The sequence below is a fragment of the Lactuca serriola genome, chromosome 8 (assembly GCF_051521515.1).
Source record: "Lactuca serriola cultivar US96UC23 chromosome 8, Lser_US96UC23_V15, whole genome shotgun sequence".
NCBI lineage: Eukaryota > Viridiplantae > Streptophyta > Magnoliopsida > Asterales > Asteraceae > Lactuca > Lactuca serriola.
The window spans coordinates 105,855,070-105,927,158 of record NC_136415.1 but is presented as its reverse complement, the minus strand read 5'-3'; the positions used below and the strand labels follow the sequence as shown (position 1 = coordinate 105,927,158).

The 72,089-nt window shown below is 39.3% G+C and overlaps 3 protein-coding genes and 1 pseudogene across 3 annotated transcripts; 3 read left to right on the top strand and 1 right to left on the bottom strand.

Annotated features, from left to right (window-relative positions):
- The first annotated feature begins 41,012 nt into the window (after nucleotides 1-41,012).
- Nucleotides 41,013-41,402, top strand: LOC145067253 (putative mitochondrial protein AtMg00240). The gene has a single exon (XM_079014435.1). It carries the CDS (start codon nucleotides 41,013-41,015, stop codon nucleotides 41,400-41,402), a length of 390 nt encoding a protein of 129 aa, XP_078870561.1.
- Nucleotides 41,403-46,311: 4,909 nt separating this feature from the next.
- Nucleotides 46,312-48,621, top strand: LOC145067252 (beta-amyrin 28-monooxygenase pseudogene; annotated as a pseudogene).
- A 16,908-nt stretch (nucleotides 48,622-65,529) lies between these two features.
- LOC145067251 (uncharacterized) lies at nucleotides 65,530-66,608 on the top strand. Its single transcript, XM_079014434.1, has 2 exons — nucleotides 65,530-66,063; nucleotides 66,129-66,608. The coding sequence occupies exons 1-2, from the start codon at nucleotides 65,530-65,532 to the stop codon at nucleotides 66,606-66,608; spliced, it is 1,014 nt and encodes a 337-aa protein (XP_078870560.1).
- Nucleotides 66,609-66,995: 387 nt separating this feature from the next.
- LOC145067250 (uncharacterized) lies at nucleotides 66,996-67,460 on the bottom strand. Its single transcript, XM_079014433.1, has 2 exons — nucleotides 67,308-67,460; nucleotides 66,996-67,238 (listed from the first exon to the last, which is right to left on the bottom strand). The coding sequence occupies exons 1-2, from the start codon at nucleotides 67,458-67,460 to the stop codon at nucleotides 66,996-66,998; spliced, it is 396 nt and encodes a 131-aa protein (XP_078870559.1).
- Nucleotides 67,461-72,089: the final 4,629 nt, after the last annotated feature.

Sequence of the window (72,089 nt, the reverse complement as noted above, 5' to 3'; positions counted from 1 at the left end):
GGCCGCGCTTTTTCTGACACTTAAAGGACGCGTGTGCGATATTGAAGCGTCATCAATCTGGCATTAGAGGCGCGTGTGGAAATGGAAACGGTTCCTTTCTCTGAACTGGCGCTTATTGGGCGGCGTAATCCTAGGAAACTGACACTCTCTCTCCTACGTGATCATCGCACGCCCCAACTGTCACCAATCAGTCACTCAAAAACCCGTTTCGTATTTCCATAAGAGATTTGAAAAGATTTTTCTCTCTCCTATCACCCACTATAAAAAGCCATCAACACCACCTTTTACCTCTTTACTGCCTCCATAATCTCCAAAGCAAAAATTCTCCCAAACTCTCTCCTGTTCATCTTCTTCTCTAAACCTGCAACAATGGCTGAATCCTCTTCTGTTCATGCAACTTCCCAGATTCTTCCCATCCGACCCCAACAATGCCTAGTCATTGATCTGAACCCACTGGCGTATGATTCCTACATGTCGCCGGTCATAGAATGCCTCAAGTACTCCCAGCTTGCTCCTGCACTGTCAAAAATTGAAACGGTGCCAATGGTGGCCTTATCTCAGGTCTATGCGATGGCTTACTACGACAAGGCCGTCGACCGGGTATTCTTTGAAGTGGGAGAACACAAGACTTCAATTTCTTGCCCCCGTTTCTGCACTATGTTAGGGTTTGCAGCTGACTCATCGCGAGTTCACCCGGAGACGATTCCGGTTGGGATGTTGTACAACATGTTTTACAACATGGGCTACACAGAGGTTCTCACCTCCGTCGCCAAGTTTAAGAAGTCCTGCCTACCGCCCCAGTGGAATGGGTTATTTACCGTTCTCTTCAAAGGACTGTCAGAGAGGAGCTCAGGATCTGACGGTGCAAGTCGTCTTTTCCTTTCGATAATGTATGGGGTGTACAATGGGATAAACCTAGACTATGGGTTTGTCCTTTGGCAACAGCTGATTCAGAGCCTCTCTTCCTCTTCCCGACACTCTGAGGTGTCGTTGGCCCGGTTCTGGATCTTGATCACACGATGGGCCATGGACAAGTTCAATGTTCCAACAGCCGATGGTGCATCGATGTCTTCTATTGGTACGTTTCATACCAAGAAGATCATCGTATCCGATGCATCAAAATTTTCTTTCATTGGCTCTATCCCGGAGTCGATGTATGGCGATGTGCCTTCCGACAGCAGACTGATTAGAACGATCAAGGAGTTTAGGCCAACTGGTCCGAGGGAACTGACACCGGACATGCTGCGATCGATTCATGATGCCGACAAACCGGTGGCCAGGGGCAAAAAGGCAGAGAAGGGGAAGCAAGTGTCCAAAGCTCCAAAGGGACCTTCTCCCAAGAAGCGCAAACAAACGAAGGCTGCTTCATCCCCACACCCGAAAAGGAGGAAGACCCAACAGAAGCGAAAGCTCGTCATTCCCTCCTCTTCAAGCGAATCCGAAGGTGGGAGTTCGGACTCTGAGGGATCACAAGGAGACGAATCTCCTCAACGAGGCAACACACCCCCTCGGTCCCCAACCCCAGAGATGGAACTTCATCAATCCCCATTTCCTTCACCTCCACCCACAATTCCTATTTCCATTCCCACCATAAACCCCACAATTCCCCCAACCTCTATCCCTATACCTCCACCCATATTCACCACATCAACCGAAACACCACCAGTTACCGAAACCCCTCCAGTAACCGAACCTCCTCAAACCGAAACACATACCACCCAAACTACCCATACACAACCACCACCCGAAACTAACCCCCCACCCACTCAACCAGAACCAACCAAACCCATAACACCCCTAGCTTCTCCACCACCTCAATCTCCAGAAGACGCCTCCGATGGTGGTGATCAATACCTCGGTGGTGATCACATGAACTTCGATTCGGTCTACTATAGTCCGTTTCAAGTTCAGAGTGATGAGGAGGATGATGCTCCAGTGACACGGAAGCATCTTCGCGAGCTTAACGAGAAGGTTGATCAACTTCTCGCCTCCTCTTCCAACCAGCAGTCATCTTTGTCTGAAGCTGCCCTTCAGAAGATCGTTGACGCCTTCTCCAGGGCTCAACATGATTCTGTGGCCTCAGCAACTACTGCTATAGACGCCTCCACCTGAGCCTGTGAGGTTGCGACCGCAAAAGTCGATAAACTATTCAATGACGCTTCTGTCCTGCTGCAGTCTTTGCAGGAGAACGCCGAAGCCACTAAGACAACTCTGGAACCAGTTGTTCAACAATTGGCCCAGTTTGTCTCGACGGAGCTGTCTTCGTTTGCTACTCTCAGACAACATCTTAGCGACGACAACTCGGCACTTCGTGCCTCCATCGATGCCCGCTTGGCAAAGCTACAAGAGGATCTTGCGGCAGAAAATTCTCTGATGGACGTCTTGGCGAGTAAGACTACCGCCCTTAAGGTCAAGAGCACGCAGCTTTCCAACTCCCAGCAACAATTGGAAGCTCTTCGATCCGAGAGGGAGGTCATAAAGACGTGTGTTTCGGATGTCCACGCAGCTCTCTCAAACATCCTGGAAGCACACGACCCCATCCTTAACCACTCAGTGAGGCGTACCCTCGCTGAAAAACTCTCTCCGGCCATGGACCTTTTAAGTAAAATTGAAGGCCTACCGAGTTTCGTGTCCATTCCGAAACAAGGGAGAGATGAGAAGCAAGGATCGAAACCACCTCCTTCCTCCAAAGCGACTCACACAACCGAACCACCCCCAACTGGTCATGCCTCGGGTTCGGGTGTGAAGAACAAGGGAAAAAACATAGCAGAGGGAGGAGATGAAGATGAAGATGAAGATGAAGACAAGGAGACCATTGCGGACATGTTAAAAAGAAAGAACAGTCGCAATGCTGAAGACGATGCCAGTCGTGTGGCGCGTGAGGCTGAAGAAGCCGAACGAAAGCAAAAAGAAGCCCACGATCTCCTTGAGAGCCGAAAGTTGCTCTTCCCTGCCTGGACCAGGGATCGTATGATAAAAGAGGCCATAGAGACTCCAAGCATACTATGGCTCGAGCCGGTGATATCATTCGACTGCAACAACTCTATCGATTCGCAGTTTGATATGCCGCTGACTCGAAAGGCGTTCATCTTCCACGCCTACTCTAACATTTTTGAAGTCCCGCATCCGAACGATGAGCTTGACAGGGAGCTCATTGACTTCTACCTGGAGGCCGCTCACCCTCAATACCTTACATGGAGCGCCCAGAAGATTTTTAATGTTCGGGTGCTGAAGCCTTATGCCGTGGGGAGATTCACAAACGTTAAGTTCAAGCTCATCCGAGGATCTGCAAGAACTGCCCACATCATCTCCCTGGCGGATCTGCCCAATCTGAATCCTCATGATTGGATAGTCTTGTACAATATCCTGCTGACAGATGAATCTGAATATGGTCCCATCATAGACCATGTCAAAAGGATGCTGGCCTGCTATATCATGGAGGTTGCCCTAATGGATCAGGAGGTCGCCACAGTTTTTAAGAAGAAACCGAAAGTTGCACCTGTGGGATCGGCCAGTGATCTAAATCAAATGCAAATGGGTAAAATTGATCCGAGGCGAAACTCTGTGATGTTCACTAGAGCCGAAGGACAGAAGTGTCTCTTCGCTTTAGCTGACAAACATCTTTACACCACAACTTGCTTGGAGCACGTCTTATCAATCATCAAGCGGTGTAAAGACAATTCGGCTGATGACATCAAGTACTTCAATGATATGATCAATTGGTACATCCGGTTTAGACAGACCATCCTCTCCATAACCAAGTGTCAGTTTAACACCGTGAAGAAGAAGGTACCAGCTTCAGCTGCCGGCCCAAGTAAGAAGTGAAGGTCTCGCTCCAAATTGACGCAAAGGGGGAGATTATTGGGCTGAAGATAGTTTTGATGTTGCGTCTTTTGGGCTAGTTGTTTAGCCTTGTATTCTCCGGTTTGGGCCTGTCCAACCGAGAGCCTTTTATGTATTGTATATAAGTTAAATGCTTGCATGCATATTAGGTTAAGATTGCTGAGATTATCGATATAGCGATTCATCAAGAGTACAATATTTTTCTTTAATCGTTCTTGTAATCTTCTAATCCTTTACAGTTGATGTTCTTAATCGAGCTCTTCTAAGGATTTTATTTAATCATTCGACACGTTTGATTCAAGCTGTTTTGTTCTTATTATTGCGTTTTTACTGTTTCATATTCATATACTTGTTCAAGATCTAATCGATCTTCATAGATTAAAAGTTGTTTTAATCCCATTCCGAATCTAATTGTTCTGAAGAAGAATCTCAAAGTAAGTCTTCTGAAATCGTGAAAGTGAAGGAGTTTTGTTCTATTGGAACAACTACAGATGATCAGATTCAGAAAGATGAAAAGGCTGGTCAGATCAGAAATTTGTTTCTGAAGCCTAGAAATCAGAAAAGAAGAAAGAAGAAGAGAAAGAACAAGAGTAAAATGAATAAAGTTTGGATGCCCAAGATACAAGTGCCCATTGCTTGTGAAAGAATTGAGAAAGTTGAAGTCAAGCATGTTCAAAGAATCTCTGATTCTCATCTTTCTTCAGTTAAAATTGTTAGAAGTTGGAAGGAAAAGAAAAGAGAATTTTGTTGGTTTAATGAAATTTATGAAAATTTTTGTTTTCCAACTAAGAAGCGGGTATTATTTTCAGAGGATGATATATTTTCTTCAAATAAGTGGGTGTGCAAGAAACCAACTTCAAAGTTGAACCATAAATGGGTACCAAAAGTCCCATAAAAGTTTGGTCCTCTATTTGTAAAAAAAAAAAAAAAAAAAAAAAAAAAAAAAAAAAAAACACGAAAATGGGGACAAAATCTTGAGGAAATCTGGTGAATATTTGGTCAAAGATATGAAATCTTGTTGAGGAAATCAAATTTCTTGTTTTTTTGTGTGTTGGAATTGACAAAAAGCTGAAAAAGGTGAAAAGGTGGGTGAAAAGTGACATTTTTTGCAAAAAGAAAGCTGTCATCTGACATCTTTCAGCAAAAAGGGTACAAGCTGACAGTTCTCTGCAATCAGGAGGGTCTAATTCGCATTTATGTACATATTGGAGTTAGATTCGGGGTTATTGACAAAAATTGTTAAGTTTCGGTGTTAAGGGCGAAATTAGTAACATTATTAAAATTCAAGGGATGTTTTCTGGGCATTTAGTCATTTAATTGTATATCCTTCCTGTGTTCACTTCTTGAAACGGAGATAAGAGTATCAGCCAAAATAATGAAGCGAATGTCAGGCAGCAAAAGTCATAGAAGCAAACCCATCAAACAAATTGGAATTGAAGCCAAACTCCCGATTAGGAACCGAACCGAACCTTACTCTGAGAAACGAACTCACAAGAACCGAACTCATAGAAGCGAAACTCAGATTAAGAACCGAACCTCACAATTAAAGAACCGAACACTAATTTAACAACCGAACCCACAAGAACCGAACCCGAAACTACTGTTCACAGCCGAACGTTCGGTTGATTTCGTTTTCGGTTCATGAACAACTGATTGGGAGCGAACCTGCAATTCACTTTCGGTCCTTAATCTGCGTTCGGTCCTTGATTACTTTCGGTCCATGTCAATTTGAAATCGGGGCCATAAGAGCGAACCTGCAACTGGAATTGGAGCGAACCTTGGAGTCAAAAGTGAAGGTTGGTTTGTCAAGAACTGAAATCACCAGAAATTGCAGGTCAAGAAGCGAAAGTCGGGGAATCGGTTTCGCTCTGTGACATTTTCAATCTGCAATCGATTCCGACTTGGATTCAAAACGAAATTTGGTATTATACGAACTCAGGCTCGTTGCTGGATTCAAATGGGTTTGAAATCAAGACTCTGCACTCTGAATTGATCTGAATCGGATGTAGCAACTGAAATCGGAAATCATGAAATTGAAATTTTGGGGGTTGTTAACTATTTTCTTGGATGCAAGCGATCCCAACAAAGGCAAAACTAAAATCATTCAGAACCAAAAATAGGAGTTGTTCATGAAATTGAAATCGGAGTTATTTCGGTGTTTCAAGCCTTGATTTTGAAATCGCATTAACTGAAAACGAAGGCTTATGTATCGGACCCTGTCACTTCTTGAGCCCATTGGTGCGCACTCAGCATCATAGCGATGCACAGTTTCAACATCATCACGGGATGCAAATTCTATTGGTATGAAAACAATTGTCAAAATTATGAAAGCCGATATCACCTATCTTAGGGTAAGAATGGGTTTGCACGCTGAATATTCTTGCTGAGTAAACTTAGAATATTTAAGTGGCTTCGAGAATTTATGATCGGATGAATTTGTATCTAAACGACAATTGGTTCAATTTTGACTTTTTGAAGCCCAACAGCGTGTTTCTACGATCAAATGAAGAAGATGACTCAAGGTTTCAATTCCAGTCCCCGAAAGCTACAAACTTTACAGTTTCCACCCTTCTGAAAGATCGTTATTTGTTTTAGCGTTAAATTGGAGAATATGGGATATATTTTCATCTTCAGCCCCCTGAGTTTCAGGACTTCACCGATTTAACCACATTTCCCAAATTCTTTCCAAAGTTTTCGTATTTTACCACTTTTACCCCTTCTTTCCAAAAGATTTTCACTTCTTATCCTTTTTCTTTGGTCTTATTCTTTTCAAACCCTTCTAAAATAATTGCTTCTTATTCTATTCTTTTGTCTAAATTTAAATATCGGAAAATACAAAATTATTTTTTTGTTATTTTTTGGTTTTAATTTTTTGAAGATTGTTGGTGATTCTTCATAACTTTCCGGATTCTCTCCATGGTATTTGTTGAAGATTCAAGGGGGAGTGATGATTATTCAAGGGGGAGTTTGTATTTGGAAGATTATTCTTATTTCTCTCGCTTTGAAGACCCCATGTACTGATGATTCTCACAATTTAGGGGGAGAAATGCCAAGAAGATCGGAAATCGTGATCTTCATCAGTTTCAACATCTAGGGGGAGATTGTTGAGTATTTGAGATATTGAAACTGATATGGCATATTTGGTTATTTAGGGAAGCCTTTTTAGGGTTAATCATTTTATGATTCCCTGCAGTGCCTTTACAGTAGAAGTTCTTAATCGAGCTCTGCTAAGGCATTGGTTTTATATTAGGCATTTATTTTCTATTTATGGTAGATATTTATTGTTCCCTATAAATAATCATCAGGTTTACTTTTGGTGAAAGCTTTTTACCAGATTAGGGTTTTTCTCTGTACGTTCATGAGATAATAAATATACAAAAACCCTTTATCAGATTACTTGCATATTATGGTGATTGATTCTTGATTGTTCATGATATTCCGCATTCGTCATCTCGGATTTATTCCCAACACTAGTGTTCCATAACTAGTCAATCCCAAATAATAACACATAATTATACCAAAGATAAAGCTAACCTAAACCGATACAAAATTCCAAGCGACATAAATACTAATAATTACCAAAAAGAAGGAAAGAAGAAACATATCTGCAATATCGCATGCTGGAGTCCTGCCGTCCCCTGTTTGGCACTGCAATGCTTGGGTCCTCCCTGCTAGGGATCCTGTCTTACCCTCATGATTATCAGTGATCCTCAAAGTAACCGGAGTAGGTGTACTCACTTATCATCCCCTCATCATCGGACAGTCGGCCTTCTTGTGGCCTACTTGGTTGCAGTGAAAACATTACAGGCTAGCCCCTTGAGGACAATCCCTGTTGCACGACCAACCCTTCCACACTTGTAGCAACCCATACCTCTAGAACGACAAAATCTAGTTTCCCGCACGTGCTGTACTGACCCCAGCCCTGCTGGCCCCTAAAAGATTGATCCGAAGTCATGGGTCTCTTCTCGGGATCCTTTACTGCCTGCAACTGATCGAGCCCGCTCTTCGCAGGTGCTCCAAATCTGAAACGACCCAAAAATACGACCCAAAAATTTCATTTATTCACTATAACCAAAAACCATAATCTGGGTATCAAATCATAAAACCATACGTGATATATCTCAAACATAGTAAAACACTGCGAGGAAAACTGTATCATATCTATATCATATCAAAATCCAGAACATAATCAACTCCCAGGATGAAAACTGAAGCTGTGGTGTGTGCGATGCCATCATCCCGAGCTCTTCCCTTTGCTTGCGGAAGTACCTGAAACCAAAACTGAAACTGTAAGCACGAAGCTTAGTGAGCTCCCCCAAACTACCACATACCATACAATACATATAAAGCACATACTGGGCCTTGCCCACTGCATCAGACCGAAGTCTGGAACTAGCTGCATCGGACCGAAGTCCGGAACTGACCGGGACCTTGTCCCTTGCATCGGACCAGAGTCCGGAACTAACTGCATCGGACCGAAGTCCGGAACTAACTGCATCGGACCGAAGTCCGGAACTGACTGCATCAGACCGAAGTCCGGAACTAACTGATCATGACATAGCATAACACATAACAACTATTATAATCACACATACTGCATACTGCATCGGAACAGAGTCTGGAACACATAACACAAATATGCTTGAATCACAAAGACATCAAGCACTCTAGCTACTGCATCAGACCAAAGTCCGGGACTACTGCTAATTAAACGGGCCGGCATTGTGGCCGTAGACCCGTTCCTACTAAAAGGAAACTCACCTCGTGAACTGGCTGCTGTGTGAATGGCTCTGAAAACTAACTGCTGCTACTCCGGTATCTCCCCGGCTACAAGTCCATAAACACACTCAATCAAATACTAAACACTGCACTGGGTAAAATGACTCTTTTACCCTTGGTCAAAGTCAACTCTCGGTCAAAGTCAACCCACAGTTGACCTGACTCGCCGAGTTGGGCCGCCAACTCGCCGAGTCTCTAATCTCACTTCTCAACCCTACTCGTGGCTACTCGTCGAGTATGACATCGACTCGACGAGTACCCTCTCGATCCAAGAACTTAGACAATCTTCATCTGACTCGCCGAGTCATATGAACAACTCGACGAGTTGTTCTTGAGCTTAAGAAGATTGCCTTGGACTCGCCGAGTTGTATGAACAACTCGCCGAGTCCCTCCATTACTGAGTCTGACCTCGAAATCGCTGAGTCCACTCCACTACTCACTGGTCCCACTTGGCATCGCTCAAAAAGGAAGAAATCGGGGACTCGCGACTCGACTCGCCGAGTCGTTCTTCCGACTCGCCGAGTCACAACCATACAACTATTCTACACTCGATTCTGCTTGAATCCATTACATACAAATGATAGATCTGAGTCCAATAAGCTGATTTACCACGTAAAGGTTCCAACTTTACGTGTACAAACACATGAAAAAAGGGGATAAAGGCTAAAAAGGCACTTAAAAGGGTAGATCTAGGGTTATTATGCAAAATAGCTCCAAAAAGGCAATAGATCTGGGCTCTACAACTCCTAAATGAACAGATCTAAGGATATCTCGACATAATAGGGCTTCCATATCAACATAAGGCTTGAGAAAAGCATCAACTAGATCTAGAAGAGTTCTAATGGGGTTTTAAAGCATAAAAGGGAAGGAAATCCGAAGAATACCTCAAAGAACTCTGGTTTGCCCTTGAATCTTTGCTCTACAACTCTTCTCCTTGCTCCTTTCTTCTTCTCCTTCTTCAAGCCTTCACAAAAGCACACAAGATCACTTAAATCACTCAAGAACGAATTAGGGTGTTCTCACAACTCTCTGAGGGTGAAGGAGGCGAGATTGGGGGCTATACGGTGGCTTAAATAGTGGGCAACCCGGGGATTTAGGGTTTCTCACAGACAGACAGACTCGCCAAGTCCAGAATATGGACGCGCCGAGTCTCCAGCTAACACGTGCTCGAAATCCCGTCCCTACTCGGCGAGTCAGGCTATGAACTCGCCGAGTCCCTCTTGCAAACTTCAAAAATAAATACCATAGAATCATCATACCGGAGACGGGTCGTTACAATTCTCCCCCACTTATCTCAGACTTCGTCCTCGAAGTCTGCTACGGCTGAATCTGCAAATATCTCAGGGTAGTGCTCTCTCATCTCCTCCTCAGCCTCCCACATCCACTCAGACCCCTTCCGGTGCTGCCACTGTACCTTCACTAACCGAATTTCCTTGTTCCTCAAGGTCTTGATCTTCCGGTCCAGAATCGCGACCGGCCTCTCAATATAATTCAGGCTGCTATCAACCTGAATATCCTCTAGGGGAACGACTGCTGACTCATCCACCAAACACTTCCTCAACTGAGACACATGGAAAGTGTTGTGGATCTGACTAAGCTCCTCAGGAAGATCTAACCGATAAGCAACCCGACCCACCCGGGCCAAAACCCTGAAAGGACCAATAAATCTGGGGCCCAACTTGCCCCTCTTCCGGAATCTGATAACACCCTTCCAAGGTGAGACCTTCAGAAGGACCATATCTCCCACCTGGAACTCCAAGTCCGAACGCCTCCTGTCGGCGTAGCTCTTCTGCCGACTTTGCGCAGTCTGCAGTCTACTACGGACCTGTTGGATCAACTCGGTCATCTTGAGCACCACTTCTGTGCTCCCAATGACTCGCTGACCGACCTCGGCCCAACAAATCGGGGTCCTACACTTCCTCCCATAAAGCATCTCAAAGCGATGTCGATCAATTCTTGCATGATAACTGTTGTTATACGAAAATTCCGCTAACGGAAGGTACGTATCCCAACTGCCACCAAAGTCTAGAACACATGCCCTGAGCATGTCCTCAAGAGTCTGAATCGTCCTCTCACTCTGCCCGTCCGTCTGAGGGTGGAAAACGGTGCTGAAATGAAGACGAGTACCCATCTCGTCGTGAAACCGCTTCCAAAATCTGGATGTAAAACGGACATCTCGGTCTGACACCACCGATACCGGCACTCCATGACGTGCCACAATCTCCCGCACATAGATATCAGCTAACTTTTCTGCCGATATACTCTCCTGGATCGGGATAAAATGGGCACTCTTCGTCAACCGATCCACTACTACCCATATCGAATCCACTCCTCGTGCGGTCCTGGGAAGCTTGGTGACAAAATCCATGGTGATGTCCTCCCATTTCCACACTGGAATGTCTAACGGCTGCATCTTGCCGTGAGGTCTCTGGTGCTCCGCCTTGACCTTTCGGCAGGTCAGGCATCTCTCAACATACCAGGCGATGTCCCGCTTCATGCAGGGCCACCAATAATCAGGTCGAAGATCTCGATACATCTTCGTCGCCCCTGGGTGGATAGAAAATCGAGACTTATGAGCCTCGTCCATCAACACTTGTCGTACTCCACCCCAGTACGGTACCCATACCCTCCCGTGAAGCGTCAGCAATCCCTGACTGTCATAATCAAACGAGGCTACTCGGCCCACTATCCTCTCACACTTCTGCCTCTCCTCCTTGAGGCCCTCCACCTGAGCCTCCTTGATCCGCTCCAACAATGGAGTAATCACTGTCATCCTCAAACACAGATCCCTGATAGGGGCTGCCGACACTTTGCAGCTTAGGGCGTTGGCCACCACGTTGGCCTTCCCTGGCTGGTAAAGGATCTCCCAATCATAATCCTTTAGCACATCCAACCACCTCCTCTGCCTCATGTTCAGACTCGGCTGATCCATAAGGTACCTCAAGCTCTTGTGATCCGTGTAAATAGTACAACGGACCCCATAAAGGTAGTGCCTCCAAATCTTGAGGGCAAACACAACCGCCCCCAGCTCTAAATCATGGGTAGGATAATTAGCCTCGTGAGGCTTCAACTGTCTCGAGGCATAAGCTATCACATGGCCTCGCTGCATCAATACTGCTCCCATACCTGTGATCGAGGCATCACAGTAGACTACGAAGTCCTCTACTCCCTCTAGCAAGGTAAGGATCGGAGCCTCGCACAATCTCTGTCTGAGGGTCTCGAACGCTGCCTGCTGCTCAGGCCCCCAACGAAATACCACCGACTTCTTGGTCAGTCGGGTGAGCGGCACTGCTATCTTGGAGAAATCCTGAATAAATCTCCGATAATACCCTGCCAACCCTAGGAAGCTCCGAATCTCAGATGGAGACTTCGGGACCTCCCACTGCATCACGGCCTCTATCTTGGCCGGATCTACCAAAATACCCTTCTGGTTGACGAGGTGGCCAAGGAACTGCACCTCGCGCAACCAGAACTCGCATTTGGAGAACTTTGCGAAAAGTCTCTCCCTCCTCAAAACCTCCAGCACCTCTCGCAGGTGCTCCTCATGCTGCTCCTGCATCTTGGAATACACCAAGATATCATCTATGAATACTATCACTGACCGATCCAGCATCGGCCTGCACACGCGATTCATGAGATCCATGAACGCGGCTGGAGCATTGGTGAGCCCAAATGGCATCACCACAAACTCATAATGACCATACCTGGTCCTGAAAGCAGTCTTCTGTACATCCTCATCTCTAACCCGCATCTGATGATAACCGGAGCGTAGATCGATCTTGGAGAACCAAGACGCTCCCTGAAGCTGATCAAACAAATCATCTATCCTCGGAAGTGGGTAACGGCTCTTCACCGTTACCTTATTCAACTCCCGATAATCTATACACATACGATGCGACCCATCCTTCTTCCTCACAAACAGGATTGGCGCTCCCTAAGGCGAACTACTCGGCCGAATGAAGCCCTTGTCTAACAGCTCCTGCAGCTGCGTAGACAACTCCTGCATCTCAGGGGGAGCTAGTCGATATGGTGCCTTGGCTATCGGAGCCGCACCAGGAATTAGGTCGATCCTGAACTCAACCTGTCTCTCAGGAGGTATCCCCGGCCAATCCTCGGGAAACACATCCGGGTAGTCTCGTACTATAGGAACATCATCAACTGTCATCTTGCCCTTCTCCCGGGCATTCAAGATGTAAGCTACAAAACCAGCGCAACCCTGCTGAACATAGCGCCTCGCCCTTGCGGCGGAACAAAAGGTCGGTCCACGCTGTGGCCTCTCGCCCTGAATCACTAACTCTCCCCCACTGGGAATGCGAACCCTCACCAGCTGAAGCTCACAATCAATCACCGCCTCATTGGGGCTTATCCAATCCATGCCCACAATAACCTTATTCCCTCGCAGGGGAATAGGTACCAGGTCCACTGAAAACTGCTCATCAAATAACTGAAGAGAACACCCTCTATGCACTCTGCCGACCCTCACGGTCCTATCATCTGCTATCTCAACCTCTAATGGACAATCCAACTCCCCTGGAGCTCTACTAAATCTCTTGCTAAGCGCAAGTGATACGAATGATCGGGTAGCCCCCGAATCGAATAATACCATAGCAGAAATGTCGTTCACAGAGAACGACCCTAAATAAAACATACAATCATAAGCAATATTCAATCAATAATAATAATAAAGAGATGAAGGGAAGATACATACCCGTCACCACATCAGGAGTCGCTCACGCCTCCTCTGCTGTCATCTGAAACGCCCTACTCTTCGCCACTGGCGCATCAGCTCGGCCCTGCCGGCCATCTGTAATCCTCAAGGTAGCAGGGGCAAGTGCAGCCACCTTCCCTGCTGCGGCTAAACTCGGACACTGGGACTTTTTATGTCCCCTCTGATTGCACTGAAAGCAAATCAGATCTGATGCTGCAACAGCAGTAGCAGGGTCCGTACAATCCCTACTAAAATGCCCAATCCGACCGCACATGTAGTAGCCGGAACTCCCTACCTTGCATGCCCCCTCGTGCAATCTCCCACACTTGCCACATCGACCATGGCTCTGCTGAGTCCTAGATCTGTGATCTGAAACCTTGGGCTTTTTGCCCGAACTACCTGTACCCGAAACCGTCTCCGGTTTCCTCTTCTTCTCCATCTCGAGATCAATCTCCCTCTCCTGAGCCCTAGCAATCATGTCATCCAGCGTTTTACAGCTGGACCGGCTCACAAACTGGCGGATATCGCTCCGCAACATCTCATGATAACGGGCCTTCTTCATCTCCTCATCGGCTACGTACTGAGGAACGAGAAGAGCCCTCTCCCTGAACTTGGTGGTGATCTCCGCCACTGTCTCTGTAGTCTGGCTGAGGTCCTGAAACTCCCTAGCTAACTGCTGCACCTCAATAACCGGTGCAAACTCCGCCCTGAACCTGGTAGAGAAATCAGCCCAGGTCATGGCGTCCAATGCTGCGTCATCTCCAATGGCATGTCCGACCTCCTCCCACCAGTCCCGTGCCCTGTCCTTCAGAAGACAGGACGCCAATCTGACCTTGTCCCCCTCGGGACACCTTCTAGTGCGGAAAGCGTTGGCCACACCCGCCAACCATCTAGTACTCGCTATGGGGTCCCGCGCCCCATGATAGTCCGGAGCTCCACATGCCCTGAACTCCCTGAATGTAAGGGTGCGCGACCCCATCATGGCCGCCACCTCGGCATGGAAGGTGCCCAATCTCTCATCCATCAGCTCTAGAATTCCCTCCTTGATCGAACCGAAGATCACAGGAGTCTGCTCTATAATGATGCACGTAATCTCCGAAGAAAGAAACTCTCGGTTCTGCTCATCCATGCGCTCGTCCCCCGAGCCTGAACCTGATCCCTCCCCGGCACCTCCACTGCCGGCTGCTGGCCTCGAATGCAAAACCACCATTCTGAAACACATCACAAATCATAAAACCATACGTGATGTATCTCAAACATAGTAAAACACTGCGAGGAAAACTGTATCATATCTATATCATATCAAAATCCAGAATAGAATCAACTCCCAGGATGAAAACTGAAGCTGTGGTGTGTGCGATGCCATCATCCCGAGCTCTTCCCTTTGCTTGCGGAAGTACCTGAAACCAAAACTGAAACTGTAAGCACGAAGCTTAGTGAGCTCCCCCAAACTACCACATACCATACAATACATATAAAGCACATACTGGGCCTTGCCCACTGCATCAGACCGAAGTCTGGAACTAGCTGCATCGGACTGAAGTCCGGAACTGACCGGGACCTTGTCCCCTGCATCGGACCAGAGTCCGGAACTAACTGCATCGGACCGAAGTTCGGAACTGACTGCATCGGACCGAAGTCCGGAACTGACTGATCATGACATAGCATAACACATAACAACTATTATAATCACACATACTGCATACTGCATCGGAACAGAGTCCGAAACACAGAACACAAATATGCTTGAATCACAAAGACATCAAGCACTCTAGCTACTGCATCAGACCAAAGTCCGGGACTACTGCCCGTTCCTACTGAAAGGAAACTCACCTCGTGAACTGGCTGCTGTGTGAATGGCTCTGAAAACTAACTGCTGCTGCTCCGGTATCTCCCCGGCTACAAGTCCATAAACACACTCAATCAAATACTAAACACTGCACTGGGTAAAATGACTCTTTTACCCTTGGTCAAAGTCAACTCTCGGTCAAAGTCAACCCACAGTTGACCTGACTCGCCGAGTTGGGCCGCCAACTCGCCGAGTCTCTAATCTCACTTCTCAACCCTACTCGTGGCTACTCGTCGAGTATGACATCGACTCGACGAGTACCCTCTCGATCCAAGAACTTAGACAATCTTCATCTGACTCGCCGAGTCATATGAACAACTCGACGAGTTGTTCTTGAGCTTAAGAAGATTGCCTTGGACTCGCCGAGTTGTATGAACAACTCGCCGAGTCCCTCCATTACTGAGTCTGACCTCGAAATCGTTAAGTCCACTCCACTACTCACTGGTCCCACTTGGCATCGCTCAAAAAGGAAGAAATCGGGGACTCGCGACTCGACTCGCCGAGTCACAACCATGCAACTATTCTACACTCGATTTTGCTTGAATCCATTACATACAATTGATAGATCTGAGTCCAATAAGCTGATTTACCACGTAAAGTTTCCAACTTTACATGTACAAACACATGAAAAAAGGGGATAAAGGCTAAAAAGGCACTTAAAAGGGTAGATCTAGGGTTATTATGCAAAATAGCTCCAAAAAGGCAATAGATCTGGGCTCTACAACTCCTAAATGAACAGATCTAAGGATATCTCGACATAATAGGGCTTCCATATCAACATAAGGCTTGAGAAAAGCATCAACTAGATCTAGAAGAGTTCTAATGGGGTTTTAAAGCATAAAAGGGAAGGAAATCCGAAGAATACCTCAAAGAACTCTGGTTTGCCCTTGAATCTTTGCTCTACAACTCTTCTCCTTGCTCCTTTCTTGTTCTCCTTCTTCAAGCCTTCACAAAAGCACACAAGATCACTTAAATCACTCAAGAACGAATTAGGGTGTTCTCACAGCTCTCTGAGGGTGAAGGAGGCGAGATTGGGGGCTATACGGTGGCTTAAATAGTGGGCAACCCGGGGATTTAGGGTTTCTCACAGATAGACAGACTGAGTCCAGAATATGGACTCACCGAGTCGCCAGCTAACACGTGCTCGAAATCCCATCCCTACTCGGCGAGTCAGGCTATGAACTCGCCGAGTCCCTCTTGCAAACTTCAAAAATAAATACCATAGAATCATCATACCGGAGATGGGTCATTACAAAATCAATCTTCCTCTCTCAGGATCTAGAAATCATATAATTCAGGGTCTTGTACCCTGATATACTCACAAACTCCCTGATGATATCTCTCAGCATATCATGATACCTTACATTCTTCATTTCCTCATCTGTTACATACAATGAAACCAATAAAGCCCTCTCTCAGAACTTGGTTGTGATCTCTGCCACAGTCTCAGTAATCTGGCAGAGACCGTGAAACTCTCATGCCAATTACTGCACCTCAAACGCCGGTGTAAACTCATCTCGGAACCTGGTTGAAAAATCATCCCACATCATCGCATCAACAACATCATCTCCCACTTCATATACTACATCCTCCCATCAGTCTCGTGCCCTTTCCTTCAAAAGGCAATTATATAAGTGAGATTTTATAGACTTAGAATGGGTGATCTATGCACTACTTCCTATTCCTTGTTTGGTTGTGGTTTTAGAGTAGGGTCGCTTATGTGAAGGTGTATTTAATCTTAAATTATATACAACTTGTATACATTGCACGATTATAGAAGGACCCGGTAAGGATCACCCCATAATATTTCACTTAATCTCATAGATTCTTTAGACACTCCCATTCTCGCAGGACAAACCTTGATTGATGTAACCACTCCATCATAGCAGTCAACAAAGGAGTCAAGGAGGAACAAGAAGAGATTCATGAGGAGGATTTCGAGAAGGGATCAGCCGAAGAAACCAAACGTCCTATGCATCACACTAATAACTAATAAACTAAAATAACCTAGTGAGTGAACACACTACTCACACTATGTGTTAGGATCTTTCATCTTTCGTAACAACTTGTAATAGTTATTCAATTCACAAATATTCATTCGAGGGTAGTCACTACTAATTCATAACTTTCTTTTATATAGACTTTCGTTATGAATTGTTTTCAAAACACTATGAAAGTCGGAACAGGATACACTTAGAACTAGGATAACTTAGTTAATCAGCATGCGACTTATAACCACTACTATAGACTTCTCACCGTTTCATCCTGTATTCATTATAGCAAAAAGATGCCTTGCGGTAGACCAAAAAGGTGCATAGTCAATACCACAATAGAGAATCCACCACCGCCTCTACTACCACAACACGATCCTGCTACTCTCCAAGCAGTGGTAATAGCCGCAACGACAACTGCTCTAATTAAAATCCACGCAAGTGGTACCAGTGGATTTGGTAGCGGTACCCACCTATCTAACCCCGGAGTTACTCAAGGACACCCACGAGAGTGTTCTTACAAGGACTACATGAACTGCAAACCCAAATCCTTTAATGGAGATGAGGGGTCATTGCTCTGATGCAATGGTTCGAGAAAACAGAATCGGTTTTCGAAATATGTCCATGCCCAGAAGGGAGAAAAGTGAAGTTTGATGCGTGTACCTTCTCCGACAGAGCCCTAACATGGTGGAATGGTCATGTTAAGTAACTGACCCTATTAGTGGCTAACTCAATGGGCAGGGAGAACCTGAAAGAGATGATGTTGGAAGAATTTTGTCCAAGAAGCGAAGTATAAAAGCTAGAGAAAGATCTGTGGGATCTTACCATGGCCGGCTTAGACATAGTAGCCTACACTGACAAGTTTAACGACCTAGCAACACTGTGCCCCGGGATGGTTACCCGGAGAGTAAAAAGATAGAGAAGTACATCTGAGTTTATCTACCCATATTCATGGGGATGTATTGGCTTCTAAACCAACTACCTTCGATAGCGCCAAACGCCTGGCCCAACGACTCATTGACCATGGAGTCCGCCATGGCATGGTGGCCCCCGTTCCCGAGCCAACAAAGGGAGGGGACTATAAACGAAAGTCGAGGAACAAGAGGAAGGGACGAACAACATAGGAACCCCCACAGAAGCAACAAATAGTTACTGTGCACGTCGCCACAACACCTGCCACTCCAGCGCCTATTAGTCGATATGCTGGAACCCTCCCGAAGTGTAGTAAGTGTAACTACCACCACACCGGAGGTTGTCTGGAGATGCAATGCATGAATTGCCGCAGGAAGGGGTACACTATCCGTTTTTGTAGGGCGCCAGCACAACCGATCTCCCAAGTCCCCGGAGTTGGAGTAAGCCAGACCTGTTATGGGTGTGGTGAGACTGGGCACTACAAGATGGACTACCCAATAATGAAGAACTCGAGAGGGGAAGGGAGAATATTGACGACCACCGCAGGAGAGACTGCCCCGGAACCACCTGTGAACAGCGGTACGTCTTCTAAATAGACTTACTTTAAAGATTTAATTTATATTAATATAAAAATTTTGGAAAAATTAAAAAGTAGTTATAAATTACTCACTAGTCCAAAAAAGTCACAACATTCAAATAAGAACTAAAGATCCGTGCATGCGAGCTATGATGGTTTAGTGTATACATCAGGGTTACGCATAATTAAGATTTTGCAGGATTAGGGTGAGTGATTCTGCCCCATTTCCTATTCCTTGTCTAGTTATGGATTTAGGGCAGAATAACTCAGCCAACCGTCTTATTCATCTTAATTTTGCATGACTTGTATGTACCAAGCGATCATAGTGGTACCTAGGAAAGATCATAATTTAAAGTATCGTCACTAGTTATCAAAGAAGTTTTACTGCTAGTACTTTTTTATTGCGGTACGATACACAGAATGCACTATCGAGTACACACGAAATACACTATCGCTATAGCAAACGTTTCTTTCAAGTCGATTTAGCACTTGTTTCTATAAAGAGTCCAGCATCGTCATTCGACATGGATTGGCATGGTCGTCACGATACCAAGTTCATGTGTTACGAAAACCCACCGCCTTAACTGACCGTCTAACAAAACCCTCGTCACTCGTAACGACAATCTGACAGTGAACTCACAATCATCTATTGTACAAGACCCCGAAGTACTCATGAGAGGAGTACTTTGCCCTCTGAAACCTTTCTGACGTATACCCAACAAACCTTCCAGAACTACCACTCGTGCAATAGGTCAAGTTCAAGCACAGAGGCTAAGGACGAACACGATTAACCTATCACTAATATGTGTATACACGAGAGTAGTATATAATTAAGATTATGCGGACTTAGAATGTGTGTCTCTGTTCTATCTCCTGTTCCTTGTTTGGTTGTAGACCTGGAGCAGAGTCGCATACCCGACCGTCTTATTAATCTTAATTATATACGACTTGTATACACGAGGTAATCATAGATGGACCAGGTATGAATCCTACAATGAACTTTAGGGCAAAGCTGCCCTGGTCTACGAGTGGACATTCTGTCAATCAAAGGAGCACCACCCCTGAAGTCCTACTAAGAAAGCTAATTTCGAGATGAAATTCCCTTTAACGTGGGGATGATGTGACCACCCGTAATTTCTATCTTGTAAAAGTCAAACATAGTCAACTGAAGTCAAACTTGGTCAACGAAGGTCAAACTGTTTTCTTATATTATCTTAAGTTATTTAGATTATTGATTTATAAGTAAATAAGCCTTGTAATCTAGTGTGTTATGGTTTGGAGGGAAAATCATTTGGATCGTGAACCTCTTCGGGCCATGATCAGGCTTCGGACCGTGAACCCTCGGTTAACGGCCGTGAACTCTTCGGCCGCAAACACTACCCCTATATATGTGTTTGATCGATTTATCCTTGACTTCTTCACTTTTTTCTGTGAAGTCAAGCATTCTCTCTTAAGTATCATCAGCCAAAAACCCTCCTCTCTTCTCAAAATCATAAGAAGCACTTTCCTTCTTGTAGTTCATGTGGAGATCTCTTGATTTCAACCTTGATTCGTCATCATTTTTCAAGATCTTTGGGCCTTGAACTCAATATCTTCAAGTGTTCTTGGGCCGTGAACACCCAACTTGGGCCGTAAATTCAAGAACAACAAGTGTTCTTGGGTTGTGAACAACCATCTGGCCGTGAACAGCTTACAACCTTAAATCTGCATCTAACACCCTTATTTGTAAGTAAATCTTGCAAATTAGTTCGATTCCCTATCATTCTTATGATTATATTCATTAATTTTATACAAATATATTACATGAATTGTGTTTAGGACTTGTTTTGTTAACGAGACTTCACTCGTGGAAATAACATCCTATATCGAACATTCTAGTGAATCACTCACATAAGGCGAGTTCATACCCCTATGTTTTTACCATTTTTCAATGTTTTAGCGGGGGGGGGGGGGGGGGGGGGGGGGAATACAAGTAAAAACACAAAGGAAATCATGTGTTATCATTCTTATAATTTCGAAACAGTTTTAAATTCATTTCGAGCTATTTCAACTGATATAAACTATTTTAATAAGTGATTTCAAACTACTTAAAGTGTTTTATTCTATTAAAAATTCTGAAATACATGTTTATATATACAAAGATATATAATTAAGATTCAATAGAATTAGGATTGATGTTTTCCACCTTATCTTTTGTTCCTTGTCTGGTTGTGGACTAGGGTTAGAACCATCTGTCTGACTGCTGTCTGATCTCAATTATATATGTTTTATATGTCACACCCCAAAACCTGAACGGTGGAAAGTTCGGGGGTGGAGGACGTCATGTATAGTATCACAACAATGCATAATAGCAAATAAGCAACAACATCATCCATTGCATTAATAATATAATTTTAATACAAGTGTGTTCTGTATAGTTTATAAGACACCAAAAATATGAATCAAAAATAAGAGATGAGTCATGAACGTGCTCCATATTCTCAAAACCTGGTCACCGATACCTATCTACTGGTGACCTGAGAATACAAGTTATTTTGAAAGCGTAGATCAACATTAAAGCTGGTGAGTTCATAAGTATTTTACTTTCATTGCTTGTATGAAAGTGGTTGTGAATGTTTGATGTAAATGTTTGTAAGTGTTTGTAGTAAACATTTATATCTCCTAGAAAATCCTATATTTTCTACAAAAAAGTAGCCTTCTACCAAGGCCCAAATGTTCAGTGTGTTGTGTTGTTTGTAAAAGTTTGTATCTTTCCCAAGTATGACTATCATTACCAAAATATAGATTACATTACCGTTTATGTGAGAAGATCACAATGTGAATGCAATGGGAAAATAACGATTTACAATAGTATTGTATGTAAGTAACTACCAATGTACTAACTACCTTAAACCATTTTAATTAAGGTAAAACGTGATATGATTGTTACCATACTTGATCGACTAGTAAAACACGACGCTCTAAGGCATCGAAATGGTATGACATTAGTTACCCATAGACCTGCAGGTCCCATTGTAGCTATCAGCAAGGTGTAGGATAGTCAATCATGTATAGATCTATACACCAACTCACACTCTCCCTCCAGGAGACTTTGGTTGAAAAACGTGACAAAGCAGTAGATTGCCATGCCATGAAGTAGTGGCTCACATTAATGTTATAGTGTTCTAGTGTTTGTATAGTATGTTCTAGCGTATTGTATATGTTGGATATAGTGTCTAAGTCCATAACTATATTTGGTATGTACTTGACCCGACCCGGCATGGTCCATTTGGGTTGCACTTCACCTGAACAATTTATGGATAATCTTTTGAGAATAGTATAAGTTATGATTTATTGGTATATTATAAGTTCTAATATATTAATATAAAATCATATTATTTAATTAGCATTGATCTATAATTAATCTAGGATTAATTTAGAGATCAAAAGTATTACTAATTAAATATGGGCTCTTATATTTATATAATGTGGGCTAATGCTTATTTGGAATGTGTTAGGCTTGCATGGAAAGTCCATGGATACTCCATGGAGCTTTAACCCATGGATCTCATGGAAATGAAGAGACATGGGTATTAGGGTTTACATGGATGTAACCCTAATCTACCACACTATATAAAGAAGGCTTTGGTTCTTGAAATCACACTAGTTGTGGTGAGTAAAGTAAGAGGGCTGATTTCAAGATAGTTGTGACTATTCTCTCAAGGTTCCAAAGTTTGTGGTGATTTGTGATTTCCATTTAAGGCATCCACACTATTAGTGCTAGGCTCTAAAACTCCAAGCAATCAACTACAACTACAAGGTAAGTAATTCTACTAGCTTTATTTGATTCAAGTTCCCCATGCCATGCTAGATAGGATAAGAACCTTGGAAAAATAATTATTTGCATGTATCTTAGTCAAACATAGATCCAAGGTTTCTAGGGTTGCATGTACACCATAAAAGTGTTAGAATGCTTAAAACCCATCAGTGGTATCAGAGCCTAGGCTTGTTTGTTTTGATACTTGATGCAAAATATTGGAAAAAGTCGATTTTTTGCTATCTGCCTGTTGAACTCGCTGATTCCATGGGGGGACTCGCCGAGTTCATGTGTAACTTCATCCTACTCGCCGAGTAGGTTCGTGCACTCAACGAGTAGGAGCCTCAGAATGCAAATTTTCGACTTTTGCTGCTGGAAAAGGACTAGAAACATTACCCTAAACTGTTTTGGTGTTATAAAACTTGTTTTAGATGGTGTAATGTTTATGCTAATCCATTTACAATGGCTATAATAAAAAGATACAATTTTTATGAGTAATTTATGATTCTTGAAATGTTCATATGCATGTTCTTGAACTTATGAAGATTAGATGATCATAGGAATTGTTTGTAACCTACTTGGTAGTTTAATTCTTGATCATAATATGTTTTAATGGAATCCATAACTTGTCCACAAGTTATGGAAAACCAAGAGTCACACTTGAATTAAAACCATTAAAAGAACACAAGAGTTAGAAAAATGAAAAGTCTTCATTTTAATACTCAATTAACTTCATAAGTTATAAGAAATGAAAAGTTTTGAAAGTTTACAAAACTTGCCCTCAAGTTTTGGAACAAGTAAAGTCATGATTAAAACTTTAGTTCCAACCCTTAGAATTTTAAAAGTTAAAATTCCACCCTTATACTTTATAATACTGTAAGTTAATAATATATATATATATATATATATATATATATATATATATATATATAAGATCAAGTCGTCTTACCGCTAGTACGCCTCATTCATGAAGCCGGTCTATAAGAGGGGGTAAAAGGTTGTTGCCTATAAAATGGCAACTTAATGGGTTTCCACTCTCACCCACCGCTTCCTTGATCAGTGGAGGGTCGTTATCCGAACGGGTAGGACCAGGACTTATAAATTCTCATTAAAAGTATAATGATAATACTAAAGTAACTAAACTTTATTGAATTCCCAATCTTAGTTATTTTAGGAAAATGTGAATAAGGTGCTAATCCATGAAATTAGACTTCACACTTTGTTTAAGTCGTTAGTGGAGCGTGTGTGGTTAACCGGCACACTAACTTGAACTTAACAAGGTAGGTAAAGGGTGACTTAATGTTTATCATAGTATCGATGGAGCGTGTGTGGTTAACCGGCACATCGATTGAGGGGTAATACATTATGGGTACCAAGTAATTTGCATGGTTACTTCACACCTTTGTGATCCTCGGCATCCCAGTCACAAAACTTGAAGGGCACACTCGAGATTGAAACATGCCATTGAAGAAAGTTCAATGAATCTCATAGAATCTAGGAGTTTCTAAACCAATTAAAAATTTCGTTTTTCATGGTGGAAATTGGTGAATCGTCATTCACCTACCTTCAAATATCTTATAGCTTAGATTACGGCATCCCTCTTCTAAGTTATAAAATATTGTGTTGGGTCCTAGCCATAATACTACATTTGGGTGTTTTTTTAAGGACTATCTCTAAATCTAATCTGATCTATTCCCTCTTCTTTTTAGATGTCTTCCAATAACAGTGTTTCTGGCTCTAACCCTATTAGCTCCTTCTCTCTCATGAATCTTTGTGGGAGAGTCATCTTTGATGGATCCAACTTTACTGATTGGGTCAGAAACATCAGGATGGTCACTCGGTATGAGAACAAAGAATATGTTCTCGACAAGGAGCTAAAGGCACTCGAGCCAACTGCTACTCCTGAAGAGCTTTCTGAATATGAGGTACATGAAAGAGATGCTACAAAAGTGGCATGCATCATGATGGCCACCATGACAGCCGAGCTCCAAAAGTCCTATGAGGACTATTATCCTTTTGAGATGCACCAGGACTTGATGGACCGCTACCATCAAAGTGCTCGTCAGGAGCGATATGAAATAATCTCCTCCACGATAACAACCCGAATGAAGGATGGTGAAACCATCACGGGCCACATGCAGAAAATGCAAAGGTATGTGACCGTTTATTGAAGCTGAATGTGAACTTCCCCGAGGAGTTAGCAATAGACATCATTTTGCACTCCTTATCATCGTGTTATGATCAATTCCGCATGACATATCACATGAACAAGGAAGAATTCACCCTCAGCAAACTTCAAGGACTCTTGAAGACCGCCGAAATTGGTCTAAAGGGTAAGTCGGTTGTTACTACTCCTACTCCTACTCCAACTGCGGTCAATGTCTTGGCAATCGGGCATGGTAAAGGGAAGAAGAGAAAGAAGCCTTCTAAGGGTACCAAGGGTAAGACCCTTAAAGGCTCATCTTCAAGCAAAACCAAGAAAGGTTTTGTCGCATTGGAAGCGAAACTGCCCAAAGTACCAGCAAGATTTAAAGGATGGGAAAGCAAAACCCAACCATGCAGGTATATACACTATATTTTCTAATAACTCACCTCATTCTAAGTCTTGGGTCCTTGACACAGGATGTGGTATTTATATATGTTGTGATTTGTAGGGAATAAGAAGAAGTGAGAATGTGGAGCAGGGAAAGATAAAATTGATCATGGGAAACAGGAAAGCTTCACTTGTCACCAAGATAGGAATTTATTCCTTAGTGCTAAATAGTGGGTTTACATTAGATTTGAATAAGTGTTATTACTCGCCAGAAATGGAAAGAAATGTTATTTCCTTTCATGCATTGTATAAACAAGGTTTTACCTTTTATTTTGGTAATAATAATGGTAGTATTGATGCTTTCTTTAATAATGTTCTTTATTTTAAAGCATTACCTTGTGATGGCATGTATGAAACTGTATCTTTTGTAGATAATCTAGAAAATAATGTATTGTATATTGACTCTTCCACTAGCTTAGATAAAGCATCTTTATGGTATTGTCGTCTTGGACATGTAAGCAAGAAACACATAGGCCAACTCCAAAAGGATGGAGTCTTGGAGTCATTTGACCTAAAGTCAGATGATAGTTGTGAATCTTGTTTGCTTGGTAAAATGACAAAGTCACCTTTTACTGGCACCTGTGCTAGGGATGAAGGTTTGTTGGACCTCATACATACGGATGTGTGTGGACCCTTCAGAACCGCCACAAGAGATGCTAATCGGTTCTATGTGACTTTCACTGATGATTTTAGTAGATATGGATATGTCTACTTAATCAAGCATAAGTCAGAAACCTTTGAGAAATTCAAAGAGTTTAAGCAAGAAGTGGAGAATCAGTTGGGCAGGAACATTAAGATGCTTCGATCCGATCGTGGTGGTGAGTATCTTGTTACTGAGTTCCTTGACTATCTTAAGGAATGTGGGATTATCTCACAATTGACACCTCCTAGGACACCACAGTTGAATGGTGTAGCTGAGAGGCGCAATCGGACCTTGTTGGACACGGTTCGTTCCATGATTAGTTGAGCTTCGCTACCAATCTCATTTTGGGGGTATGCCTTAGAGACTGCCGCCCATATCCTTAATCTAGTCCCTACAAAGAAGGTTGCCAAAACACCTTATGAGATGTGGACTGGAAAAGTTGCCAATCTAGACCACATCAAGATTTGGGGTTGTGAGGCTTTCGTGAGACACGAGACTCATGATAAGCTTGAACCCCGAAGCGAAAGGTGTATTTTCATTGGCTACCCATAGAAATCCTTTGGCTACATCTTCTACAGACCCAGTGATAATGTGGTCTTTGTAGCAAAAAGAGGATTCTTTTGAGAGAGAGAATTCATGAGCCAAGGAGACAGCGGGAGGCAAATTGACCTTGAGGAAATTCAAGAGCCAAGTGGTGAAGGAACCTCAAACCCAAGCCCTCAACCTGAGGAGGAAACTCCTGTTGAGCCGATTGAAGAATCTATACCTCTGAGGCGTTCCACCAGAGTCAGGTATGCACCTGAGCATTATTATGGTTTCCATATTACTACAGAAGGTGAGACACTTATCAGTGATAACACACTGGTAAATCTGTATGAGCCTAACAGCTACACGGAAGCCATGGCAGGCCCTGAGGCTGCTAAATGGAAAGAGGCTATGGATAGCAAGATACAGTCCATGTATGACAATCAAGTTTGGAACTTGGATGACAATGTACCTGATCATAAGATAGTTGGGTGCAAACGGATCTTCAAGAAGAAGACCGACATGGATGGTAATGTACACACTTATAAGGCACGACTGGTTGCAAAGGGTTATTCTCAAACTCCGGGAGTTGATTATGATGAGACCTTTTCACTAGTGGCCAAGATTAAGTCTATTAGGGTTCTGTTAGCCATTGGTGCATTTCATGACTATGAAATATGGAAAATGGATGTCAAAACCACTTTCCTTAATGGAAAGTTGGCTAAAGATGTTTACATGGTTCATCCAGAGGGTTTTGTCAGTTCAGGTACCCCAATAGAGTGTGTAAACTTGAGAAATCCATTTATAAATTGAAACAGGCACCTGGTAGATGGAATCTTTTCTTTGATGAGAAAGTCAAAGAATTTGGCATTTCAACGAGTGAAGATGAATCTTGTGTCTAGATCAAGGCTAGTGGGAGCATAGTCAGCTTTTTGGTATTGTATGTGGATGACATACTACTCATAGGAAATGACATCCCAACCCTAAAGGAAGTAATGTCCTGGCTTGGGAAGTGTTTCGCTATAAAGGACCTTGGTGAAGCTGACTATATCCTAGGGATAAGGATTTTGAGAAGCAGGAGTAAAAGACTAATTGGACTTAGTCAAAGCACCTATGTGGACAAAGTGTTAAAAAGATTCAACATGCATAACTCCAAGAAAGGTGATTTACCCATTCAGAGTAACGTCGGATTGAGTAAGACACAAAGCCCTAGTATAGAGGCTGAGATAGCAGAAATGAGTCGAATACCTTATGCTTCAGCTGTAGGATCGATCATGTATGCTATGACGTGTACTCAACCTGATGTAGCCTTTGCTGTGAGCATGGTTAGCAGGTATCAGGGGAACCCTAGCAAGGCACACTAGACTACGGTAAAGAATATCCTCAAGTACCTGCGAAGAACTAACGACTGGGTACTTACCCTTGGTGGGAGTGATGACTTGAGAGTTGTAGGGTACAGTGATGCTAGCTTTCAGACTGACAAGGATAATTTCCGCTCTCAATCGGGCTGGGTCTTTACCCTAAACGGAGGGGCAATTACTTGGAAAAGTTCCAAGCAGGAGACAGTGGTTGATTCCACTTGTGAATCAGAGTATAGAGCAGCAAGCAAGGCAGCAAAGGAGGCTATATGGCAAAAGAAATTCATCGGAGACCTTGGAGTTGTACCAGCTATAAAGGAGCCAATGGAGATTTTCTGTGACAGCAATAGTGCGGTTGCCTTAGCCAAGGAACCAAGAGATCATGGGAGATCCAGACACATTGACAGAAAATATCACTTCATCAGACATCGAATAGAATAAGGAATCCTCGTGGTAAAGAGGGTATCATCGGATGAGAACCCAACAGATCCCCTCACGAAAGGACTGACTCGGGCTAAGCATCTCCAACATGCTCGGAGCATAGGGCTAAAGGATGATATTAGTTTTAGTAGTTAGATAATCTTGAAATTAGTGTAGTTGACATTTCATGATAAATAAAAGTTGTTATTTATGAGTAAAGTGTTGCTATCACTTGTCAATCGTTTACTATTATTTCTTTTTGCATGTTTTGACTTCTAGAATAATTATGTTATGGTTTATATCATATTATTCAAACTCTCCACAATCGGTCATATGTTGGAAGTAGATATGAATCAAGATTTTCATGGGTTGGCTTGTAGAGGTCTATGATCTTAGACAAAGCGGGGCTACAACACTCATGAGTGCTCATAAATTCTGAGTATTGAATTCAACCCACGCTCACTAATATCACTTCATGGAATTTATCTCGAGTGATCGTGAGACGGTAATATCATATAAGTCTTCAAACCTAGAGATATGATTTGGTGCCTATGAGTTGGTTATGCATTGATTGTACGAAACGCATTGGTCACTCGATGTTATAAAACGTACCTTTGTGTGTAATTCAACAAATAGTAGAGCAAACATATGAGTCGAAGTTTATCTGTTCCTTCTAGGATTAGAAGCGATATCTCGATGATTTTGTTTTGACCTATGTACCAGGCCCGATCAGAACTAAATTGATGTGTTCAGTTAAGTTCTATTTCAATCAAATCGGAAATCGGGAAACAAATGCTGGACAATAAGCAAGACCATGTTCCATGTATTTGTCTGGCTGATATCTAGAACAGAGGATTATATGATCACTTATCTAAAATGGCGCGTTCTAGTTCAACAGAGTTTAAAGAGCTACGATTGCTGATCGGTTCCTGAAGTCATACTTGCAACTATAGTTATTAGACTTATCTAAGTGGGAGACTGTTGGATATAGTGTCTAAGTCCATAACTATATTTGGTATGTACTTGACCCGACCCGGCATGGTCCATTTGGGTTGCACTTCACCCGAATAATTTATGGATAATCTTTTGAGAATAGTATAAGTTATGATTTATTGATATATTATAAGTTCTAATATATTAATATAAAATCATATTATTTAATTAGTATTGATCTATAATTAATCTAGGATTAATTTAGAGATCAAAAGTATTACTAATTAAATATGGGCTGTTATATTTATATAGCATGGGCTAATGCTTATTTGGAATGGGCTAGGCTTGCATGGAAAGTCCATGGATACTCCATGGAGCTTTAACCCATGCATCTCATGGAAATGAAGAGACACGGATATTAGGGTTTGCATGGATGTAACCCTAATCCACCACACTATATAAAGAAGGCTTTGGTTCTTGAAATCACAATAGTTGTGGTGAGTAAAGTAAGAGGGCCGATTTCAAGATAGTTGTTACTATTCTCTTAAGGTTCCAAAGTTTGTGGTGATTTGTGATTTCCATTTGAGGCATCCACACTATTGGTGCTAGGCTCTAAAACTCCAAGCAATCAACTACAACTACAAGGTAAGTAATTCTACTAGCTTTATTTGATTCAAGTTCCTCATGCCATGCTAGATAGGATAAGAACCTTGGAAAAATAATTATTTGCATGTATCTTAGTCAAACATAGATCCAAGGTTTCTGGGGTTGCATGTAGACCATAGGAGTGTTAGAATGCTCAAAACCCATTAGTATATTCTCTCTGTACCAGTGTATTGTATGTTTTCTCTGTACTAGTGTATTGTATGTTCTCTTTGTTTCTCATCATAGTATGTTCTTTATGTTTCTCATAATAGTATGTTCTTTATGTTTCTCATAACAGTATGTTTGTATTGACTCATGAATGAACTGACTCTTGTATGTTTCATTGTTCTAGTAATAGTATTAGAGACTTCCTAAACTACACCTATTATAGTTTACTAGAAATGTTGTTTGTATGTATGAACATGTTTGTACACCTATGCTACCCAAAGGTATTGAACTGAATGAAGAAATTTAATATATATATATACATACATATAATATATAACTAAGATTTAAACGACCTTCAGACAAACAACCGATACCCTAAGTCCACAACCAAACAAGGAACAAGAAGTAAGGCGATTTATCAGTCCTAAGTCTTTTCAATCCTACTTATATAACTATATCTATATAGACATGATTTGACAAAATATAAGTTAGAAAAATTTTAAGTAAAGAATTTAATATGTAAAAGAGTTTATAAATCGAGTTGAAGTAGTTTGTTTGGTATCACAGTTTTGAAATATAAGAAAGCCATTTGCTTGATAGTTATTAATCATGTGTGATTGATATAATAACTATGATGTTTCTACTTGTATCCCCCCTCCCCCATAAAAGCACTTAAAATCATTTAAAAGATAAGCTAAGGGGTATGAAATCACCTATAGTGAGTAGTTTGGATGAAAGAGTGGTATAGGATGCTAAGTGTCAAGTGAAGACTTGAGCACACACATGGATCCTATTTAGCATATAATGACACATATGTATATAATTAGTGTTTATATAACTAATCAGGTAAGGGAAACACCTTAAGGACTAGGATACACTTTAATGGAAAGGTATAAATCACAATTGATTGTGTATAAGGGCAGTTTACGGCCACACTTGGTGTTTGCAACCAAGTGTTCACGACCACATGATTTTACCACCGTAAACTCATGATTCTTTATGCCAAATGGTGTTTTAAGGTCTTACAATCAACAATGAAGTGTTCTAGACTCAAGTCCAAGCCTTAGGAAGGGTTTATGGCTCAAATGCACATCTAACTAGGCTTTACGGCCAAGGGAGATGCTCTTGGCCATAAACACCTATTGTTTTTGGGGAAAAGGACGTTTTCAAGGTGCTTAACATGTGTTTCAAATAGATATCAAGTATAGGGAAGAGATACTTACAATATGGAAGCAAATAGAGTTGATTTCAGCCCAAAACACTAGTGTGTGTATCAACTAATCAAGGGATGGAAACACTTACATTTTTGAAGTTTTAAGCGAAGAACTTGATGATAGTTGAGAGTAAAAACCGAGTTCTTGAGTTAGGAGTGGTAAAAGTGTTGAAAATTGGCCAAGTATCACATATAAAGCCAAGAGTTTATGGCCACCATGAGTTTACGGCCGTAAACTCAATGTCATGCCCGTAAACTCCTCATGAAGAAGTTTATGGCTTGTTTGGCGGTATAGAACTTCAACTAACAGTTCGTATCACTCATTCCGTGAAGGTACTAGGCTTAAAACACTCAAACAGACTCTAAACAGTGCTAACAGATAGCAGAAACAAGTCTGACTTGATTGAGTTGAGTGGTTGTACAAGATAGAAATTTCAGGTTGTCACATTTTATATATAATGAACATGAAACTTATTTAAATAAAGCTTTACCTCTTTTTGTAAACATGTCGAGTAAAAGGTATCATTCTAAAAAATGTTTCATATGTTATATAAACTGTTAAATTGCTAAGATTTTGCTTTCATAAAGAACATACTAGTAAACTATAATAGGTATAGTTTAGGGAACATTGATGCTATTTTACTAAGTCATGAACATCATACTAATACGATTACTTAAAGTATAATTATTGTACACTACTAGTACAAGGTAATTCATACATTTTCAAAGCACAAAAGAACATATGTATTCTCTTTGTGTCTAGTTATACAGAGCAGTGAGGTATTACTTCACTGCTTTGTATATAATGAACATGAAACTTATTTAAATAAAGCTTTACCTCTTTTTGTAAACATGTCGAGTAAAAGGTATCATTCTAAAAAGTATTTCATATGTTATATAAACTGTTAAATTTCTAAGATTCTGCTTTCCTAAAGAATATACTAGTAAACTATAATAAGTATAGTTTAGGGAATGCTAATGCTATTTTAATAAGTCATGAACATCATACTAATACGATTATTTAAAGTATAATTATTGTACACTAATAGTACAATGTAATTCATACATTTTCAAAGCACAAAAGAACACATGTATTCTCGTCGTGTCTAGTTATACAGAGCAATGAGGTATTACTCTGTGTACAATTCATGGTATAGGTTTATATGTCTTACAAATTATTACCAGAGTCTCCTGGAGGGAGAGCATGCGTTTGTGTATAGATCTATACGGAACTGACAATCCCGCACCTTGCTGTTAGCTAAAGTGGGATGTGCATGTCTACAGGTGACAAATAGCATATTTTTCGACACCAACAATACGTCGTGTTTTATACTAGTCAAATTTAGTATGGTAATATGAACTCAAAATATTATCAACTAAGACATTTAGAGTACGAGATTTCATAAATTCAGATAGTTTTTACTAAACAATAGAACTACACTACATAACTTCTCTAGTAACATGGACAAACAGTTTAAAAGGGGCCTATAATGCTTACTTTATGATTCCTTGGTTCATACATCAGGATTATATATCAATAGGATCCGATAGATATTAGACTATATGCTTTCTGCTTCATTTCCTGTTCCTTGTTTGGTTGTGGGCTTAGAGCAGATTCACCCAGTCTACTATCTATTCGATCTTAGTCACATATATAATTTGTATGCATTAAGAAATCATAAGGCGAAACATGTATGGGTTAGGTCATAACATACAAGTACAACACACTATTTTCTAGTACAAACACATACATTTTGGATGGAACCTTTAACTAAGTACATACATATAGAATAGAGTTCATATAAATGCATTAGTTTTACTTTACTTCCTTAGTAGAATGTAGATTTCACTCAAAAAGGACCAACAATGTTAACTCTGTAATTAGTTGGTGTATGCGCCAGGGTTACATAAAATGTAAATCTGACTAACAGTGGAATGTGTGGACCCCGCCTCATTTCCTGTTCCTTGTTTGGTTGTGGGCTTAGGGCAGAACCACACAATCGACTGTCTGTTCGATCTATATCGTATATAACTTGTATCTACTAAGTGATTGTAAAAGGAAATGTATTGGTTCACATTTTTCTTACAAAAGATTACATCAAGAAATATTGGATTTTCTGGAGGAACAAACTAAGTTTTTCAAGGAACAAAATGCATGCTTTCTAAAACAAAATACTTATGAACTCACCAACTTAAATGTTGATACACTTTCAAAATCACTTGTATTGTCAGGAAACTAGTAGACAGGTACACGCACAGGGATTCAGAAGATGGAGCATAGTAGCTTCATATCTTTGTTTTGTTATTTACTTTTGGAGTCAACCATGTGTGATTTAAATACAATGTAAACACTTAAATATTAATACAGTGGATGTTGTTGCTTGTTTTACTATGATGCATGTGTTGTGATACTTAACATGAAGTCATCCACCCCCGGACGTTTCTTCCGTTCTGGTTTTGGGGTGTGACACCACTATCGAAAAGAATGCATGCACATGAGTTATTGAGGAGAAAAGTACCAGTAACCACAGTAGGATCTGCTATCGCTTCTTTGTGACCTATTGCCAATAATCTTCCTACACAGCCAACATTCTTTGTCTTAGGACCATCTCTCTTGAAGTGTCTTGTTTTCCCGCACCCGTAACAAGCCTGACTTACTCCTCCAACAGGGATTTGGGTGATGGGTTATGCTAGCGCCTTACAAAATAGAGCAGTGTGCCCCTTCCTGTTACAGTTTTTGCAATGCATTTCTCGACAATCTCCCATGTGATGGAAGTTTCACTTGTTACACTTTGGAAGGTTTCCAACATATCGATTAGGAGGCATTGGAGTGACAGGAACAACAATAGGAACAGTAGCCGTGTGGACTGCCACAGTTTGTTGTTTTGTTGAAGGATCTTGCGACGATTGGCCATTTCTTTTGTTCCAAAATTTCTTTTTGTTGCCACCTTGTTTCGGTTTCTCCATGATGGTTGTCATGAATCCTTGACGAACTCCATGATCCACGAGTGTTTGTGCCAGACGCTTGGCACTATCGAAAGTAAGTGGGTTTGGAGCTATTACGTTTCCTTGGATCTGAGGAGATAGTCCCCATATACACCTTTCCACTTTCTTGCTCTTCAGGGTGACCATCCCGAGACATAGAATAGCCAGGTCACTAAATCTGGTAGTATAAGCAGAAATGTCAGAGTCCTTCATCGTCAGACCCCAGAGTTCTTGTTCTATCTTTTGCACCTCACCCCTCAAGCAGTATTCTGCTAGCGTTAGGACTTTTAAGTCTTCCCATCTCATAGCATTAGCTACTGGGAGACACAATGACTTGACATAGCCATTCCACCAAGATAGGGCTCTATCCATGAAAGTGCATGCCGCAAATTTCACTTTGCTAGCTTCAGGACATGCACAAATTTCAAGCACCGATTATGTTTTCTCGAACCATCGTGTTAGAGCAATGGCACCTCCACTACCATCAAAGGATTTGGGTTTGGTGTTCGTGAAGTCTTTATAGGAACACTCCCTTGGGTGTCCATGGCTTTCTCCGTGGTTAGAAGGGTTGGCACCACTACCCGCCCCACTTGCATTGACTTGCGTCATGGCGGCTGGCACGGCGGCTGCTACTGCTACTTGGAAAACAGCAGGGTCATATTGTGGAGGTGGTGGCAGTAGTGGAGTTGGTGGTGTGTTGTTGAAACACGTGTTTGATTTACGTAGATACATCTTTTTCTATAAGGTTTAGAGAGGAAGTGATGATAAGTCCTCTATAGTAGTTATGAGTCAGGTGATATTGAAGAAGATATATCTTAATTCTAAATGCATCATAACCAAACTTTTATAGTGTTATACTAAGCGATTTACAGTAGAAGTCTACTAATATAAGTATACAATCGCAATTTCAATTTATGAAATTTATAGCAACACTTCTGATGAATTTATATAGTGTGACTCATACCGGGCCCCCCTATAATCGAATAGTGTAAACAAATTATATATAATCAAGATCAAATAGACCTTCGAATAAGTTATCCTACTCTAAGTCCACAACCAAACAAGGAACAAGAAGTAAATCAAATTCATCAATTCTAAGTCTATAAAATCTTAATTATATATAACCTTAACATATACACTTAGAAATTTTTGATCTACCAGCAAGGGTTCTCTGTTTTCACATGATTGATTCTAGTGAGAAGGCTTTTCTCGACTATTAGTTTATATAACTATCAAGGCATAAATGTTGTCGTTCTTGTGCTATAGTGCCATAAAAATACCCCTATAGTATTTTAAATTCATGTTTGGTTCTAGAGTTCCTCTTGTGTATAGAGTTGGTATGTTTTAGACTTGTTACAACACCACGATCACTCCCAAACACATGTTGGTCGTATCTCAAATAAATATAGTTGGTCATGCTATACTTATTCCATATATGAGTACATACTTTTATGTAGTTCTTACCGTGATACTGTTTCTCGCATGTATGCATGCTCATATACTTTTACAAAAATACTTGTATTTGAAAATTATACTTTTAGTCAGAGCGTTCAACCCCATTATATTTATAGTTGTATATCCTTTGTGGTTTGAAATACTTAGTTCACTATAAACAATGCTCTGATACCAATCTGTCACACCCCCAAACCGGAACGGCGGAAACGTTTGGGGGTGGATGACGTCATGTATAGTATCACAATAATTGAATAATAGTAATCAAAGTACAGCAACCATGATATTGATAATGTATAGTTTTTACATCTGTGTTCAAATCAATGTATACTTGACACCAAAATGTATATCAAAAACTAAAAAACGTGACTCTATGAAGCTTCGTCTTCTCAAAAGTTGTATGGATACCTATTTACTGAATCCCCGAGAATACAAGTGGTTTTGAAAAGAGTGTCAACAATTAAGTTGGTGAGTTCGTAAGAATATTTGTATGAGAAGTCTGTCATTTGTTCCTTGAAAATGTAAGTGTTATTCTCCCAGAAAATCCTATATTTTCTGTTGTAAATGAATGGTAGTCTTAATACCCTATGACCAAAACATGTAAATGTTGTTATACTTTGAAATAGTATGATTTAGTTTTAATTCACATAAAGCATAAAATGAATGTTTCCAGAAGTGTAAGTTTCTTTGTATTGAAAAATAGTATACATAGTTGTACTTGTATGAAACTCTGTGAATGTATGTGGCTAGATCCACCAGATGTACTGTAAAAATATTGTATTGTAGTTTTATTATTTAATAAAACTATGTGAAGTTGGTTACCTATTCGTACACTAATCGTATTGTTCAATACCCAATTGTGAGTTATTATAACCATGCTTGATGACCTAAGATGGCCTGAACACGACGTTCTTCAGGCGTCGGAGTCGGTATGACATTTGTCACCCCAGGCCTACCGGCCTAACTGTAACTAACATTCTATGTGTGGGATTGTCAGTCCCGTATAGATCTATACACAACTGTCACGCTCTCCCTCCAGAACACTCTGGTTATAATTTCAAGGGTTTCGTTGGTACTTAGATAAGTACTTGAAGTATGTCTCACAAAGCTATATTGACGGTTACATATAGAATAATGAAAACTCACTTTGTAATGAACTTGATAAAATAATATGTATGTTCCATAAACTATACCTATTATAGTTTATATGTTTGTTTCTGTTGAATTGGAAACCTTTTTATTATTAACGACTTTGCAAGTTTAAAATCGTAAATCCGTGATAAAGATATTCCGTGAAATTTAACATTTATGTCCAAATGGTAATAAAGTAAATTGCAAAAATATTCTATATATATATATATATATATATATATATATATATATATATATATATATATATAATTAGGATTAAAAATACAGTCGAATAAATGATTCTACCCTAAGCCCACAACCAAACAAGGAACAAGAAATAAAACAAAATCACCAATTCTATGCCTGTTGAATCTTATATATATATATATATATATATATATATATATATATATATATATATATATATATATAGTAACGACTACGATTGAAACTATTTGAAATAATTTAGATATTAACACAAGATTTCTTGTGTTTTACTTGTATCCCTTCCCCCCCCCCCCCCCCCCCCCCTAAAACAATGAAAAATCATGAAAACGTAGGGGTATGAACTCACCTCAAGTGTGTTCTTGGTTAGGTACGATATGGTAGTGACGTACTTACAAGAAGTCTTTGGAAGTTAACTTGATATATTTGATTTCCTGGGAAAACTTGAATATGTTCTTAAATAAATTTGAAGATTTGAAGATGATATGGGTTTTTTGTTTGAAGGTGTGAAGGCTTCTGCATGAGTTTTGGAAGTAAAATAGGAAGTTTTCTATGTTGGAAATAAGAAATGAGGCCATGATATCCGTTATATATATATATATATATATATATATATATATATATATATATATATATATATATATATGTGGATAAAATATGATGGGATGTTTTCATTGGAATGTGTATCTTATCACTTTGTAAAGTGTGATACCGCCTATAATGAGGGATTTTAGCCTAGGATTTAATCAAGAATTATGATGATTTTAGCCTAAAAGCGGGTAGATTTCGGTCCAAGCTTTTCCCCATGAAGAGATTTCGGTCATAGCTTCTAAAAGGAAATGATTTCGGTCAACACTTCCCAAAAGAAATTGATTTCGGTTTTGGTATGGAATCAAGACCAAAAACCCTTTGTTCATAGCTTTTTATAACCAAAAACCCCTTAGTGGGGTATCATTTATGATTTTTGATTTATTTCCTTAACTTGTGTTGACTTGTAATAACTTATATAAGCATGGTTTTTCAATGTAAAAGTATATATAACTTATGAACTTATATAAACATGTATTCTTGGCATTTAAAGCTCTTATTTTATTAATGTTATGATGTGAATTCACTTGTACACGGTTACAGTTTAGACTTGCTTATTCGAGAATTTGTTTTTCCAGTTGTCACACCATCCCCCAGTTAGATGGTGCGGATGGTAGTAATGGGTGGTGGGTAGTGGTGGTTGTGTGGGTAGTGGGGGTGGGGGTGATGGTGGGTGGTGAAGGTTAGTGGAAAAAGAAAAAAACTATTTAATTTATCTAATCACATATGATTTATTTGCACAAAATTCATTTTCGTTTTCTCGATTCAATATTTGTTGTCATATATATAAGCACATTTGATTGCGTGTATCTAATCACATATGAATTACAAGTACAAAAACAATTTTTTTCCATATAAATCATATGTGATGAAATATATATATATATATATATATATATATATATATATACACACACACACACACACATAATCATATGTAATTATATGCACGAGAGCAACTATTGAATCAAGATATGAAAACAAATTTGTGTCCACATTAATCATATGTGATTAAGTACTTATAAACCCATGTGATTAAATATATAAGAAAATTTATTGAAACTAACACTCAAGAATGAATATTGTTCATATAAATCATATGTGATTGGATACGTACAATCACATGTGATTATATTTATCTAATCATATATAATTAAAGTTGACAACAAAAGAATTATTGAATCGAGAACGGGAGAATGAAATATGTGATTAAATATATCTAATCACATGTAACTAATACATTTAATTACCTATGATTATATGTATCTAATCACATATGATTAATATGGACAAACAATAATATTATCCGTATAAATAATATGTGATTAGAGACACATAATCATATATGACTATATACACATAATCACGGGAAACGGTGATGGGTGGTGGTAGTATGTAGTGATTTTTGGTGGTGGTAGGTGGTAGGTGATGATGGTGAAGGATGAGGGGATACATTTGGGGTGGTGGGTGGTGGTTACTATAGTGGGTAGTGGGTGGTGGTGGCGGGTAGTGATGACGGGTGATGGTGATGGTGATAGGTGGTGCCGTTGGGTGGTCGTGATAGGTGGTGGATAGCGGTAGTGGTGATGGGTGGTTTGTGATCGGTGGTGATGATGGTAGGCGGTGGTGCTCTTGGTGGGTGGTAGGTGGGGTGGTTGTAGTGGGTGGTGGTGATGTATGGTGGAGGCGGGTGGTGGTGATAGCTGACGGTAGTGGGTGGGTGGGGTGGTGGTGGTGGTTGGTGGTAAAGGCAGGTGGTGGTCATAATTGTGGGTAGTAGTGATGTGTTATTGATGTGGGTGGGTGGTGGTTGTGGTGGGTGGTACAGGTGGTGGTGGTTTTGGTGGATGGTGGATGGGAGTGACGGTGGTGGTGATGGGTGCAAGTGGTCGGTGGTGGGTAATTGAAAGGCAAAACCGGTCTTTGTGCGAAGCTGCGAGAACCATGCTATCATCTGCGAATCTTCCACTATACTTCTGGGCGGTTGCTATAGGAACAGCCTGCTTCAAAAGCAATCAATCCTCAATAAGTGATTTTCTATCACACTCTATGAGATATTGAATAATCAAAAATGTCAAGCTTTTTCATGTATTTGGTTCCAGATGCTTCATTTCTAATTCTAAAGAACAAAGGAACAAATTCAATGTAAAGGCTGACGAAGGTATTTTCTTGGGGTATTCTCTGACTACTAAGGCATATAGAGCTGTCAATAAAAAGTCCAAAAAGATAGGAGAAACCTACTATGTCATGTTTAATGACAATTCTTTAAAGAAGTATCAGAAGTCTGACAATCAATCAAAGGAAATCCTTCCCAAGCCATCTCCAACAACGATTCCACTCTCCACTCTCTACGATGAAATCATGAATCTATTTGATGAGCCAGAGAAGGCGATATCTTCAGAATCCAAAGCAGCAGATAACAAAAAGGACGAGCTGAAGAAAATTTTCAGAGAAGCTGCAATGAATCTTGAAAGCGAGCCTTAGAATCGAAAGAGCCACAAGCTGTGAATACACAATTTCATGGGGAGGGTTCGTCTTCAACCTCCACACCCGATGCATCAATTCAGGGGGGGATTCATTCCCTCAAGTAAACCTTGAAAGTCCAATCCAGGGGGAGAATCCTATTCTGGACATAGAGCTCCAGTCATCATTCGAGGGGGGGGGAATGAAAATACAAACGATGATTCAGATGCTCAATCGGAATTTGAAGATGTGAATGCTGAACTGGATCCAACTTATGATCCAAATTACCCTCCTTTAACCAAATGGACCAGAGATCATCTAAAAACACAATTAATAGGTGAGTCGTCTTCAGGAGTTCTTACGAGAGCACAACAAAAGGCAATGTGGACTGCATTATTCTTTAAAGTAGAGTATTACATGTTCAATTCGTTTATCTCCAAAATTGAACCTAAAAGTGTTCAAATTGCTCTTCATCTTTCTGACTGGGTGTAAGCAACGTAGGAGGAGATCAATGAGTTCGAATGCAACAAGGTCTAGAGACTGGTTCCTACTTCGAAGGATGCATCTTTTGTAGGTCTAAAATGGGTGTTTCGTAATAAGCTAGAAAAGGAAGGGAATGTGATACAAAACAAGGCTCGGTTAGTAGTTAAAGGGTATTGCCAGGAAGAAGGCATAGACTACGAGGAAACATTCGCACCAGTTGCATGACTGGAATCAGTTCACATCTTTTTGGCATATACAACACACAAGAACTTTGAAGTATATCAGATGGATGTCAAGTGTGCCTTTCTGAACGGGGAACTATAAGAAACAGTATATGTGGAACAACCACCAGGGTTCATAAACAAAAACTATCTCATCCATTGTTACATTCTGGACAAAGCAGTTTATGGTCTAAAGCAAGCTCCACGATAATGGTATGAAACTCTCACTCAATTTTTAAAACAGGCTAAATTTAAACAAGGATCGTTCGACCCAACCTTCTTTCGCAAGAAAGATGGTGACCACTTCATGATGTCGAAATTTACGTTAATGACATCATCTCCAGATCAACTAACCCCAACTTAATTGTTCCGAAAGTTGAGGGAAACTAAGTTTGAGATGAGCTCCATAGGTCTAATTAAGTTTTTCCTTGGTTTGAATATAAGACAGAGTCAAGAGGGAATCTTTATCAATGAGGAGGCTTATACGAAGACCTTACTTTCTAAGTTTGGAATGGTGGGAGATTCTAAGGTGAAGATTCCAATGACATTCAGAATGAAACTAATATCATCTTTGGACAAAGCAGCTGCTGATATGACACTCTATCGTCAAATGATAGGTTCATTGATGTATCTAACTACCAGTCGTCCAGAAAACATGTTTTCTATTTGCTATTGTGCTAGGTTTCAATCAAATCCTTGCGAACCCCACATGTTTGCTGTTAAGAAAATCTCCAGGTATCTTAAACGAACATGCTCGCTCGGAATATGGTACCCATCAAGATCAGGTTTCTTTGTGCAAACATTTTCTGACGCTAATCTTGGAGGTTGCGGTTTAGATCGAAAAAGTACAACGGGAGGATGCAAGTGGTCGGTGGCGATGGGTAGTGGTGCTAAGGTGTGAGGGTTTTGTGTGGTGGGTAATTATGATGGAAGGTGGAGGCGGGTGGTGGTGATGGGTGGTGGGTCAGTGGTAGTGATGGGTGATGGATGTGGGTGCTGGTGGTGATGGTGATCGGTGGTGGGTGGGATTGGTGGTGGTGGATGGTGGTCATGGTTGGCAGTGGGGGGTGATGGTGATGGTGTTGGGTGGTAGGTGGGGGTGGTGGTGATTGGTGGTGGAGGTGGGTGGCGGTGACGGATGGTGGTGGTGAGTGGTAGTGGATGATGTTGTTTTGGTGATAGGTGATCTTGGTTAGTGAGTTCTTTTAGTTGTTTTACTTAGTTTTTGAATTATTAATATTATTTGATGATTTTAATTTAAAAAGTTGTATGGTTGAAATTTGTTCTCAAATGTTCTCACAATAAGATATGTTCTCGATTGAACGTTCTCATATATATATATATATATATATATATATATATATATATATATATATATATATATATATATATATATATAAATTCTTTTGAAAACTAAAAGATTTGTGAGAACTTGGGAACTCGTAATATGTTTATCATTTTTCAAAATCAAAACCACCAATTAACTCCTAAATCATTGATTAAGTCAGATTCATGGTCCAAAAAAGATTTGATGGACTTTTTTTTTTTTAAATGTGGATTTCTGCACAATCAGCTTTTATATAGATTGCGGATGTCCACAATCAGCAGTTATATTGGTTCATGTTTTGTTTCAATACTAACTCATTTAAAATACAATAAAATTGCATGGAATATAATGAACGAGAGTATATACACTCTCATTCTGTTAGAATACACTTTCATTTTTTCTAGATACGAATATATTCTGAAAGAATATTATTGTTGACATTAATGACCAATTTAGTTAGTTTCCATAAAAAAATAGTTATAAATATGTATACCATTTAATATACATATAATTATGAAAATAATTGAATATTTATCTTTATTTAATTAAATAATAATATAATTTTTACTAAATTCTTATTGGTGCATTTTAACATACAATAAATATGAGAAAATTTTGAACATACCTCTCTCTTTATGTGTGTGTGTGTATATATATATATATATATATATATATATATATATATATATATATATATATATATATATAGGGCTAGGTTAAAGTGTTTTTACATTTATTGTGTGCTACAATACACCAATAGGAATTTAGTAAAATTATATTATTATTTAATTAAATAATGATAGATATTAAATGGTTTACTCAATTCTTATTGGTGCATTCTAGCACACAATAGATGTGAGAAACATTTGAACCTATATATATATATATATATATATATATATATATATATATATATATATATATATATATAGAGAGAGAGAGAGAGAAAGAGAGAGAGAGAGAGAGTTAGATGTCGGGGGTTGATGAGATCAAGGATGAAGTATACAGGTTTTTTCATGACAAATTCTCGGATGTCCATATGCTTAGGCCCAAGTTTATTAACCCGAACTTTAGAACAATTTCTATGATGGATGCCATTAGAATTGAGTCCCCTTTTACCCTAGAAGAAGTCAAGGATGCGGTTTGGGATTGTGGATGTGAAAAAGCTTCGGGACCTGATGGCTTCACCTTCAAGTTCATGAAAAAGTTCTGGGACACGATTAAAAATGATGTGATGAAGTTTGTAATGCATTTTGAAGAGTTTGGATCGCTTGCCCGGGGGTGCAATTCTTCATTCATCACTCTTGCCCCTAAAATCAAGGACCCTCTTTCCCTAAATGACTTCCGCCCTATTAGTCTAATTGGCTTTTTGAGCAAGATAGTAAGCAAGTTACTCTCCAACAGGATGAAGTCGGTTATTGGAGACTTGATAGGCGATATGCAGTCTGCTTACGTGGATGGCAGATACATACTTGATGGCCCTCTCATGGTTAACGAGGTGTGTTCATGGGCTAAGAGAGCACATAAAAAGATCCTTCTTTTTAAAGTGGATTTCGATAAGGCATTCGAATCGGTGAACTGGCAATATCTTGACTCAATCATGGAACAAATGGGTTTTGGAAACAAATGGAGGATGTGGATTCTTGGATGCCTGAATTCGTCCTGGGCGTCGTTAATCATTAACGGATCGCCAACAAAAGAATTCCCTATATCTAGGGGAGTTCGTCAAGGTGATCCTCTATCCCCTTACCTGTTCATTATCGCTATGGAAGGATTGAGTGTGGCTCTCAAATCAGCTTGCGATAAGGGGATCTTCAATGGTGTTCAAATCCCGGGTAATGGTCCTATCCTATCTCACCTCTTTTATGCGGATGACGCTCTGTTTATTAGGGAGTGGTCAAGATCAAACCTCAAGAATCTGGCACGCATTCTTAGGTGTTTTCACATCTCTTCGGGACTCAAAGTAAATTTTCATAAATCGAAGGTATTTGGAATTGGTGTAGACCCGACTGAAACAGTGAACTGGGCTAATCTCCTCGGGTGCGTTTTAGGGGACCTTCCATTTGACTATCTCGGAGTTCCGGTTGGTGCCAATATGAATTTAATAAAATATTAGAAGCCTATAATTAAAAATTTTCATTCTAAACTCTCCTTATGGAAGGCTAAATCGTTATCCTTTGGTGGTAGGCTCACCTTAATCAAATCGGTTCTTGGTAATCTGCCTACCTACTATTTATCCTTATTCCGAGCTCCAGTGGGTGTAATAGAAGAATTGGAAAAGATAAGACGTACCTTCCTGTGGGGAGGTTGTGATGATAGAAAGAAAATTCATTGGGTTTGCTGGGACAAAGTCCTTGCAGCCAAAGAAGACGGGGGGGCTAGGAGTTGGATCCATTCAAGCTTTAAACATTGGTCTACTCGTGAAATGGTGGTGGAGGCTGAATAATGAAACTCATTCTTTGTGGGCTAAAGTAATATATGGTATCCATAATTTGGTGAATAAACCGATTGATCATTTATCCAGCCGAAGGTATAGTGGTGTCTGGAATAATATTGCCAGCACCAAAAAGATTTTGTGTGACCTTGGAATGGAGGTCCATGATCTCTTTAATATTAAAATTATGTCAGGGAACAATACCCTATTTTGGTATGATCATTGGCTCGGTTCTGGCAGTTTAAAGTCAAAATACCCCAACTTATTCAAATTGGAATCAAAGAAAAGGTGCACTGTCGCGGATAGAGTTGGTGGCTTGAATCAAAACTGGATGTGGAAATCTAGACCTGCTGCTCGGGGGCTTGAATCTGAAGTAAATGACCTAAGTAACGAAGTTGCTAACATTCAATTAAACTCGGGTAGGGACCATTGGAGATGTAAACTCTCGTCAGATGGTAGGTTTTATGTTGCTTCTATTAGGCAACTTGTTGACAAGCTGAAAGTTAGTACCCCAGTTGCTCCGGTGATTGTATGGAGTAAAGTTGTACCGATTAAGGTTTTATGTCTTGTATGGAGAGCAGCACAACATCGAATCCCAACAGCTACTGCCTTGGAGAGGAGGGGTATTATGGTCAACTCAAGATTATGCAGTTCATGCATCGGAAGTTTAGAATGCACGGATCACGTGCTGATTCATTGTCCGTTCGCTACCCGGATTAGGAGTTGCATTTGGAGTTGGTGTTGTGTTACAAGTGAGCATGAGTCACTAAAAACCATCAGAGACCTGATACATTTTGCTAGCAACTGGGGATGTAATAAAACGAAACAGAAAAGGTTTGTTGTGATTTGTTACGGCATGCTCTGGAACTTATGGCGATTCAGGAACAAAAGATTATTTCACATGGAGGGTATTTCAGTCCATAATGGTTCGGAATGCATTAAGGCTATGACCTTCTATTGGTTAACGGATAGGGGTAATAAGGGTATATGTAGTTGGGAGGAGTGGTTGATCTATGCATTTTATGGATTGTAATTTTGCACTTACTTGTATTTCTGTCTTGTTATGGTCACTCTTCTAGTTCCTTGCTAGTGGAGGGTTCATTTTTTTTTTATAAAAATTTGCCTTTTCCAAAAATCTATTGTGTGCATGTATGATTGATTCTGGACCAATCATTTTAGTTATTTTAAGAAAGTAATTAATGCATATTAAATGCTGAAGATGTAATTAATATCCATTATATCTTCAACATGTAATATGTATTAATTACTTTCTTAAAATAACTAAAATGATTGGTCCAGAATCAATCATACATGCACACAATAGATAGTGAAAACAAAATAACCTAACCCTATATATATATATATATATATATATATATATATATATATATATATATATATATATATATATATATAATCAAGAAAACTTTCACAAACTCTTCCATTTCTTGTGACAAAAGGTGGATTAGCCTTAAGTAAATAAATAAGATACATATTACAGTCGTTCACTTATTATTTTATTGGTTTTAAGAGCATTCATAATAGTAATTTCAATGAGAAAGTTGAATGAGGTGGTAAGTCTATGTGTCATTCAATGAATGAAACTCCACAATTATGAGATGTCACTTTGGCGTTCAATGGATTTGGAGTTCAATGACAATTGAACTCTTCAATGGGAAAAAAGAAAAGTTTTTAAATCTTAAATATTTACTATAAATTATATTTTGTAACATTGAGTTCAATGAAATGTAAGAAAAAATGATAGAGTTGTATAGATTAAAGAAAGATGATGCGGCAATTCATTGAACTCTATGCATTGTGGATGCCATAACAATAATAAAATTTAATTATATCCATGTTTTTCTTAAGAGCAGACAAAATATTTTAGTGGGTCAAATTTTTGTCCTTCGTTAATAAGCACAATATTTCGTTATCAAAACCTCGAAAATGTTATATGAGCTGTATTATCTACCGGATTGACGACCAAAAGGTTAAAGCAGCCGGATACTTAATGCACGCTTCTTTCTCTATATAAAGCGCTTTAGTTCTCTTCTCCATCACCAAACACCCAATCTAACTCAATCAAACAGATAGCAATCAAGCACCTCAATAATGGATATCCACTATGCTAATGTCCTCGCTCTCTTTGCTGTAGTCTCGTTCTTAATTCATTTTGTGTTCTACAAGTCTGATCGGGCTGTAAATGGAAATCTCCCACCTGGTCGAAGAGGGTGGCCTGTGATTGGGGAAAGTGTAGAGTTTGTGGCCAACGGCTGGAAAGGCCACCCTGAAAAGTTCTTCTTCGACCGCATGAATAAATTCTCACCTCATGTCTTCCGGACATCTCTCATGCTAGAGGATGTTGCAGTGTTTTGTGGGCCTGAAGGTAACAAGTTCTTGTTCTCAAATGAACACAAACTTCTCCAGGGATGGGTGACTGATTCGGTGCACAAGATCTTCCCTTCTTTGGTGAGAAAATCGAACACACAACAGAACATGGGAAGAAAGATGCTTCGTAGCATCTTAAAAGCAGAAGTCCTACTCCCATACGTCCCAATTATGGACATGCTAACAAAGAAGCATTTTGAAACCGAATGGGAAGGCAAAGACCAAATTGTGACCCATGAAGTCGCCACCAACTACAGCTTTTCAATTGCATGCAAGATCCTTGTCAGAATTGACGAACCCAGATACATCAAATACTTATCTGGACCTTTTATGAACATTGGCCCTGGGATTTTCTCAATCCCCATAGATCTTCCAGGAACGCCACTGCGGAGAGGGATCAATGCAGCCAACTTCCTTAGAAAAAAACTTATGGAAATAGTACAACAAAGAAAGATTGATTTGGCGGAGGGGAAAGCTTCACATACACAGGACATATTGTCACACATGCTTACATATAACAATGAATATGACAAGTCCTTCACCGAAACTGATACTGCAGGCTTGATCCTCGGACTATTGAGTGCCGGCCTTGACAATTTAGCCTCGACATGTACATCTATTGTTAAGTATCTCGCGGAGTTGCCTGCTATTTACGAGGGAGTTCACAAAGGTATTAAACAAAGCAAACATAAAGAGCTTTTTTCACTAACTTAACAAACCTGACTGTTGGAAATAAGATGGATCAAAAATTGTATGCCACTTTTGAGACTGAAATTAGTGAATAAGGAGGCGACTTTAATTAATGCTGTGGAAACAGGGGAGAAGAGGTGCCTTTAAAAACGGTATTTTACTAGATAAATAAAACACAAATTACAAACATAAAAAGGAAAAACAGAGCTGTTACTTGCTCTGCCGTTTTCTGCTACTTTTCTACATCTAAAACAGAAAAATGCAACTAGTATTTAAAGCAAATTAAAACCAAAGAGATACGGGCCTTCCGGCTTTTTATAAGAAAAAGTGATGTCAAAGCATGTTTAAATATCACTTTGTAAAAATAAAATTTGTTTTTGTTTTTAGTAAACCCCGCCCTATATATAAGCTTGGGGCTTAAATATCAGGACCATGATACCAAAAACGATACTTGAAAGGCATTCAAGCATATCTTGCAGGTTTGTTTTTTTAACAAGAAGACTTTGAAAAATACTAGCAACAACCTACAATAACAAACAATTATATCGTTGTGGCAGCCTAATTATATCTTGCAGGTTGATTCATATACTTGATGCAATCGTAATTATGTTTTTATCTTTTAAAAAAGAAATAACAATTTCGAGAGTTTGGACACAAAAATTCATGTTTGATAAATACAGAACAAATGGAAATTGCAAAATCTAAAGCATCAGGAGAATTGTTGAAGTGGGAAGACGTGTCAAAGATGAAGTACTCCTGGAATGTGGCATGTGAAATTCTCAGATTAGCACCGCCACTCCAAGGTGGTTTCCGAGAAGCAATTACTGATTTCTCATACAAGGACTATTTCATTCCGAAAGGCTGGAAGGTAATTAATATACACATTTTTTATAAGTCGTCATTAATTAGGAACTCCACTGTGATAGGTTTAAGGTTTTAGTATTTGGCATGGCTAACAGCTGTTCATGTTATATATAGTTGTTTTGGAGTACGAACTCAACTCATAAAAATCCTGAATTATTTCCTGAACCCGAAAAGTTTGACCCATCAAGATTTGCTGGGAAAGCACCAGCACCAAATACATTCGTGCCATTTGGAGGTGGACCTCATCATTGCCCTGGAAATGAGTACTCTCGGTTACAAATACTTGTGTTCATGCATCATCTCGTAACAAAGTTTAAGTGGGAAAAAGTCATTGCAGACGAGAAAGTCGTTTTCAACCCAATGCCTAAACCTGCAAAGGGACTTCCCATTCGCCTTTATCAGCGTAAATTTGTTTAATTAATGTTGATATATATATATATATATATATATATATATATATATATATATATATATATATATATATATATATATATATATATATATATATATATATACCCTTAAGGGTATATAAGTTTAGGTACCCAAACTCATCTTAATACGCCGTTTTGTTTGATATATATTCATTATAATGCTCTTTAACTTCAATTCCTAACTTGATTTACAATTAAGTTTTTTCGAAATTTCACTATTATCTTCCTTTATATCACATTTTTTGCCAAAGACCTAATAGGCTATATATATTATAGTTGAAAATAATAATTATGTAAGAGGGAGATAAATGTGAAATTTATAAATATCTTAGAAGTAAATCAAGTCATAAGTTGAATTATAAGAACATTGGAAAATTATAATTTATATATATGATACAAAACAACGTAGAATTATGTGTTTGGGTACCTAAGCTTATATACCTTTAAGGGTATATTTACTTTTCCCTATATATATATATATATATATATATATATATATATATATATATATATATATATATATATATATATATATACCTTTAAGGGTATATTTACTTTTCCCTATATATATATATATATATATATATATATATATATATATATATATATATATATATATATATATATATATATATATATAATAATGGGAGAAAAGAACCTCACATCAAACACTAAACACTACGAACACATTGTGTATTTGATATGATATAATTAGAGAGAACCTTACTTCAAAAAGAGGAAATAGTTAGTATATGAAAGTATATGATTGATGGACCTTGATCCTGAATAATTGATGGTTTCTCTTGTTTAATTCTTCATTTGTCAATAACATGTGTATGTTTTGTACGTGTTTTATCACTAGTGATATTGTTACAAATCTATAACGATAAAATACACAACTTTACCTCAAGAAATCGTACATGTATGTCTTTGGGACTATAGATGATCTGAATAAGCATTTATGGACAAATGGGACAAAAGAAGTTCATTTTAAAATGGATATAATTTTTGATCTGTAACGAATTTGTAGGCATGCGAAACATCGATTGTTGTAATATATAGATACAAGAAAACCGACAAATAATATTGAGTAGTATATGTCAATTAGTTGCAACAATAAATCAAATTATGTATTATCAATTACCAGGTTTTGTCAAGAAATCATTGCGATCAAATATAATTATAAGAAAGATAGAAAGGAAAATTATTCCGTTGAAGGACGAAAAAAAAAGGAGCAATAAATTTAAAACCAACCTCATAGTTGATGATCTTTACTAGTGAAAAATTGTACCGAGAAGTTTATATCCTTAATGGTTTTTACGTTACTCTAAGGCTGTAAGATTTGATGCAGAATATCCTTGGTCCCAAAAACTATCGAAGATGAGATAAACACAAAGTGATTATTCGGAAAACATGAAGAAAGATAGAAACCATACCGTAAAAAAGAGAGGAGGGCAAAAACATGTAGTTTTGAGGTGTGCGATAAATGGGTCATGAAAGGTCCTGTAACACCCATTCCAAGAATACTTCTTTTGAGGCTAGATCATTTTAGACCTTCAAAATGTGGAATTTTTGGGTGACCACGACGTAGACACAACTGGTGAGAAAATCTGCATCTTTAATGTACAACAACGTGGCAAAGGCATCACCACGACGTGGCAAGAACTGGAGTGCAAAAACCCTAATTTTCAGGCCTAGAGTGTTATTTAAAGGATGCGATGGATATGATGTTCTCACCCTCAGCCTTCATCACTCCCTCTTGACGTAGAACAAACCCTAGCTTCCCTTGGTTGTATCTTAAAGCTTTTCGGTGGTGTTTTGTGGTTTTAAAGCAAGAAAAAGGTGTTCTTAGTCCAAGATTCAGCAAGAAAGCTCCTCACCACCTTCTTGCACACATTTTGGACCTTTGTGATTCCTCAATATCATAACTTTTGTTTGTAACCTTTCCAGATCTAGGCTTTTAGGCACTTTTCTCCATGCTTAAGGTGGTTTGCATAGATGAATTCCATAAAGTTGCAAACTTTATGGATCCTTGAGGCCTCTTTGTGGTTATATGTTCCAGATCTAATGTTCTATGAAGTCCTTTCAAGGACTTCAAAAAAGCAAACAATACCCGCCATATGGAACCGGTTTCTGGAAAAAACGGGTCTTATTTTGTAAAAACCAGGTTTTATAAAGGGCATATTTATATGACTCGGTTTCAAACAAATAACCAGGATTTATATCCTTGTTAGATAACCCGGTTTCTGCTGCTACAACGAGGACTTTTATCCGTACGATAATAAGACCCAATTTCTAATATACAGCCAAGTTTTATGATTGTCAAACACAAATTATAAAAGGGTTATAGGACCCGTTTTTCAACAACCGGGTTTTGTGTCTATGAGTGTACTCCATCCAATATGGTGTGCAAAGTATAAAACCCAAACTCAAATATTGATATAATAACTTGAAGCTCAAGCTCAATTGAGCCTTAATTCTTGCGTTCAAGTGCATTTAATTAATCGGCATTTCAAGATTGTATTGATTGTCTATTAATAAATGAAAGTATATATTTTATTTCCATTGAAGTACAATATGATTAGCTTTTAAAATTCATTTAAACAGAAATAGAAAATGAATTAGGCTTGCGTTTAAAATCCATTAAACTTAAAGTAAACAATGAACAAACAAATAGTCAATTAGATTTAAGGGACAATATAATAAGTCTTGAGCGTCATATTGGAGATAGAGAACATTTTATGTCATTCAAGCCACTCAGTATATGTGTATAACCTACACACAAGGCTTAACAATCCTCATATTTTATTTGTCTAAGAACTCCAACAAGCTCAGTGTTTCTTGTGTCAAGTGTTCATGAAACTACCAATATCATGATAGACATATAATAATCAAGTTAGAAATTCATAACAACACAGTTCAGAAATTCATAATTTTATCATTTATAATCCCCCACGCCAAATTAAAAATCTACAAATTTAAATGCGGTTGAACCAGTTATGATGATTTTTAAACAAAATCTAGGTAAAGTTTGAAGTGGGATCATAGAAAACACATAGTTGCAAACACATATAGAATAACGATGGCAAAAATGAGTACCCAAATTGTAAGGGGGACCAAAAATATAACAATCGTCGTTACACAAAAGTAGCAATAGAAATGATTTGCAGTTTTTACATTTGAATTCCTTTTGCATATAATCAAATAGAAAAACACGAAATACTTTATATACGACCAAACAGTATCATCCATCCTTGCTCTTTCGATATTGGGGCTACAGAACCTTTTAGATATAGATGAAGAATTAATAGTGTTTACCCGTCTTCAATTTATCCCCTTCTAAGTATCAAACTAGTTAGAGATTGAAATTTGGAGGGAAGGCAAAGTTCATTTGGCAAACCAAAATCCATTAGCGGGAATGATAAATTGATTTTGGAGGGAAATATAAAATAATATTTAATTATTTATTTTCCATATGGAATAAAATAATTTTAAGACTTTAATTATTTAATTATTTCTCAAATATGAAATCGGTTATAATAATTATTTTGTTATTTTATTTTAAGTTATTAGGTTTTGATATTTTGTATTGAAATGATTGAATATATTGTTTTGTTTGATATATGATATGACTTTTTTTGTTGAAATTTAGTGATGTATAAAAATTAGAATAAATTGAAAAAATGTTGTGGTGTTTTTTTTAGTTTGCAAGTTTAGTTTAAGGTGAGGTTTGGTTTTCAAAATGTTAATAAAGGAATTGAAATTTGTCAAGATTTGGAATCCAATTTCATATTATGTTTAGTTTGTAGGAAATTGGATTTGAATCCAATTTTATATCCAGTTTGGTTAGTAAGAAATTGAATTAGAATAATATAAAACAACATAATTCCCCTTATTGTGGCAAAGGTGGTGGTGGCGATGGTAATAGGTAGTGATAGCGGTAGTGGTGGTGGAAATGATGGTGGTTATAGAGGAGGTGGAGGTGGAGCTAGCAGTGATGGTGGATGTGGTAATGGCGGTGGTGGTGGCGATGGCGATGGTAGTGGGTGGTGGCAAAGGTAGTGGTAAAGGTAGTCGTGGTGGTGGTGGTTACAGAGGTGGTGGAGATGGAGGTAGCGGTGATGGTGGATGACGAGGTGGCGACATAGGTAGTAGGTGGTGGGTGGTGGCGAATGTGATGGGTGGTGGTGACAAAGGAGGTGGTAGTGGTGATGATGAAAGGATCAAGTGTTATTTGGTAATATTTCACTTCCCATCTTGAATTGCAATTAATTTCTTCTTTCTATTGATTGAATTAGCTTCCCTCGTTGAAAAATAGTTTTCTAATGCTTTAGTTTCTCATTAAGGGTTTCGGACAATAAAGCCAACTAGTTTTTCATAATGTCCATGAGTCATTTTAGAAACTAACATGTTTAATAATGTTTTTAAAGAATATATAATGGGGTACTGATAATAAAGCCAATAGATAATGAGTAATCATAATAAAGATAATTAGGTCAGAGGCATATTCACAAGGTAGGGAAAATTCATAAGGTAGGGAATGGATCAAAATGAGGAAGGCGACATGAGATGGGGCAGAGGTATATTCACAAGGTAGGGAAAATGAAACAAATCAATGTTGGGTTATGAAGTCTTGGCCAACATGAAGCACTTAGATTATAATGGAGCACTTGAGGTTCATGGAGCATGTGACAAAGGAATGGATAATCTGAGAAAGGAATTGATCGTCTGACAAAGGAATGGAGCAAGTTCCAAAGGAACAAATTGTACAGAAGAGGGTTTGGAGCACCTGGAAGAGGTATGGAGCACTTGAGAGTGATATGGAACAACAAGGGAACCTTGTTGCACCATCTGTTGAAGACTTGGGCCAAAAAGGATGATGTTATGCCAAGGGCGCTCCTTCTTGCGCCAAGATACTCCCTCGTACGCCATGGGGGTATCCTTCAATGTAAGATTCAAAATCCACATCCCTTATATTCACACTTAGGACAGAGTTTATGACACAAGACGAGTACTAGGAGAGTAGATGAACAGAGACTATGAATCTTTCTTCCGCTATCAGTATTTCGTCTCGGTCTCTCCCTTTTTTTTCATTATCATGTATCGAATGGGTCTTTATAAAGGATTAAAGATGATGAAATATTTGACGGAAAAAGTCTCGCATTTCAGTAACTTTTCATAGTTTTTCTCTTTTTCTATTAAATATTAATTGATTTTTTTATAATTTCAATAATTTCATAATATCTATTAGGCTTAGATTATCCATATATCCCTTGATATATATAATACCAATTTCACCCACATACTTTGGAAAGTAAAAAAAGTTATTCCATAAGAAACATGAATATGATTGTAAAATTGCACTAATCTAGTATAACCTAATTATATTTTGAAAACTCACTACATTATCCAGCCCGATTCATTTTTTTAGTTAAAAAACCCATCCCTAATCTGAATTATATTATTACACTGATCATCAAAATGAAATTCATCAACCTTTTGGGTATCCTAACTCTTGCAGGATTTGTTAACTAACTTCAACATGTCGTAAGTTATCAAATGGGCCTCATGTAACGCTCGGTTCTGGATAAGCTCTTTTGGCATAAAGGTGCCAACTATATGGATTAAAGGGCGTCCTGGATTATTATTCTTTCAGATCTAAGGTCTACATGAGCTCTTTTGGCATAAAGGTGCCAACTTTATGGATTAAAGGGCTTCATGCATTCATTAAGTCTTTCATTTGGCCCTTTTTGATATTTTGAGTTCCTCTTAGTCATACTTAAGCATAAAATTGGAAACTTTACGTGGCCATCTAGCCTTATAGGGTTAAATTTGCATTTTAGGGTATTGTCTTTGATGATCAAGTGCTTAATGATCAAGCCCTCGCTATTTTAAGTATAGAGTTTGGGTTTAGATCCATTTAGGTGGTTCCTAGGGATAAAGTTGGAAACTTTACTCTTTTTTATCTTATTTTGGTTGAGATCTGAGCTTTGGAGCTCTTGGATTCGATGAAGGCAGCTTAATGCATTAAGTTGTTGGGTCTTGGGAGAACTTGACAATTTTGTTGGTCAACTCGGCGAGTTGACCTGGTTTTTCCCGAGTTTGGACTATCATTTGGGCTTGTGTTCTTTGAAGTTTAGTTGGGCTATCTATGATTATGTGTTTTGGTTCAGAAAAAGTAATTCGGCTTTAGGGAAAAGGCCCATGTAAGGGTTCGGACCCAATTTCGAAAATTGGGCCATTAGTGAGCCTTTATGGATATAGTGGGTTTGGGCTTACGCCTTAGTTGTGAGTCTTGTCAGTCCAGGGGTAAAATTGTCATTTTACCCCATGTTTGGATTATGGATCAGGGTTTGGAACCCATTTGGTAATTGGGTGATATTTTGGTATTGTTAGCTAAAGAAGTTGTCAGGGCAGCAACTAAGGATTTCTTGTAGTGAGCTTCAACATTTGAGGTGAGTCTCCTCATTATTCTATGGGTCAAAGGCACCAATGTCCACCCATCTGGTTTATGTTTGGTAGGAAGGTGTAGAGACTAAAATGTTGTAAAAGTCGAAGTGTTTGTTTCTTTAGTTTCGCATGTTAGTTATTTTACTAAGTCTTCTTTTGTGCGAAGCGTATAATTCAGGACTTAGTATATTTTTTGTACACTCAGGTTTCCTATAAATAGGGACTGAGGTTAGAAGTAGAGTAATCAGATGAACAAGTGATTCATTAATCATTCGTAAGTTTTCTCTGCTTAATTCTATAATCAGTTCTTCATCAATATAAGATCTGATTAATATTTACTTTCTGTGTTCTTACTTTTCATTCAAACAATCATGATTGCTTTCTAAATCTCGATAATAATTCACTTCAATTGGTATCTGTAACGCCCGGGTTTCAGGGCTAAACGTATTTGTCAATTTAATAGTCTAGGTCAACTATTGTAACTCTTTTTGAAGTAATAAAGATGAAATATTTGAGTATTATGTGAATTATGTGTATTTATGTGCTTACAATTTAATTATAAATAAAGAATAAAAATAAGCGTCAAAATTAAAGTGTGAGATAAGCCCGATATCTCTACATAAAGTTGTAGAATATGTCTCAAGGTTTCCGTACATATAAAGAACGCCGAAATCCGAGTTATAACGAAGAAGTTATGGCCCGTCGAAGTTTTACGACAAAACCGGCACGGCACCGGGAAGCGTAAATAGTTAATTTACGATAGAGCGAGATTTAGACTTAACAATCTAAACGAAAGTTGTAGAATATGTTAAACTAAGAGCGTCGATAAAAATAATGCCCAAATCTGACTTCGTATGAGGAAGTTATGATTTTTCTAAGATTCGGCTTAGTAGTGCACGACCCGAAACTCGAATTTTAGTTCGAGCGGTTTTTGGCTTACGCGACCTAAATGAGAGTTGAAGATCTCATTAATAGGAACTCAACGGTAAAAAGATGAACGAAAACAGAGTTCGTATGAAGGAGTTATGAATTCTTCGCGGTCATTTAACAGTCTAAACGTCTCCTACTGTTAAATTTGAGATCGGTCGAGAATTAGCCGACGGAGTCTAAATGAAAGTTGTAGATCTTGATTCTACCTACGCATGGATATAAATAACGTCGAAAACGGAGCTTGTATGCGAGAGTTATGATTTTTCTAAATTCGAAGGCTGATACGCGATAGGGGGTGACGTGGCACCACCAGAATTGGACACGTGGCACCACCAGAAGGCCACCACATGGACCAACTTGGTGAGTAGGCCCCCCTACTCGGCGAGTCCATCAGATTTTTGCACTATAAATAGAGGTGTCGGGTCTAGCCTTCTCTTCACACCTCCCAAACTCACTTTCTCTCTCTAGTTTCTCTCTCTAGCCTCCCTAACCCCCCTAAAAGCCTAGGTAAACCCCCTAGCACCCGAAGGAAGCCCCGAGGCTCCCGGAGTGCCGAGAAAAGAGCCTTTCGGCTCGGGAACGCTGCTCCAGCGAAGCCCGGTTTTCGAGAAAACCCGTTGTAAGTGAGCTACGCTTAACCTACCTTTAGTTTAGCTTATGTTTTAATATAGTAATGTTATTAGGACCTTATAATAAGTACTTGGGCTATTATTATGGGTTATATAAGTATCGTTTAATGCTTATATAATAGTAATAATAGCTAGACTACTAATTAGTCGTGGTGAATATTAGACTAAACCCTAGTGGCAATGATACTAGGTTTTGCCGAAGGAAAAGTGTGTTAAGAGTAACGAAGTGCTGTCCAAGCGCCGAGTCACCACCTACTCAGGTGAGTGCATAGTTACTTTCAGATTACACGTAGATATGAAGTATTTTATATAAATTACATGCTATGTGTGCATATTACCTGAATACTTGCTATCTATGCTGGATGAACATTTTTATACATGTTTTCAATGATTTAAACTGTATATTTATTTTATATCTACGAAAATGTTGGGGTAAAACATGGGTAGATGTATTAGTTGCTGTGTGATAAAATGAAATAATGAGAGGCCTCGTTATAGATGTTATTGATGATCCATTCATCTAGCGGAGTATAGATAACAACCACGGACTATTCTAGACAGTCCAGTGGAACACTAGCAGGCTCGCAACCTGTAGGTGTTTATTCGAACTGTGTGTTTATTTGAACTGTGTGCTCACCAGATGTACTCCATCCCCAACATGGTTGCCTTAAGGACATTTATTGCTGAGGAATCCCCTTAGCAGTAGTGTCCGTCCCGATGATAATCCTTAGGATAGGTCCCTTATGATAGATGCTTAGGGACGTAATGTGAGGATAACGCGAACGGATAATCGGGTTATTGTTGATTGATGAAATTAATAAACTTATTTATTGTGGGTTGAAAACCCTATGTGCTCACCAGGCTCCCAAGCCTGACCCACTCAGTTTTATGTATTACAGGTAGTGGCGCTTGAGCATAGATATGATGTTGGACGAGGGATTACGGATATAGGCCTGTAGATATGAAATAATGTAGTAAGGCTTATATTGTACTGTTTATGCTTTTGATCTATACGAACATGACATCCCAAGTCTTTTAATGAAATACATTTCTATGGAAATGCTTTTGATGAATCTTTATGATATTTTGTTTTGGGACAAATTCTGCAACACTTTCATTTAAAATGTTACTCTAATTTTTAAACAAAGCATAAACAAACCGGCCTTTTTCTGGCCGTGATTTTGGGGATGTCACAGTTGGTATCAGAGCATTAGTTTAAGCGAACTAGGAATATGGATTTATTTCTAGACTTAAACTTAGAATGCTAAGCGATGATTGTGAGGTGTGAGCACTAGATTATTTTCGGAATTATGCCTAAAATGCTTTATGTGCTAAATGCTTTGTGCCTGATATGATATTATTTGTTCGGATATATGGTCTGTTGCCGACCGGATCTGGAAACCTTATGTGTTTAGGATTCTAAACGTACGACTACGATATTAGAACTAGCATATAAATGTTTCGGGGTGATAAGGACGATTTGAACATCAGTCCTAAATAAAGATCTAAATTCACCTTATTCGGTGTATAGATCATGATGGAAAGGACCCGTAGCGGAAAGGTGAATGCAAATGGGAACAGAAACCAACCCCCAGTAATTGAGCAAATACCGGTGATGGAAGCCACTGCTGAGCCAGTCACAGTGACCGGAGTGCAAGCGATGATCCAAGCGATGTTGGATCGTCAAATGGAGGAAACTAGACGTTTGCTCCAGCAAAATTGGGAGGAAGCCACTATTCAGATCGAACAGCCCGAGTTGAACGAAGGGCAGACTGAGGAAGGAGACTACAGTGGAACTGTTGCTCAAGTCAACCCACCAATAGTTCAACTAAATAACCAAGATGACGGATTCGAGAGAAATGGATGCAAGTACAAGGATTTTCAGACTTGCAAGCCATCGACTTTCACGGGAAAGGAAGATCCAATCGGGGTCATGGATTGGATCTTGGAAATGGAGTTAGCTTTCATGACGTGCGGTTGCAGAGGAAATCTACAGACCACGTTTGCAGTGCGTCAGTTTCGAGGAGGCGCTGTTCGTTGGTGGAATACCTTGGGGAAGACTTTAAGCCCCAACAAGCCCCTGCAACTGACATGGGCAGAATTTCTGGTGCAATTCAAACGAAAGTACTACTCAGCTCAAAACCTGCTCGAGCTAGAAAACCAGTTTCTAACCCTGAAGAAGGGGAGCATGTCAATCGATGAATACACGAACAACTTCACAGAAAAGATGGAGTTTGCCTTGCGTCTTGTTCCGGATGAGCTGACGAAAATTGATAAATACGCAAAGGGATTACCATGGGAGTACGCGGTGCCAGTGCGTCGGGCACCTACTCTAGAGGCAGCTATATGGGCTGCCAAGTCTGTGGAGGATATGATTAAGGGAAGAGCTGCCAGCAAACTCGAGGTTGGCGAGAAGAGGAAATTTGAAGGGTCTGCTAAACCCAAAAAAAAGAAGAGCAAGTTCGGTTCAAAGAAGTTCGAAGGAGGAAATGAATTTAAATGGTGCGAGAAGTGCAAAAAGAAGCACTCGGGAAAATGTGGCGAGGAAGTAACCTGCTACAAGTGTGGGAAAATGGGGCACTATGCCAATGAGTGCGCCACCAACAAGAGGGTGTGCTACGAGTGCCGTGAAGAAGGGCATATCGCCAAGGATTGCCCAAAGAAGAAAGATGCGGGAAGGCCCAACATTCCACCGAAGCCGAAGGCGAGAGCCTTCCAGATGACGCTCGAGGCTGCGAAGGAGGCCGCAGACGCCGCTTCAGGTACCTTTCTTGTAAATGGTTTTCCTGCAAATATACTATTTGATTCCGGAGCCAACTACTCCTTTGTGTCGCATAAATTTGGTGGGAAATTAGCATTGCCTGTAGAAAAACTTGATATCGAGAAGACTGCGTTCAGAACGAGATATGGACACTACGAGTTCTTGGTTATGTCGTTTGGACTAACCAATGCTCCAGCAACATTCATGGACTTGATGAATAGGGTTTGTAAACCATTCCTCGATAAATCCGTGATAGTGTTCATCGACGACATTCTCATCTACTCGAAAAACCAAGAGGAGCATGGCAAGCATCTACGGGAAGTGTTGGAAGTGTTAAAGAAAGAGAAGCTTTACGCCAACTTCTCTAAGTGTGATTTTTGGATCCGAGAAGTCCAATTCTTGAGTCATGTGGTTAACCAAGAAGGGATAATGGTTGACCCAGCAAAAATCGAAGCTGTAATGAAGTGGGAACGTCCGAAAAGTCCCACGGAGATTCGGAGCTTTCTAGGATTAGCTGGATATTACCGACGATTTATCCAAGGCTTTTCTTCGATAGCTGCTCCGTTAACAGCTTTGACCCATAAAGGAGCTACATATACGTGGAGTGAGAAACATGATGAGGCATTCGAGAAGCTAAAGAAGAAGTTATGTGAAGCACCGATACTTTCTCTACCCGATGGAGTCGAAGATTTCACGGTTTATAGTGACGCTTCTAGAGTCGGGTTGGGTTGTGTTCTGACCCAAAGAGAAAAGGTGATAGCATATGCATCTCGACAATTGAAAGAGCACGAAAAGAACTACCCCACTCATGATCTGGAGTTGGCAGCGGTAGTTTTCGCTCTAAAGATATGGAGGCATTACCTCTATGGCACGAAGTGCAAGCTCTTCACTGATCATAAGAGTCTCCAGTATCTCTTTAATCAGAAGGAGTTGAACATGAGGCAACGACGCTGGCTAAAACTACTCAAGGACTACGACTGTGAGATACTTTACCACCCAGGTAAAGCAAATATTGTTGCTGATGCTCTCAGTCGGAAAGTCTATCTTGAAAGGAAAAGGCCAAGAGCGTTAAGAATTGAAGTCGTCTCGACGATTGTGGAAAGTATCAGAAAAGCTCAAGAAGAAGCTTTAGAGAAGAATGATCGAAAGGAAGAACGTTTGGGTAAAACGTTAGTGTTTGGCACAAACAACCGAGGACTAAAGGTATTCCAAGATAGAATTTGGGTACCTAAGACGGGAGGACTAAGAGACCTTCTGATGGAAGAAGCACACAAGACCATGTACTCAATTCATCCCGGTAGCACTAAAATGTATAGGGACCTAAAACCCTACTACTGGTGGCCGACGATGAAGCTCGATGTTGCGAAGTATGTGGCCGAGTGCGTGACGTGTGCGAGAGTTAAGGCACAACATCAAAAACCGTATGGGAGTTTAGAGCCTTTACCTGTACCCATGGGTAAACGGGAAGACATCACCATGGATTTTGTGACTAAACTGCCCAGGACGAAGAACGGACACGACATGATTTGGGTAGTCGTGGATCGTTTCACCAAGAGTGCACACTTCATAGTAGCCAACGAGAAGTGGTCTATGGATAAGCTCGCAAATGCTTACGTGAAGGAAATTGTAAGACTTCACGGTGTCCCTCTTACGATTGTATCAGATTGTGATAGTCGTTTCACGTCAAGGTTTTGGAGGAGTCTACAAGAGGAATTGGGTACGAAATTATGTTTAAGTATGGCTTACCATCCGCAAACCGATGGTCAGAGCGAAAGAACGATTCAGACACTAGAAGATATGCTGAGAGCATGTACCCTCGAATTCCAAGGGAATTGGGACGAGCACTTACCTCTGGTAGAATTATCCTACAACAATAGTTTTCACTCGAGCATCAAGATGGCACCTTATCAAGCCTTGTATGGACAGAAGTGTCGTACGTCGTCTTGTTGGCTTGAAGCTGGAGAGAAGCAGTTTATGGGCCCCAAGATAGTCCATGAGACTACTGAGAAGTTGAAGGTGATTAGGGAAAGAATGTTAGCGGCCCAGGATCATCAGAAGAGCTATGCTAACAAGAAAAGACGACCAATGACCTTCGAAGTTGGAGATTCAGTTTTGCTTAAAGTCTCAACGTGGAAGGGACTTATAAGATTCGGGAAACGAGGAAAGTTGAGTCCAAGGTTTATTGGACCGTTCAAAGTTCTTCAGAAGATAGGGAACCAAGCTTACAAGTTGGAATTGCCCGAAGAACTCAATGGTATTCATAACACCTTCCATGTGTGTTATTTGAGGAAATTCACAGGAGATGTTCCTGACATAATTCCAATCTCAGAGTTAAGGATGGATGAGAATAAGAGGCTGATCGAAGAGCCCGAGGCAATTGTTGATCGTAAGACTAAGAAGTTACGATGCAGGATGGTTGACTTAGTGCTAGTCCGATGGAAACATTCGAATGGGCCGAATCTCACTTGGAAAACAGAGGATGACATGATCAGTTGCTATCCACATCTGTTTGCTGATGCATGATTCCGGGACGGAATCATCCTAAGGGGGAGAGAATTGTAATGCCCGGGTTTCAGGGCTAAGAGTATTTGTCAATTTAATAGTCTAGGTCAACTATTGTAACTCTTTTTGAAGTAATAAAGATGAAATATTTGATTATTATGTGAATTATGTGTATTTATGTGCTTACAATTTAATTATAAATAAAGAATAAAAATAAGCGTCAAAATTAAAGTGTGAGATAAGCCCGATATCTCTACATAAAAATGTAGAATGTGTCTCAAGGTTTCCGTACATATAAAGAACGCCGAAATCCGAGTTGTAACGAAGAAATGGCCCGTCGAAGTTTTACGGCAAAACCGGCACGACACCGGGAAGCGTAAATAGTGAATTTATGATAGAGCGAGATTTAGACTTAACAATCTAAACGAAAGTTGTATAATATGTTAAACTAAGAGCGTCGATAAAAAAACGCCCAAATCTGACTTCGTATAAGGAAGTTATGATTTTTCTAAGATTCGGCTTAGCAGTGCACGACCCGAAACTCGAATTTTAGTTTGAGCGGTTTTCGGCTTACGCGACCTAAATGAGAGTTAAAGATCTCATTAATAGGAACTCAACGGTAAAAAGATGGACGAAAATGGAGTTCGTATGAAGGAGTTACGAATTCTTCGCTGTCATTTAACAGTCTAAACGCCTCCTATTGTTAAATTTGAGATCGGTCGAGAATTAGCCGACGGAGTCTAAATGAAAGTTGTAGATCTTGATTTTACCTACGCGTGGATATAAAGAACGTCGAAAACAGAGCTTGTATGCGAGAGTTATGATTTTTCTAAGTTCGAAGGCTGATACACGATAGGGGGTGACGTGGCACCACCAGAATTGGACACGTGGCACCACCAGAAGGCCACCACATGGAACAAATCGGCGAGTAGGCCCCCCTACTCAGCGAGTCCATCATATTTTTGCACTATAAATAGAGGTGCCGGGTCTAGCCTTCTCTTCACACCTCCCAAACTCACTTTCTCTCTCTAGTTTCTCTCTCTAGCCTCACTAACCCCCCTAAAAGCCTATGTAAACCCCCTAGCACCCAAAGGAAGCCCTGAGGCTCCCGGAGTCCCAAGAAAAGAGCCTTTCGGCTCGGGAACGCTGCTCCAGCGAAGCCCGGTTTTCGAGAAAACCCGCTGTAAGTGAGCTACGCTTAACCTACCTTTAGTTTAGCTTATGTTTTAATATAGTAATGTTATTAGGACCTTATAATAAGTACTTGGGATATTATTATGGGTTATATAAGTATCGTTTAACGCTTATATAATAGTAATAATAGCTGGGATATATACAGTAAAGCCCCGATATTTTCATCCAATTGACACGAAAGTCCCAAACTAATTTTTTTTTGACACAAAAGCCCGAATTACCGGCATTTATTGACCTGGTTGACCTTTTCTGCCGGTAACTCATTTAATAGCCGGTAATCGAGATGATGTGGCTACTAACGCTTACTTGGAAGATGACGAGGACATCATTAAATGAAGAAGGGTTAATCGAGCTGGAAAAACCTCTCTTTCTACTGCGACAATTCTAGGGTTTTTACTTTGAAGGAGATACGAATTCGAGTCAAAGGGAGATACGAGTTGGAGCCTTGAAGATGGAAGGTGTGTTGGACTTTGACACGATCGACGTGGAACTAGATGAAGACCTTCTAAAGAAACAGAGTAGGAGATGTACAGATGAGTTCTTGAAATCACTGTCTCTTGACGATGAAGATGAAGACTTCATTATCCCATTATTCGAGAATGTTGAAGATGATGAAGCACCCGTGGAAGAAGAACCTTTGGATGACGAACAGGAGGAGGAAGAAAATGTAGATGAAGTTGTGGATGAAGAGGAAAATGATAGTGAAGCTCAGTTTAAATATTCCACACATGATCCAAATGTGAAATGGAATAGAATGAAACCTCAAGAGGGAGAAAGGTATGAATCTCCACAGCAACTTAAACTCTGTTTAACAAATCATGCCATATCTAAAGGTTATCAGATTAGGTTTAATAAATGTGATAGTGTTAGACTACACTGTGTGTGTGCTAGTGATCATGAGAAATTCGGTTGCCCTTATTATGTTAAAGCCTCTTGGATGAGCACTGAAAAGTCATTCCAAATAAAGAAAATGTATCCACATCATACATGTGTCAAGAATTTTAACAATGGAAAACTTATGGGACCAACATGGTTAGCTAGACAATTCCTTAAAGAACTTATTAGGACACCTAATTTGAAAGCTAAGGAAATCCAAGAAAAAGTTCAACACAAATTTCACACTAAGATTTCATGGGTAAGGAGTTATAGGGCTAGATGTAGGGCAATGTCCATGATTGAGGGAAAATTAGGTGATCACTATGCAAGGGTGTGGGATTATGGTGGTGAATTGCTAACATCCAATCCAGACAGCAACATTAAAATTTGTGTTGAAGACAACAATGATGGTACAACTATTTTCAAAAGGATGTACATATGTTTCAAATCAATCAAAGAAGGGTGGAAGATGGGTTGTAGAAGGGTAATAGGGATCGATGGATCTTTTCTGAAAGGGCAGTGTAAGGGACAATTATTAACAGCCATAGGTAGGGACCCAAACAATCACGTTTTTCCCATAACTTGGGCTATAGTTGATATTGAGAATAAGTTTAACTGGAAGTGGTTCCTTCAGTTGTTAGAGGTTGACCTTGGAATGGATGCAGGAAGGGGCATGTGTGTAATTTCAGACCAACATAAGGGTCTTCTTGAGGCAACAAAGGAGGTGTTACCATATGTTGAGCATAGACAGTGTGCACGACATATCTATGCAAACTTCAGAAAAGTATATAGTGGAATTCAGTTAAGGAACCTATTCTGGAAGGCTGCCAAATCAACTGTAGAGGGTGAATTCAAGAATCACATGGATGAGATTAGACAGATTAGCCCAGGTGCTTATGAACATCCAATGGCAAGGGAGCCAAATACATGGTGCAGGGCTTTCTTTTCCACTGGATTGGCCTGTGAGGCTGTAGAAAATGGTATGGCAGAATGCTTCAATGCAGTTATACTTGATGCTAGGAAGAAGCCACTACTGACCATGCTTGAAGAGATAAGGCTGTATATGATGGACAGGTTTTACAACCTCAGGGAGTTAGCTGAAAAATGGGAAGGAGATGTGTGTCCATCTGCAATTAAGAAAATGGAAGAATTTGGTGAGGACTTGAAGTAAGTTCTCCTTGTTTTGTATACATTTATTCTAAGTTATTAATAACTTTTATGCTAATTTAGTAACAACTTTTATTTGCAGGTTTTGGAGGGTACACCCTAGTGGACAAAATGAATTTGAAGTTAGAAATGGTCTTGAATCATATGGAGTCAACATAGAGAAAAGGAGTTGTGCATGTAGACTTTGGGATGTATTAGGGATACCATGCGTCCATGCCCAAGCATCTATCATGTTAACTCATCAGGATCCAAAGACATTTATCAGCAAGTGGTTTGGTAAGGCAATGTACATTTCAAGTTATAGTTCTAACATTCTACCTGTTAATGGCAGCAATTTATGGAAAGAAGCTCCTTATATTAAGCCCTTACCCCCTTAGAGAGGAGGATGCCAGGCAGGCCTACTGTGAAAAGGAAAAGGCATGTATCAGAGAGGGATGACAAGTTCTCTCAAGTGTCCTCAAAGGGCAGAACTGTCCAATGTCAAAACTGTCAACAAAAGGGGCACAACAAGAAAACCTGTAAAACTCCACATGTTGAACCAGATCCTAAACCCAATAAGAAAATAGGCAGGCCAAGATTGGACCCTAGTCTAACCCAATGGACAAGACATGGTAGAGGGGGGAGAAGGGGAAATAGAGGAGGTAGTAGGGTACCTAGAGGTGGGGGTGGCTTTCATAGCTGGTTTGAAAGAGGTGAAACCTCAAATACAGTACCACCCCAAAAAAGGGTCAATGAAGAATATAATTCTGAAGAGATGGTGGATGTAGATGTGATGAGTGATGGAGATGGGCTGGATATGGCAGATATGGACTACATTACACAACAAATTACAGAGTTGAGGAAATCAGGTTACACTGATGTAGACATTATGAGATGCCTTGGAATTACAAAAGCTCATTTAGAAGAGTTTGGATATGTGGTAAGGTTTCATTTAGTGTTTATGTATATGATTAAGTGTTTTTACTATTTTTTTTTCTGTTTTAGGCTGCCAATGTTGAAGGTGGACTAGAAGGAGATGGACAGGGTAATGAAGAAGAAGGAGGACATGGACAAGGAGATGGAGTGGAAGGAGGTGGAGATGGACAAGAAGGAGAAGGAGATGGACAGGGTAATGAAGAAGAAGGAGGACATGGACAAGGAGATGGAGTGGAAGGAGGTGGAGATGGACAAGAAGGAGATGGACAAGAAGGAGAAGGAGATGGACAGGGTAATGAAGAAGAAGGAGGACATGGACAAGGAGATGGAGTGGAAGGAGGTGGAGATGCACAAGAAGGAGATGGACAAGAAGAAGATGAAGAAGGTGTTCCAGTGAATGATCCAGTACAACAAGGGCATTTTGGGAATAATATGAAACAAAGAACAAGGAGACCCTTAGAGAGGATCATTCTTCAGAAGCTGAAAAAGAAGGTGGTTGACCCTCTTGGTATAGGAATGTGTGAAGATAAGGCATTAGTTATAGATTAGTGATAGGGGTTATCATCTTTTGGTTCATATTTTGTAAAAGGTGCTACTATGTAAACTGTTGCATACCATCTTTGGGTTCATATTTTGCATACCACCTTGTGGTTCATATTTTGTAAATGGTGGTACATATCCACTTATATTGGTTCATATTTTGTAAACAATTACTGGTAATTAAGCAAGGGCATTAATCAATGGTCACAATTGATCAATGTCATATTTTATTTCAAGTTTGGTTGTGCAGGTTAGCCTTGGTTATTGACAGTTTTATTATTCATATGTGGTTCATAGTTGTCGTACTTTGATTTCACCATAATTCAATACAACATAAGTAAAATGTTCATTACATTGCAAAAGAAACAACATCGTACATAGTGACTACATATCCCACTACATTATCTTAAAATACAAACCAAAACATAAACCCAAAATAAACCAGAACATTGACCACCTTGGAACAACACCACCCGCACCTTGAACTTGAGCTGGAACAACTTCTACTACTGCTTCTTCCATTTGTTCTACAACATCTCCATTCCACCCATTGTGCAATTGTAAGAGCAAGTCCTTGTACCACTGATTAGGGAGTGGAGGATCCACCCAATCAAAGAATTTGCAATCTTTACTCGAATCCTGGATAATCCAAGATTAAAGAAAGAAAAAAAAACTAAAAGATGAAGAATTTCAACATTAACAACTAACCCTATAATTTGGGCACCCAATGAATCTTCTTCCAGGATTTCTTGTCTTCCATGAAGTCCACCTTCCAACTAAGTCACCGCAGTTGCAATGTGTCCTTTGAGGGGGATTGAACCTCCGCATAACCTTGCTTCCAACAGATGAAGAAGACGACATTCTCGTCTTTTCCTTTGACAAATACGAAGCTAGGGTTCATGGGAATTGACGGTATGGTGCTTAAGTAAGGTCGAAAACTCCACATAAGCCTCTCATTTAATAAATCAGTGGTCCATGTAAGCATTTGGTGCCACTTCACCAAGTAAACCGGATGCACCGGCAGAAAAGGTCAATTGGGTCAATAAATGCCGGTAATTCGGGCTTTTGTGTCAAAAAAAATTAGTTTGGGACTTTCGTGTCAATTGGATGAAAATATCAGGACTTTACTATATATATCCCATAATAGCTAGACGACTAATTAGTCGTGGTGAATATTAGACTAAACCCTAGTGGCAATGATACTAGGTTTTGCCGAAGGAAAAGTGTGTTAAGAGTAAAGAAGTGTTGTCCAAGGGCCGAGTCACTACCTACTCAGGTGAGTGCATAGTTACTTTCAGCTTACACATAGATATGAAGTATTTTATATAAATTACATGCTATGTGTGCATATTACCTGAATACTTGCTATCTATGCTGGATGAACATTTTTATACATGTTTTCAATGATTTAAACTGTATATTTATTTTATATCTACGAAAATGTTGGGGTAAAACATGGGTAGATGTATTAGTTGCTGTGTGATAAAATGAAATAATGAGAGGCCTCGTTATAGATGTTATTGATGATCCAATCATCTAGCGGAGTATAGATGACGACCACGGACTATTCTAGACAGTCTAGTGGAACACTAGCAGGCTCGCAACCTGTAGGTGTTTATTCGAACTGTGTGTTTATTTGAACTGTGTGCTCACCAGATGTACTCCATCCCCCATATGGTTGCCTTAAGGACATTTATTGCTGAGGAATCCCCTTAGCAGTAGTGTCCGTCCCGATGATAATCCTTAGGATAGGTCCCTTATGATAGATGCTTAGGGACGTAATGTGAGGATAACGCGAACATGTAATCGGGTTATTGTTGATTGATGAAATTAATAAACTTATTTATTGTGGGTTGAAAACCCTATGTGCTCACCAGGCTCCCAAGCCTGACCCACTCAGTTTTATGTGTTACAGGTAGTGGCGCTTGAGCATAGATATGATGTTGGACGAGGGATTACAGATATAGGCCTGTAGATATGAAATAATGTAGTAAGGCTTATATTGTACTGTTTATGCTTTTGATCTGTACGAACATGACATCCCAAGTCTTTTAATGAAATACATTTCTATGGAAATGCTTTTGATAAATCTTTATGATATTTTGTTTTGGGACAAATTCCGCAACACTTTCATTTAAAATGTTACTCTGATTTTTAAACAAAGCATAAACAAACCGGTCTTTTCTGGCCGTGATTTTGGGGATGTCACGGTATCATAGAAGGATTGCAAACTGCATTGATCTGATTTTCGTTTTAGAATCATTTGCTTTTTGAGTAGTAACTTTACTCAAAATTTTCCGTGCATTTTGGTTCTGAAAATCTCTGTTGATCTTTAGATTTGAATCGGTTCTGCATTCGAATTGTTTAGTCGAATGATCGATTAGCAATCGGTAATCAATTCATTTGATCAATTCAGAAATTCATCAAGTTTTTCAAGCTTTCAGAAAATTCTCGTGTTCATCAATGGCGAACTTTAATATGAATACCATGACTTCTTTCTCTCACTTACTTGGTTCTTCAATTGAAATTCCAATGTTAATCCCTGAATACTATGATCAGTGGGCTGATAGAATGGAGGATTACTTAAATGGAATTGATGAAGAGCTCTGGAATTGTATAAGTGGAAAAGGTCAACTTCCTGATAATGTTCAACCAATTGGACAATCTGCTTCTTCAGGTGAAGTTGCTAATCAACAAGAACATCAAGTTAAGGGGGAGCATTCGCAATTTCAACAGGAACATCATTTTGAGGGGGGAGATCAAGATGAACATCTTGTTGAGGAGGAGCATGATGCAATAGAGACAATTAATTTTGATGAAAATGATGAATTTCATGAATTAAATGATAATTTTTCTGTTGCAGGATCTGAAAATGAAGATATGTACGAAGATGCACCATTGGAATTTAATCCTGATTATCCACCACTTGAGAAATGGACAACAAATCATCCCAAAGAACAGGTAATTGGGAATCCACAAGATGGTGTGTTGACAAGAGCTCAAATTCGTGCGAAAAATGAGTAGTGAATGCGAACCAAGAATTGTGTATGTTCAATGTTTTTATTTCGAAAATAGAGCCAAAGACAGTAAAGAATGCTATGGAACACTCAGATTGGGCTGTTGCTATGCAATCTGAACTGGCTGAATTTGAATGGAATAAGGTTTGGAGATTAATTCCTAAACCTTCTAATGTTTCAATTGTCAGATTAAAATGGATTTTTAAAAATAAAACCGACAAAGATGGCAATATTATTCGTAATAAAGCTAGACTAGTTGTTAAAGGCTATTCGCAACAAGAAGGAATAGACTATGTAGAAACATTTGCTCCTGTTGCAAGACTCGAAGCAGTTCGCATATTTTTAGCTTATGCAGCTCACAAAGACTTTGACGTTTTTCAAATGGATGTTAAGTGTGCATTCTTGAATGGAGAACTAGAAGAAAAACAGTTTATGTTGAGCAACCACCAGGATTTATAAATGAGGAACATCCTGATCATGTCTACATCCTAGACAAAAGCAGTTTATGGGTTAAAACAAGCACCAAGAGCCTGGTATGCAACACTTACAAATTTTTTGAAACAATCTAAATTTAAACAAGGATCAGTTGACCCCACATTGTTTCACAAGAAAGTTGGGAATCATCTCATTCTTGTTCAAATTTATGTTGATGATATTATTTTTGGCTCAACTGACCCAACATTGTCAATTGAATTTGAAAATCTAATGAAAAGTCAATTTGAAATGAGTATGATGGTAAAAATTAATAATTTTCTTGGTTTAAATATAAGACAGAACATGGATGGAATTTTAATCAATCAAGAAAAATACACAAAGAACTTGCTTGAAAAATTTAGAATGACCAACAACACGAACCTGAGAGTACCTATGGCAGTGGGAACAAGACTAACTCCTTCATTAGATACTCCTACAGTTGATTTAACTCTTTATCGAAGCATGATAGGGTCTTTATTGTACTTAACTGCAAGCAGACCTGATATTATGTTTTCGGTATGTAATTGTGCTAGGTATGAAGCTAATCCCAGAGAACCTCATTTAACTGCAGTGAAAAATATTTTTCTCTATCTTAAGGGGAGAATTTCGTTAGGACTTAGGTATCCTTCAAAATCGGGATTTTTCATTCAAGCTTTTTCATATTTTGATCTAGGAGGACGTACTTTGGATAGAAAAAGTACAAGTGGTGGGTGTCAACTATTGGATGGGAAATTGGTGAGTTGGCAGTCGAAGAAACAAACTTGTGTTGCTATATCCACTGCTGAGGCTGAATATATTTTAGTTGCTGCTTGCACTTCGCAAATCATTTGGATTCAGAGTCAACTTCGTGATTATGCTATAAATATGAAAAAGATTCCCTTGTATTGTGATTCTCAAAGTGCAATTCACATTTGTCATAATCCAGTACAACACTCAAAGACAAAACACATAGCTCTTTGATATCATTTTATCAAAGATCATGTGGAAGATGGGAACATTGAAATACATTTTGTTAAAACCACTGAACAACTTGCTGATATTTTTAATAAACCTCTTGATGAAAAATCATTTGTAAGAATTTTAGCAGGTTTGGGGATGATCGATGTGAATTCAATTACAAAATTAATAACTCAAGAATGAAAGGTCCATTCAGCAGCTCTGAGTCAAAATCATTCAGAAGTTACTGTTCATTAAGAGGCTTTGCATTGCTTCGCATTCGCGTATCTGGTAACTAAGGTTCAATTTAATTTTTTTTTTCTTTGCGAAAAACTTGAAAAATCAAAAATATTCTCTTTTGTTTTGTTTTTATTTTCGAAAATCCAAAAATCCAAAAAGATTTTATTTTCTTATGTTTTTAATTTTCGAAAAATTCAAAAACCACAAAAATATATTTTTTTCTTCTTAACTTTGTTCTTTAAGTTTTGTGTGTTTTTAGTTTTAGTCAAGAGCATAATGCGAAGAGATCATGCTTATATGTTTCTATAGGAAGGTATCATTTCTTTCAACTTTGTACTAGTTAGGATGTCCCTAGAAGCATGCTGCAACATGTTGACACAAGCCTCATATGACTCTATGTGTGAGAAACAAAAGCCTTAATGAAATTATCTCATGAAAATTTCTTCCCAATTAGGCTTATATTCGCATTAGTCAAAAGAGATACCTTACTCTTCTCATATGAGTAAAGAGTTTTCTGTTTGGTCCACATATAACAGAGGTACATTCGATCTTATAACCAATCTTTTTCATCAAAAAATTCTTCACACAAATCATACACAAAGACGTATGTCCGAGAGGTCTCTGATCAAACCCATTGAGACTTAGATATACAAAAATTCTGTGTTTATGATCTGACATCATGAGTCCGTGATGAAGGTGAAACCCAAACATCTTCCAACTTAAGGAATTGACGGGGAACATTGTTCCAGATATTGACAAAACTTTTGTTTCAGTACCAAAAATTCGAAACTCCAAATCATATTCAATTCGCATGAGTGGTCTT

Excerpts from the sequence above, each read along its gene's own strand:
- LOC145067250 (XM_079014433.1), bottom strand. The coding sequence starts at position 67,460 with ATGTCGTCTTCTTCATCTGTTGGAAGCAAGGTTATGCGGAGGTTCAAT. Across the intron at positions 67,239-67,307 it reads TTGGGTGCCCAAATTATAGG|GATTCGAGTAAAGATTGCAA; the intron begins GTTAGTTGTTAA and ends TGGATTATCCAG.
- LOC145067253 (XM_079014435.1), top strand. The coding sequence starts at position 41,013 with ATGGTGGGAGATTCTAAGGTGAAGATTCCAATGACATTCAGAATGAAA.
- LOC145067251 (XM_079014434.1), top strand. The coding sequence starts at position 65,530 with ATGCCAGGCAGGCCTACTGTGAAAAGGAAAAGGCATGTATCAGAGAGG. Across the intron at positions 66,064-66,128 it reads TAGAAGAGTTTGGATATGTG|GCTGCCAATGTTGAAGGTGG; the intron begins GTAAGGTTTCAT and ends TTTCTGTTTTAG.